At 30.5% G+C, this 63,425-nt stretch overlaps 2 protein-coding genes and 1 pseudogene across 2 annotated transcripts; 2 read left to right on the forward strand and 1 right to left on the reverse strand.

Moving 5' to 3' along the window:
- The first annotated feature begins 6,407 nt into the window (after positions 1-6,407).
- On the forward strand, positions 6,408-11,819 carry LOC107877738 (12-oxophytodienoate reductase 3). Its single transcript, XM_016724446.2, has 5 exons — positions 6,408-6,842; positions 8,015-8,155; positions 9,373-9,503; positions 10,483-10,665; positions 10,858-11,819. The coding sequence occupies exons 1-5, from the start codon at positions 6,760-6,762 to the stop codon at positions 11,514-11,516; spliced, it is 1,197 nt and encodes a 398-aa protein (XP_016579932.1). The 5' UTR covers positions 6,408-6,759; the 3' UTR covers positions 11,517-11,819.
- A 1,733-nt stretch (positions 11,820-13,552) lies between these two features.
- Positions 13,553-24,956, forward strand: LOC107876392 (annotated as a pseudogene).
- Positions 24,957-45,531: 20,575 nt separating this feature from the next.
- LOC107876391 (60S acidic ribosomal protein P2B-like) lies at positions 45,532-45,980 on the reverse strand. Its single transcript, XM_047393933.1, has 2 exons — positions 45,839-45,980; positions 45,532-45,743 (listed from the first exon to the last, which is right to left on the reverse strand). Exons 1-2 carry the CDS (start codon positions 45,978-45,980, stop codon positions 45,532-45,534), a joined length of 354 nt encoding a protein of 117 aa, XP_047249889.1.
- Positions 45,981-63,425: the final 17,445 nt, after the last annotated feature.

The following is a 63,425-nucleotide window of genomic DNA, read 5'->3' on the forward strand; positions in this document are numbered from 1 at the left end:
ATAAAACAGCAGAAACAGAAACAATTAACAACAAAAATCTCTAAGAGAGAGAAAAAAATAATGGATGAGAAGAGAGAGAAAGATGCCTTTTTTCCCTCCGTTTTCCGTTATTTTAGGTATACATTGGGATCAAAGTATAAATTTAAAAACTTGTGGGTTATTTTCAAACTTTTTCAACTTTCTTAATACATAATAAAGTAATTGTCACCTCCAACTAATAATTAAGACTTGTGTCACCTACACCTCATTTTAAAACTCTTTTGTCACGTGTGGCCCAAACCCCCGTCATTCTATAACAATCCTCATGAGAAATATATGTAGCATGCTATCTAATATAACAAATGTTTATGACACAAATATATTGGTAATAAACATCATTGCCATCAACAAGCTATCCAGATTTGGACTAGTTTTATGGACTTTGAATTCGTTTCCCCCCCGTATATCAGCATGTATACAAGCAACTGTTTATTGAAATAGAGAAAAAAATATTATAAATTGCAATAATTAAAAAATTAAATTATTTAAAAAATATAATTGACTATCAATGCATAGAAGTTTGGACAAGGAGAGTTACATATATTATTTGAAAATTACATAAAAAGTATTATAAATTACAATAATTAATAATTTAAAATATCTAAAAAAAATTAATCTATAATATATTTTAAAGAAAATACATAAAAAAATATATTAGTCACAATGATTATAACAACTTAAGAAATTTAAAAGATATAAAATATTTGGTTGACTCTCGAAATTATATCAGTGTCACTTAAATTGAAATAGAAAAAAAGGTATTATAAATCTCATGCCATAAAAATTTAGACAAAGAGAGTAACATGAATTATTTGAAAATTTACATAAAAGGTATTCTAAATTACAACAGTTAACAACTTAAACTCTAATAATATATTAAAAATATGATTGATTATCTAAATTTTATTTGTGTTATATAAATTAAAATAAAAAAATAACATATATCATGAGCCCTCAACATCTAGTATTATCTGTTCTTCAATTTTTTCCTGATGCATTATGTCGGTGGGTCGAGAGGGGGGGGGGGGGTAAAGGGAGATTTTTTTCTGATTTTTTTGATGTACCAATAGTTTTATTGGTGGGGTGGGGGTGGACTGTATAAATACCATTTGAAATTACTATTATATATAAGATAGGATATCAATTTTGGTTGTCCTCACAATGATATTTTAGGTATTTCATTTTTTTTTTGTTAAGTAAGATTATCACACATCACAATTAATGGTGTATTTTTTTAATATATTTTTATTTTTACCCTTATTATTTTTTTAAGACTATTCCCACTTGGACTTTTATTATTGGTTCCTTCTTGTCACTTATTAAATTACTTTTTAATTAAAACTTCATTTGTTTTTAATTAACAGTCACTTTAGCTCAAAAAAATCATTTCAAATAATTTCTAATACAAAATTAAAGTTTGCAATGATTTTCAACTAAACTCTTATATTTCTTATTAATATTATACAATTCTCAAAAAACATATAACAAATAAGGTAACTTAATAAATAATACCTTGTTTATATTATTTTTCTTAGTAAACATGAAAAAAAAAATATAAAGCAATGATTAAAACGAGATGGATAAGATATTCCTATAGGGGTGTGTAAAACGTAAACATGACAAGTAATGGACTGAATGGATTAATCTATTAATGCAGTTTAATTATTATTTAGTATCCTTATAGATTATTATGAAGTTGATTTGTGTAAAGCTCTAAATTAAGGTTATAATATATAATATAAACTTGAAGTCATTGAAACATTGTGTTACATTAGATGATTTTATAAGATGAAAAAGAATGAATAAGGCAAAAACTCTTGATGTACGAAATAAAGAACGAAATCAAAACTCAATAAATACAAAAAAAAATTTATAAATTTATTTCTATTTATAAGTAAAAAATTAGATACTCATAAAATCATAAAAATATAAATATTTTTTTATTTATGGTCTTCATCAAATTATAATTAATTAAATTCTTTAAATTAAGGTAATTTAAAAAATATTGAATTGCTTGTGACCCTTTTATATTCTAATTCTCCGGTAATATTTTCTTTCTTATTAAAAATCATCTAATCACATAATTTAAAACTTTAATAATTAGAAAAATTTATTAACAACACATGTTTGACATATCATTAGATTATTTTATTTATAAAATAAAAAGTATATAATAAATTATATTTTAAATTAAAATTTCTATCTTCGTATCTTGAGTTTGGGTCCGAGCTTAGCACATGGCTCATGGTACTAGTTACTACTATTAATAAGGGGTCGTTTGGTGGAGTGTACAAGAATAATACTAAATTAAGATGTATTAGTAATGCCTGTATTATTAACACAAGTATTTGTAGTGCTTGTATTAATTATACAAAACATCATTTCATATAGAATGTTTGATTTAATGTGTTAAAAAGAATATATATTTACATATTTTTTTTATAAAAAGATATTTGTTTATCAAAATACCCTTCTTTGTACCTTCTTTTTCAAGAATAGTAATAGCATCAGCTACTGTCGGAAAATCTGAGAACACACCCATGGCTTTTGGGATTATAATCAATTGGATCTCTTTTATAGTTGAATTGCGTAGCATTATCTCATTTATTTCTTTTGCACGACTTATTATGGGTTCATACGATCAATTTTATGAACATGCCCGTGGTTCATATGGGAGCCGAAGATCTACATGGAGGTACCAGCAACACAACTACAAATCAGCAGCAGCGATAGAACAGAGCAAAAAATGGAGGTAGCAGCTAATCAGAGCACAAAATGGTCGAAAATGAGGGATAAATTTGTCATTTAACAAGTTAATGTATGTGTTTAGAGTTTTTGTATTATTAATACATGGAAAATAGTGTGTAATATTAATACACACCTCGATACATAATAATTTATAACTAATGCTTGCATTAGTCATACGTAGGCTAAAAATTATACCAAACAAGGTACTTATAATACATATTAACTAAAGCATGCACTATTTTTTTCAATACACTTTACCAAACGACCCCTAAGTGTAAAGAAGAAGGTACCTCTTCGTCGATGTGCCTGCTTCCAACCGAATTACTATATTACCCTAAATAATTATTATAAGTCATTTACGTATTAAAAAATTAATAATATTTAATAAAATAAAATAAAAATAAATATTTGACATGTCTGCTTTGACTTCTTCAACCGTGATTTTACTATATCACTCCTAATTAATTATTATAAGTAATTTTATTAAAAAATTAATAATATTTATTAAAAAGGTAAAACAGACATAAAATGTTAATTAACTTTTGATATTTTAAATTAACTTGACGTCTTATATGAGACCCACTTAAATTTCTTTTACAAGTATTTCTTATAGTAATTTTGATATATCACCTCTAATTATCAATTATAAGTCATTTAAGACATGTCTGCTTTGCTGCTTCAATCGTGGTTTTACTACATTATCCCTAATTAATTATTATGGTCATCTAAGCACTGCGCCACATAAATTAGAATAGAAGAAAAAATATTATAAATTAAAATAATTAAAAGCTTAAATTATTTAAAACAATATAATTGACGATCAATGCCACATAAGTTTGGACAAGGAGAGTAACATATATTATTTGAAATTAAAATTATATAAAAGGTATTATAAATTACAATAGTTAATACTTTAAAATATCTAAAAAAATAATTAATCTGTTATATATCTATAATCTATAATCTATATCTATATCGATAATCTATATCTATAATATATTAAAAGTGTGAAGATCCTTAGAAAAGTGATTTAAACTTTTTGCCCTTCATTAGAAAATCCCTATAATAGACAAAACTGTCTTTTTATTATTTTCTTTAATTTATTATTTAATTATTCATATAATATTTAAAATTAAAGAGTTCTAAAATACATTATAAAAGGAAAATATATTTTATAAATTAAGGAGTCTTAAAATATATGGTAAAAAAGTATTAGAAGAATTAATAAATAAGGACTCTAAAAAGTGGTAAGAGGTGAAAGGTAAAGTTCTGTTACTTTTCCTAAAATAAAAAACTAACATACTTTTAACCAAAAAAAAAATTATTTTTGGTAAAATAAAAACTAACATACTTTTTACCAAAAAATAAACTCAAAAAATATTTGTTACACGTAAAATAAATTATCGTAAATACTACCATATATGCTAAACCTTGAAAATCAAAAATCAATTACATATTACCAGAAATAATTTGATTTTTTTTTTTTTACTTTTTTTCGCAACAGAATAATTAAAAATTTTCATATTTAGGTAATCTTTTTTTGGAGAATTTTTTTTGGGTTTTTATAAATTGAGTTTTCTCCTACAACAATCTAATAACATCAGGTATATTCTTTATAACTACTTTTCGATGAGCTCTGAAGGTGTCGTTTATATCATACTGTTCTAATATCTCAATTCTCATATTATTTTGTTTTAGTTTCTATTATGTTCAAGTTTATATAGTTGATAATGATTGTTTGATCAGACTTTCAGAAATTTTGTGTTAAGGTTAGATTTAATAATATCGTTCTAATACATCAATTATTGTAGTTTTTATTTTTTTACTATCTATAATTTTTTCTGCTTAATACAGGTGGTAGATGAACGTTTAGTCGGACTTTGATGAATTTTTTGTAAAGATTAGAATTTAATAATATCGTTATATATATTGATTATTATATTATTTAGTTGTATAGTTTACAGGTGGTAGACAAATAGTCGGTCAGACTTTGAAGTATTTTTATGCAAAGGTTTAAGATTAATCATATTATTTTTATTATTATCTATTTTGTGATAGTTCACGTCATAGGAGAAGATCAAGATACTAGCACTTCACGCATGTCTGGATGCATAAAGTCGCCTATCTTCGATTCTTAAAGTTAATTGCTATTTTTTTAATAAATTATTTTTCTTTTATATGTTTTATGTTGATTGATGGCTTAACACGAAGCACACGTGCAATGGATGTACACTTGACTAGTTTAAAAAAAATACGTAAAAAAAATATTAATCACAATAATTAACAACTTAAAAAATTTTAAAAATATAAAATATTTGGTTGACTCTCGAGATTATATCGATATCATTTAAATTGAAATAGAAAAAAAGATATTATAAATCTCATGCCACAAAAGTTTGAACAAAAAGAATAACATGTATTATTTGAAAATGTATTCTAAATTACAACAGTTAACAAATTAAAATATCTAAAATATATTAAAAATATAATTAATTATCTAAATTTTATTGTGTCATATAAATTTTAAAAGAACAATCTGGTGCACTAAAGCTACCGCTATGCACGGTGTTCGAGGAAGGACCCCACCACAAGGGTGTATCGTACGCTGCCTTACCTTGCATTTCTGCCATAGACTGTTTTCAAGGGTTGACCCCGTGATCTCCTGGTCACATTAAAACAATCAGTATAAAAATACTCCCTCCGTCCCATTTTATGTGTCGCTATTTGACCGGGCACGGAGTTTAAGAAATAAGGGAAGGCTTGGTAAAGTTTACCAAATTATCCTTTATAAAAAAATGTGTCAATATTTTTTTTATAATTAAGTGGGCCCAATAAAAGTAAAAGGATAATTGTGCCTTTAAAATATTGTCAAATAAAAAAAGACGATATTTATTTTGAAAAGAATTAAAAAAAAATAATGACAAATAATTTAGTACGGAAGGAGTAACATATAGCACAGAACTCCACATCTGGTATAACATGTTTCTTTTGTTTTTTTTTCTGACCCATCATGTGGATGGGTAGAGGAGGCGAGGGGGCGGGGGGTGGGGTGGGAGTTGAAGGGGAATTTATTCTGATTTTTTTTGTTTTTTATGCACCAATAGTTTTCTTGGTGGGGGTGGGGTGAAGGGTATAAATACCATTTGAAATAATTGAATAATGTGAAAACAGCCTTCCACCATTTTCCAATAAGAATAAACGATTATATGTCCAAAACAAAACAATACAGCCTTCGTTCCTGGTTCCTACCCATTGAAAATTGACCAATTGGTCACAAAAATCTAGTCAGTCAACAATTAAAACTCATTTTCAGTATTTCCCATGTGAAAATTATTATTCCTTCCATTTTATTTTAGTTGATTCTCTTTCTAAAAATATTTATTTAAATTTAATTATTTCTTTGATAAAATCAATAAAATTTTATTATGTTTTTTTAATACTATCCTTAACATTAAATGACTAAATAAAATATATTTACTTAAATTTATATTTTTAACGTATAATTAATAAGATTAATTTAATAAAATAAACTTTCTAATTAGTATTTTCTTAATGGATATGTCAAGTTCATAGAACCAACTAATATGAAACGAAGGGAGTTTCAACAATAATAGCATATCCTCAATTTTCCGACCAGGAGGTAACTGATCAATGTGTGAAAACTGTTTCTTATAGTCACGCAAGATAAATAAAAAGGCTATTGCATGATGGTTGTGATCGGATCTCGATCAGATCCAAAGCAAAAACACAAGAATTCCCATGTGTACATCGTGTCCCAATAATCTATTGAATTTTCAAATCTATCCACGAAAACGACTTCCACTTCCTCCATTAATATCTCTCACCATTATAACACCCCTCTCTCTCCCTCCATGCATTTTACCTCTTTCTATTTATTATAAAAAGAAATTTCTTGAAACTAAATAAATAAATAAAAAAGTCACTCTCTCTTTTTCAGTTCCTCCAAAAACAATGGCTAAAACATCTTCTGCTCAAGATGGAAGCAATCCCCTTTTCTCTCCTTACAGCATGGGCAAATTCAATCTCTCTCACAGGTCTGTTATTTTATTTTTGCTTTATTTGAATCAAAAATTTTAATAACTCAATTGGTTAGTTACCTGAACATTCACGAGAGTTCAGGTATTTATATTTGGATCATATGATAAATCTCAAAAACAGTAAAAAGACTATTATTAACATAATAACATGGGAAAGTTCCAAAACAATAGCTTAAAATTTTTCTGACCTTTTCTTAACAAGAATCCAAAAGGATATTTCATAAATCTGAAAATAAAAGGCAACTTCCATTATAAGATCTTAATTTTTTTAATTTTACTAGTTTTGCTAATCTTTTTGGAGTCAATATCGAAAAAGGTGCATATAGTCTATTGGATCATATAATAACAAATTTCAAACTCTAAATGCAAAATTTTAGCATCTCTTTTCTGATCAAACTCAAATTAGGTATTTTATCTTATCGATAATCCTTTTGTAAATTCTTTCCTAATTTACATGTAAAATCTGTTTTTTCTTATTGGGGAAATGAGAGGGACTGGAAAAAAAACATGGAAGTTGAGTTTTTGGTGACTATTTTACACTTGAGAGGGGCTCGTATTTACTGTTGCGGAAGGATTTGCTTGAACGATAAAACGACATTCACTTTCAAAACTTAAGATTATGGATTGGACTCTCGAACGGAGCAAAGAGGCACGAGCTACTAGCGAGGAAATAAAAAAAGAAAAAACAACAAAAATTTTGATAGTTTGGAGTTTAATTTTAAAATTTTTTTGACATTCTATATAATTACTGAAAGTATAACTAGCTTTCGACAGTGGCGGAGCCAGCATATTCACTAAGTGATTCATATGAACTAACCATGCATATATCATATAATTTTTCGCCGAATGAGGTTCAAATGAACTTTCAGCAAATGGTAGCTCCGCTTCTTATTTTCAATATATTTAATGAAGATATATATTTTTTCTTTTGTAAGATTACATAATTAGCTTTTGATATTTTTTTTTTCAATTTCAAGTTTGTCGAGAGAGATAATTAATTTTTGATATATTTTTTTAATTTTGTAATTATCGAGATATATAATTAATTGAAATTTTTGTAATTATTTTGTAAGGGTTGAGATTTATGTAAATTTGATGAGTGCAGGTACATGTTTGCGTTATTTTTCCATTTGAAAAATTAATTACGATTGTTATTTGATACGTGGCAGGATAGTATTGGCTCCGATGACAAGGTGCAGAGCACTAAACAGTATTCCACAAGCAGCCTTGGGGAAGTATTATGCACAAAGAGCAACGAATGGTGGATTTCTCATCACTGAAGGCACGATGATTTCTCCCACTTCTGCTGGGTATGTTTTTGTAATTTTGATTATATTTTAGGGTCATTTTCGGTAAAATGACGTTCAATTATTTCTCCTCGTGGGGCCCGCGTTGCACTATATTAGAAAGTTTTAAAGATTAAATACGAATAAATTCTTGACGCGTGTACAATTATTAATTAATTTATTAGTGGAATTTTGTTGTCCGGTAGTGTCGGCTTAGTGATGATTCCAAGTTTATAAATTTTTGTAATAATTGTAAATTAATTTATAATAATAATTAAATTTATAACTAAACATGTATGGAATTATAATGAAATTTGTAAATTGTAATTACTGAGTTTTCAGAAATTCATACTTAAAGCTTTGAATTCGCACCTGATTATGTGATCGTATCTAATTAGACGTAGAATTTAATAAAGATAATTATTTTAAAATTGATGATTTATAACAAGTTATAAATATTTATGTAAATATAAATTATCTCACGATTAAAATGAAAAGTTAAAAATTAATTTATCTTTGATGAGGAAGTGTAATATTCTTTTGTGGCTAGGTACCTTAATCAAATATAATATTCTTGTGGCTAGATTGAAAAGGAAAATATATGCTATATAAATTGATGTGAATAGAGTAATTTTTATTTTTTTTAAATAATTATATATAATTCAATTTCATAAGTAGCCTGTAGCCTCTAAGAAGAGTAGATATATGCACACCTTTGTCCCTGTCCTTGTGGGCGTAGAAAATTTATTTTCGATAGACTCTCAACTCAAAAGAAGAGATTGACATACATTCTAAACGGTTAAAACATACTTGTATTGGGTGTTTACATTGAGCCAAGGAATGTAAATATATTTTATTTGTACGTTTTTTAACACTTAATCATGGTTAAATATTATGTATATTCATTTTAATTTGTAATTGTTTTGTTAGATGTAAAAACCAAATACAAATATGTAAGAACAAACTCTGCGTACACTTCTCCTTCTCCATATCCTAATTGTTTACACCGAATGAGATGCCGCAAGCAAAGATCATATAGCCTAATATAAGTTATGACCCTCTTTAGATCATTCTGTAATATTCCAGTGGTTGTCGCAAGATGTCATAGCTCCTGCAAAAGTAATAACAATCAAAGCCGTAGGTCCTTTTACTTTCTATTATATTAGTCAAGCACTAGCACCTACAACTAGTATAGTGTTATTGTTGTTAACTTGTTATTACATTACATGGTGGAATTTCAGGTTTCCACATGTGCCAGGGATATTCACAAAGGAGCAAGTAGAGGCATGGAAGAAAATAGTTGATGTAGTGCATGCAAAGGGATCTGTTATATTTTGTCAATTGTGGCATGTTGGTCGTGCTTCTCATGAAGGTAATAATACTCTTTGACCCTATGAGAGAAATTGTCTTATAGGCATCACAATGGTATGTTTAGACGCTTGTGGGAAGTAGAAAGTACTTGGTCAAACAGTCGAAGTGGGTGCAAGTTAGTTCAGACACCACAATTGTTATTAAAAAGATATTGTCTAGATGCATTGGCGGGAGTTGGAAGATACTCTGTGAAATTATCCAAGTGTGTGCAAGCTAGTCCAAATGTCACTTTATAAAGAAAAATATTGTCTAGATGCATTGGTGAGAGCACTGAGAGGTTGATGGCATTAAGACTGTCTATTCAGTGAAATAGTAGAGGTGAATCTGATTCGGACATCATGGTTATAAAGAAAAATACTGTCTAAATGTATTGGTAGGAGGCACAAAATACTTGATGAAATAATCAAAGGTATGCGCAAGCTAGTTTAGACACCACCTCGATAGAAAAGATATTGTCTACATGCATTGGTGGTTGGTCGAAGGTACTCCATGAAATAGTCGAGGTATAACAAGCTAGTCCAAAAACCACCTTAATAAAGAAAAATATTGTCGTGATGCATTGATGGGAGGTATATGTACTCGGTAAAATAGTCAGGTATATGCAAGCTAGCCCAGACACCAATAATCTTTCAGAGGTGGTGCAGGCAAAGCCTGTTGCTAAAGCACATGCTTCCTCCCTCATTTCATTCTGCTTTTCCATCAAGTTCCTTTTTTTCCCTAAGACCAACTTTTGTAACTATTCCCTCATTAGGAGAATGCAATACTGCATGTTCATTTCTCTCTTTTTCTCCACTTCTCTTTCACAGTTCATACAAAGAAGTTAATAATTTCAAACTATGTTACTCGGACTCTTCAAAAATGTGGTTGCACCTAGTTGGAATCCTCCAAAAGTAAACACCCGTCGACATTTTTAAGAATTCGAGCATAACATAGGTTTTGGATGAGTGATCTAACTAAGCTCATGTTTGTCACTTCATTAGTGTATCAACCTGATGGAGCTGCACCAATATCATCCACTGAGAAGCCAATATCAAAGAGGTGGAGAATACTAATGCCTGATGGAACTCATGGGATTTATCCAAAACCAAGAGCAATAGGAACCTATGAGATCTCACAAGTGGTTGAAGATTATCGCAGGGCGGCATTAAACGCTATTGAAGCAGGTTAGCTCATTCATTCTGTATGATAATCATGTACTCTCAGACATTTCATTTTGGAATCCTGTGACATCTTCTTCTTTTTTCATATGCAAGTATACAAGCTCATACCGTCGTGTTCTTTCTTTTCCCTATTTTTTGGTTCATTTTGCTGCATTAGTATAAAGTCTAAACACCTGGAAATTCATATATTTACAGGTTTTGATGGTATTGAAATCCATGGAGCTCATGGTTACTTGATTGACCAATTCTTGAAAGATGGGATCAACGACCGGACAGATGAGTATGGTGGATCACTAGCCAACCGGTGCAAATTCATGATGCAGGTGGTTCAAGCAGTTGTTACAGCAATAGGTGCTGATCGCGTAGGTGTGAGGATGTCACCAGCAATAGATCATCTTGATGCCATGGAATCGAATCCACTCAGCCTAGGCTTAGCAGTTGTCGAAAGACTAAACAAGATCCAAATCCATTTTGGATCCAAACTGGCCTATCTTCATGTAACTCAGCCAAGATATGTGGCCTATGGGCAAACCGAAGCAGGAAGACTTGGAAGCGAAGAGGAGGAGGCGCGTTTGATGAGGACTTTGAGAAACACCTATCAAGGGACATTCATTTGCAGTGGTGGATACACTAGGGAGCTAGGAATTGAGGCTGTGGCACAAGGTGATGCTGATCTTGTGTCATATGGCCGTCTTTTCATCTCTAATCCTGATTTGGTTATGCGATTCAAGCTTAATGCACCTCTAACTAAGTATAATAGGAAGACATTCTATACTCAAGATCCAATTGTGGGATACACAGATTACCCTTTCTTTCAAGGAAATGGAAACCAAGTACCTTTATCGCGTCTATGAGAAGAGCAGTAGTATTTTGTATGAACTATGAAGCCTGATTTTGTTGGGCACTTTATTACTTGGTAAATAATGTATTCTTAAGCTGTATATGCATCAATGTGAGGTTTTGCTCTTTTAGAGCCAAGTGCCAGCCAAGCTTCCTCAAGTCGGCTATAAGAGTCGTTATGGAATAGCCTTTTAGTCGGCTTTCTTGTTCTTAAGGACTTTCTGCCGATGAAGGTGAATTTTTCAGAGAAATTTGTACTATTAAAACAATAGGTTTGACCACTGATGAGAATGCTGTAAAATTACCGTTCTTGTTAAGCATTGGAGTATTGCTCTTATCTTCTTTAGTTCTTTTATCCCTTGTTACTTTTATAGTCTGTTTATTGTTTTCCTTCGCAGTTGCCATGTTTTTTCGCTGTACTTTAATAATTATTTGAATTTGTTACACTTGAGCCGATGGTCTTTCTGAAACACCCTCTCTACCTCCATGAGATAGTGGTAAAATTTGCGAGCCCTCCGTTGGCCGCACTTTTGAAACTACACTAGGTATATTGTTTCCCTGAAAGAGATGCTCAATGTCTTTTGAGGCTTGAAAGAATAATACTCCTCCATTCTAAAATAATTGAATTGTTGGGGTATAATACACTCGAAAAATATATTTTAAGACATAAAGTGTAGGTTACTTTTCACTATTATCCTTTTAATTGTTCTTAAATTACTCTCCTAGATAAATTGAATTACTTAAAAACCTCGTTAAATGAAAGGATAAATTGGAAGAAATTTCCAACATGTATCTTGAAAAATAATAATTAATTTATTTTGGACATTGAAAAATAACTCAATAATTTATTTATTTTGGAATGAAGGAAGTACATTTTTTGTCTATTGGAAACAACCTCTCTACTTTTTCGGAAGTAGCGGTATGGATTGCGTACATTTTACCCTCCCTAAACCCCACTTGGATTACAGTGAGTTTGTTATTGTTGTTATATCATTTTACCTTTTCTTCTTCTACATAGATACATTGTTGAAAAAATTTAGTGGAAGGTAACAAAAATATCTTTAAATTAAAAATGATGACAACTTTGACCAACTAAGGTCAAAGCTTTACTTAAATTTTGATTAAGTTAATTGGGGTGTAAAGTACAGTTTTTCAACTCCAAATTTCAAATTTTAGAACTTCCCTCATTTTCTTATCTTTTCAATCTTTTTTTTCTTTCCTTCTCTCTCCAAATTTTTTTCTTCTCATCTTCTACTTCTTATTTTTCTCTCTCTCTAGATTTTTCTCTTCCTCCGTCTTCTCTCTTCTTTTTCTTTCTCTTTTCATTTTGTTCTTTTTTTTTTAATCTTCATGGATTATTTTTTTTTTTAAATGAGAACTTTGAAAAGAAAATTTTTGATTTTTTTAAAAAAATGAATGAAGAAATAATTCAGAAAATTCAGCAACTACCATAGTTGCTACAACAATTATGGCAATTGCTGCAGCAACTACTATTAATTTGTGCAACAACTACTATTAGTTGTTCTGTTACAACAATTATTATAGTTGTTGTAGCAACTATCGAACTTGCTGCAGCAATTGTCTAAGTTGTTGTAGCAACTTCGACTGTTGTTGCAGCAACTTCGACTGTTGTTGCATACAACTTCGATATTTACTTAATTTCTAGAAAAAAAATATGGTTGGAGGAGGACCTACGAAAAAATGATATTTATGATAAAAGGGGAGGTGGCGGTTCTAGTGGTGATGCCAAAGAAGAAGATGACATTTGTTGTGGTGTTGATTGTGATGGTGGTGGAGGAGAAAGAATAAAAATAGGCGATAGTTGTATAGAGTGAGAAAATGATGGTGGATCTGGACGAGGTGACAATGGTAGTGATAGTGATAGTGGAGGAAGAGGAAGTGGCGGCGGCGACAGCGAAAACAACAAAAAGGGTGTGGAGGAGGAGTGATGGTGATGGTGAAGAAGATGACATTTGTTGTGGTGTTGATTGTGATGGTGGTGGAGGAGAAAGAATAAAAATAGGCGATAGTTGTATAGAGTGAGAAAATGATGGTGGATCTGGACGAGGTGGCAATGGTAGTGATAGTGATAGTGGAGGAAGAGGAAGTGGCGGCGGCGACAGCGAAAACAACAAAAAGGGTGTGGAGGAGGAGTGATGGTGATGGTGTAGGAATCTTTAGAGACCATCTGAGCAATAACATGGATAGATTAACGAAACTCCACATTTGTCACGTTACTCTGAGGGACCTGAGGAGCGGTAGGAGGAATAAGAGGAACTCCACCACAATAGGGAATGTAAATAATAAAACTTCATGGTTTTAAAATTAATATCATTAACACTAATCTTAAAATTATCACCTCTACTCAATATTAAATACCCGTGTCACTCTTTTTTAGTTTTGAAACTTTTTTGTCACCCTTAATTAATTTGTCGTACATTGTTTCTCTTAAGAATAATACATAAATTACCCTCTAAACTTATCTCCAAAAATCACATATACACCTTAAGCTTTTGCGGGTGTCACCTTTATCCCCTATTTATGCTCTGAGTGATACTAAAACCCCTAAAAAATGTCGCAACTAAGGACTCGTTTGGTAGACTGCTAGTACAATGTTTGGTTGCTCAATTTAAATTTACTCCCACCTAATACATGGATAGCTAATGCACCATAGAGTGTATTATCTTATACCTAAGAAACCAGAGAAAATTGAAGGAAAGGTGTCTTTTACGTTTTGAATGAAGGATTGGTGACATTGACTAATTTAAAGGGTCAAACATAATAAAAAACTTGATTAGGTTAATTGTGGACTTGATTAATATTTTCTAAACTTTTTAAGCTTTTCAAAAATACAAATTAACCCACACCCACAAAACTTCCCTTCCTCTGTAAATCAATCTCTCTCTCTTCTCTCTTTCTCTCGATAGTTTCTCTCTCTAACTTCTCCCAACCAACAACTTTTCAAATTTCTCCCTTCAATCTTGTGCAACGTCAACCTCTGGCAACAAATAATTTTGAGTTCTTGCCCGTTCCTTTTTTACTTTCAACCGTCAGTCGACGTGACAACATTCTCCGGCGACAACAACTTCGAGTTCTTCATCGTTTCTTTTCAATTTTCACATGTAAAAAATTAGGGCTTTTAAGTTATGACGAAAATGAGGAACTTGATTTGTTGGTGTTTGTTACTTTTTTATGTTTTTTGTTATTTTTTTAATATTTGTTATTTTTTAGTTGAATTTCTCATCTGGATGTATCTACTGCTGCTGTTTTTTTAATAATGGATAAAACATGTAACGTAAATCCAACATATGAGTATTTGTTGCAACATATATGACTAATCTCTTGCACAGATTAGTAATCTGTTGCAACATATATTACTAATATGTTGCGCAGATTAATAATCTGCTGCAACATATATGACTAATCTGTTGCAACATATATGACTAATTTGTTGCAATAAATGAGCAATCTGTTGCAACATATATGACTAATTTGTTACAACAAATGAGTAATCTGTTGCAACATATATGACTAATCTGTTGCAACAGATTACTCATCTGTTGGATTCGTTTTATAGTGTTGTAATATGAATCCAATATATGGGTCATCTGTTGCAACAGATTAGTCATATATTGCAACAAATTACTCACTTGTTGCAATAGATGACTCATATGTTAGATTCATGTTGCAGGTTCTATTCATTATAGCAGTAGCAGATACACCAAATAAGAAATTCAACAAAAATTATAATTTTACTTACAAAATAAGCTATGAAGTAATGTCCAAGTGATATACGAATAAAATTTGACCTAAAATATTTTTAAAAATTTTCAACAGGGGCACAACGAATAAGTAAAACACATGAAAAATTTCATGAAACAAGTAAAAAAAGACCAAAATAATATACCATACATCAAATGCAAAAGGATCAAGGGGACAAACATTTGAGTTCTCCTAAAAACGTTTAAGTTCTCTAATATTTTAATTGCTTTCTAATAATTGACCTATCTGTTACAACAGATTTTCTATCTGTTTGATAATTTCCAACAGATGAATCATCTGATGCAACATGCTAGTCATCTGTTGATTCAAATTAAGCAATTATTAGTAATAACTAAATTGATTTAGCTAAAATTAAAGACGTCTGCACGACAAAGGGACAAACATTTGTGTTCTCCTAAAAATATTTGAGTTTCCTAGTATTTTAATTATTTTCCAATAGATTATCTATTTGTTGCAACAAGTTAGTCATCTATTGCAATAGATGTTTATAACATGTTAGTCATTTGTTTATTCAACTTAAGCAATTATTAATAATAACTAAATTAATTTAATTAAAATTGAAGACAAGTCTTTAATACAAGACCTTAGACAAGGGGATAAATGTTTGAGTTCTCCTAAAAACATTTGAGCTTTAGTATTTTAAATTATTTTTCAACATATATCGAACTTGGAACCAAAATGAGCCACGGAATTGAAAAAGTGACCAAAATAGGCCACCTATTTAAAAAGTTACCAAAATAGGCTAAACATAATAATTTATTACGTTTTCTACTTTTTTCTTAACGGTCAACTAACGGAGTTGACTTTTACTAAAACAGAAGAATTTCTTACGTTTTATATTTTTTTTGTAAAACGTACGAATTTCTTACATTTTACACGATAATCGAGGAAAAAATACAATGAATTGTCAAATCAATTAAAAAGGCACTAAAAAAAAGAGTTGTTCAACGTAACAAAAAGTTACGTTCCTAACCTTTTTATAGCAGTGGTCTCCTACCCACAATTCCTTTTTTCACAAATGTCCCACCACTTTTACTTTTTCCTCTTTTTACATATGATAATTATGAATTTTTTTATTAGTTAAATTTATTTATATTTTACATGTAGTTCAAAGAATTTATTTTTTCTAATAAATTTTTACGTTTTACATAAAAAAAATTTTAAAAAAGAAGTATCAATTACCTCATTAACTTAACAATTTTCTTATATTTATTCTGTATAAAAAAAAATAATGACTTCTATCCTTAATTATCCGATTTCTCTTTAAAAAAATTATACTTTTGAGTTTTCCTCTACTCCAAAATAGTGAAATGTTGAATTATCGTCGATCAAATATGCTACTATATACAAGAATTATATTTTTGTTGGAGTGTTCTTGAAAAAATATATTTTCTTATATTAATTTAGGAGTGTTCCTAAATTAAATTGTGATTTTTTACACCATTAATTATAATATGAAGCGTATTTGTGCATGTGAGTCTCCTCAATATCCTAATCGAAACACTAATCGAAAACTACGATGAATCACTATCCGAAAAAATTAATTTCATATTTCTAACACACCAAAAAAATATAATTCTTGTATATAGCAGCATATTTGATCAATGATAATTCAACATTTAACTATTTTGGAGTAGAGGAAACTCAAAAGTATAATTTTTTTTAGAGAGAAATCGAATAACTAAGGATAGAAATGATTATATTTTGATATAGAATAAATATAAGAAAATTGCTAAGTTAATGAGGTAATTGATACTTCTATTTTTTAAATTTTTTATGTAAAACGTAAAAATTTATTACATAGAGGAAAAAATAAATTATTTGAACTACATGTAAAATATAAATAAATTTAACTAATAAAAAAATTCATAATTATCATATGTAAAAAGAGGAAAAAGTAGAAGCAATGGGACATTTGTGGAAAAAGGAATTGTGAGTGGGGGACCACTGCTATAAAAAAGTTAAGAACGTAACTTTTTGTTATGTTGAACAACTCGTTTTTTAGTATCCTTTTAATTGATTTGATAATTCACTGCATTTTTTCCTCGGTCATCGTGTAAAATGTATGGAATTCTTACGTTATATATTTTTTTTATAAAACGTAAGAATTTCTTACGTTTTACAAAAAAAATGTAAAACGTAAGAAATTCTTACGTTTTTGTAAAAGTCAACTCCGTTAGTTGACCGTTAAGAAAAAATAGAAAACGTAATAAATTATTACGTTTAGCCTATTTTGGTAACTTTTTAAATAGGTGACCTATTTTGGTCACTTTTTAAATTCTTTGGCTCATTTTGGTTCTGAGTTCACATATATATTGTCTATTTAATAATTTCCAATAGATGAGTTATATGTTGCAACAATTTAGTCATTTGTTGCAACAGATATCTATATTTTTTGGATAATTTTCAATAGATGAGTTAGCTATTGCAACAGGTTAGTCATTTGTTGCAACAGATTAAATCAACAAATGTCTTTAATTGTTTGGTCTTTTCCAATAGATTACTCATCTATTGCAACGTGTTAATTGAAATCATAATTGAACTTATCAATTCATCTTTAATTTTAGTTAAATCAATGTTGTTATTACTAATAATGTCTTAATTTGAATCATTACAAATAAAATTGGTCAATTAACACTTTACTCAAGACGAATACACTTAGATGATCATGTAATTACTATTTGATTAATTGAAATCGTAATTAAATTATCAATTCATCTTTAATTTTAGTTAAATCAATTTAATAATTACTAATAATTAATTAATTTTAATTATTTCAAATCAGATTGGTCAATTGATCATTCTACTTAAGACGAAACACTAAGTTGATCATGTAATTACTTCAAAATTAATTGAAATTGTAAGTGAACTTATTAATTCATCTTTAATTTTAGTTAAATTAATATAGTTATTTCTAATTATGTCTTGGTTTGAATCATTTCAAATAAAATTGGTCAATTGATCACTTTACTCAGGACGAACACACTTAGTTGCTCGTGTAATTACCATGAGATTAATTGAAACAGTAATGAACTTATTAATACTAGTTAAATCAATTTAGTTATTACTAATATAATGACTTAATATGAATCAATAGATGACTAAGATGTTGCAAAAGATGAGTAGTATGTTGAAAATGACCAAACAGATAAAGACATCTGTTGCAACAGATTAGTCACCTATTGCAACAGATTAGTAATGTGTTGGAAATAACAAACAGATAAAGTCATATGTTGCAACAGATTGGTCATCTGTTGAAAATTACCAACAGATAAAGAAATTTGTGACAATAGATGACTAATCTATTGCAACATATGTGTATATCTGTTTGATAATTTTCAACAAATGACTCATCTGTTGCAATAGGTTATACACTTAAATGATCATGTAATTACTATGAGATTAATTAAAATTGTAATTATTAAATCAATTTGGCCATTACTAATAATGAATTAATTTGAATCATTTCAAATAAAATTAGTCAATTGATCACTCTACTCTGAACGAACACACTAAGATGATCGTGTAATTAATATAAGAATAATTGAAATCGTAATTGAACTTGTCAATTCATCTTTAATTTTAGTTATAGTAATGTAATTATTACTAATAATATCTTAATTTGAATCATTTCAAATAAAATTGGTCTATTAACACTTTACTCAAGATGAATACACTTTGATGATCATGTAATTACTATGATATTAATTGAAATCGTAATTAAAATTATCAATTCATATTTAATTTTAGTTAAATTAATTTAATTATTACTTATAATTGCTTGATTTTAATTATTTCAAATAAAATTGGTCAATTAATCATTTTACTTAAGACGAAACACTTAGTTGATCATGTAATTACTATAAAATTAATTGAAATTGTAAGTCAACTTACTAATTCATCTTTAATTTTAGTTAAATAAATATAGTTATTTCTAATTATGGTTTGATTTCAATCATTTCAAATAAAATTGGTCAATTGATTACTCTACTCAGGACGAACACACTTAGTTGATAGTGTAATTACCATGAGATTAATTGAAACTGTAATTAAACTTATTAATTCATATTTAATTTTAGTTAAATAAATTTAGTTATTACTAATACAATGGCTTAATATGAATCAATAGATGACTAACATGTTGTAAAAGATGAGCAATCTGTTGAAAATGACTAAACAGATAAAGACATCTATTGGAAATGACCAAACAGATAAAGACATCTGTTAGAAATGACCAAAAAAATATAGACATATGTTGCAACAGATGACTAATCTGTTGCAATAAATGATTCGTCTATTGAAAATTATCAAACAAATATAGACATCTGTTGCAATAGATGACTAAGTTGTTGCAACAGATGACTCATCTATTGAAAATTATCAAACATATAGGATATATGCTGGAAAATAATTTAAAATACTAAAGCTTAGATGTTTTTAAGAGAACTCAAATGTTTGTCCCCTTGTCTAAGGTATTGTCTTTAATTTTAGTTAAATCAATTTAGTTATTACTAATAATTGCTTAATTTGAATCATTTTAAATAAAATTTTTATCAATTGATCATTCTATTAAGGAAAAATACATTAATTGAAATTCTAAGTGGACTTATCAATTCATCTTTAATTTAGTCAAAATCAATTTATTTATTACTAATAATGACTTAATTTGAATCATTTGAAATAAAATAGGTCGATTGATCACTCTCCTCGAGACGAATACACATAGTTGATCATGTAATTACTATGAGATTAATTGAAATTGTAATTGAACTTATCAATTCATCTTTAATTTTAGTTATATCAATTTAATTATTATGAATAACGGCTCAATTTGATTCATTTCAAATAAAATTGGTCAATTGATCACTCTAATCATGACGAATACACTTAGTTGATAATTTAATTACTATGAGATTAATTGAAATTGTAAGTTTATCTTTAATTTTAGTTAAATCAATTTAGTTATTACTAATAATATCTTAATTTGAATTATTTCAAATAAAATTGGTCGACTGGTCACTCTACTCGGGACGAATACACTTAGTTAATCAGGTAATTACGATGAGATTAATTGAAATTGTAAGTGAACTCATTAATTCATGTTTAATTTTAGTTAAATCAACATAGGCTTAATGTGAATCATTTAAAATAATATTGGTCAATTAATTATTCTACTAAGGATGAAACACTTAATTGATCATTTAATTAATGAGATTAATTGAAATCGTAATTGAACTTACTAATTCATCTTTAATTTTAGTTAAATCAATGTATTTATTTCTAATAATGGTTTAATTTGAATTATTTCACATAAAATTTGTCAATTAATCATTCTACTCAGTACGAAACACTTAATTGATCATGTAATTACTATGAAATTAATTGAAATCGTAATTGAACTTACTAATTCATCTTTAGTTTTAGTTAAATCAATATAGCTATTTCTAATGATGACTTAGTTTGAATCATTTCAAATAAAATTGATCAATTGATCACTCTACTCAAGACGAACATACTTAGTTGATCGTGTAATTACCATGAGATTAATTGAAACTATAATTAAACTTATTAATTTATATTTTATTTTAGTAATCAATTTATTTATTACTAATCATGACTTAATGTGAATCAATAGACGACTAACATGTTACAACAGATGAGTAATCAGTTGGAAATGACCAAACAAATAAAAACATCTGTTGAAAATGACCAAACAGATATAGACATCTGTTGCAACAAATGATTCACTTGTTGCAACAACTAATTCATCTATTGAAAATTATCAAACAGATATAAACATCTGTTGCAACAGATGACTAAGTTGTTGCAACATATGACTCATCTGTTGGAAATTACTAAATAGACAAAATATGTGTTGAAAAGCAATTTAAAATACTAAAGCTCAAATGTTTTTTAGGAGAACTCAAACGTTTTTCCCCTTGTCAAAGGTCTTGTCTTCAATTTTAGTTAAATCAATTTAATTATTATTAAAATTGCTTAATTTGAATCAACAAATGACTAACCTGTTATAAGCTTTAATTGCAACAGATGACTAACTTGTTGCAACAAATAGGTGATTTGTTGGAAAATAATTAAAATACTAGGGAACTCAAATGTTTGTCCCATTGTCTTAAAGACTTGTCTTTAATTTTAACTAAATCAATTTATTTATTACTAATAATTGCTTAATTTGAATCAACAGATGACTAACATGTTGCAACAGATGATTCATCTGTTGAAAATTATCAAACAAATAAAAAATCTGTTATAATAGATGGGTTATCCATTAGAAAGCAATTAAAATACTAGGGAACTTAAATGTTTTTAGGAGAACTCAAACGTTTATCCCCTCGATCCTTTTGTATTTGATGTATGATACACTATTTTTATCTTCTTTACCTGTGTCATAAAATTTTTCATGTGTTTCATTTATTCGTTGTGCCCTTGTTGAAATTTTTGGAATTTTTTTAGTTCAAATTTTGTTCGTATATCACTTGGACATTATTTCATAGGTGATTTTGTAAGTATAATTATGATTTTTGTTGAATTTTTTATTTGGTATATTTGTTACTGCTACAATGGATAGAACCTGCAATATGAATTCAATATATGAGTCATTTATTACAATAAGTGAGTAATCTATTGCAACATATGAATAATCTGTTGCAACAAATGACCCATATATTGGATTCATGTTACAACACTATAATACAAATCCAACAGATGAGTAATCCGTTGCAACAGATTAGTCATATATGTTGTAACAGATTACTCATATATTGCAACAAATTAGTTAATATGTTGCAATAGATTAGTCAATATGTTGTAACAGATTACTCATCTATGCAACAGATTACTCATCTGTTGGATTCACGTTACATGTTTTATCTACTGTTGAAAAAACAGCAGTAGCAGATACACCCAGATGAGAAATTCAATTAAAAATTATAATTTTACTTACTAAAATCACCTATAAGTAATTTCCAAGTGGTATATGAATAAAATTTGACCTAAAAATTTTTGATCAAGTAGCAATAGTAGCGGTAACAATAATGTTCAACAACAACAAGATGATGATGATGAACAAGAAGAGATGATAATGAAGAACAAGATAATGATAATGAAGAAGAAGATGATGATGAATAAAGCAACAACAATAATGAACAACAAAAATTATGAAGAGAGAGAAAACTCCAATAAATGAGAAGAGAGAGAAACGCGCCCTTTTTTTCCCTCCATTTCTAGTTATATTTGATTTTATATTGGATAAAAGTATAAATTAAAAAACTAGTGAGTTATTTTCAAACTTTTCTTACTTTCTTAATTCTTAATAAAGTAATTGTCACCTCCACTCAATTATTAAGACTTGTGTCACCCACACTTCATTTTAAAATTCTTTTGTCACCTGTGGTCCAAACCCCCAAGAAACCATGAGATTACTTATCCATGGCTTAATAATACATGAATAAGAGAATTAAATGACTTAGCTATCCCTCAATTCTTTTTATTAAACTTTCCTTTTAGTTCCATTTTAAATCTAATCACTACAAATTTGGTTGTTATATTACATTTAATTTGCCATCCTCTTTTTACTTTGTGTATGCGAATCAAGTGCTTAAATATCATTTCGTCCCTTATGTTGGTTGATAGGTTCGAATGTGAACTACATTCATGCTATTTTGTAATTTTCAATTTACAGACGGATTAATTTAAATACAAAAGATTATTGTCAAATAAATATACAATTTTAAAATCTAAAACTATATTATCAACCGTCTGTGATGTTCTTACATAATGTGTTTTACATTTTTTAAAAATTATTTCTGTATAATATGACAATTATTTATTGTTTTAAATTTTTCTTGATCAAATAGACTCAATTTTTTTTTTAAAAAATAAATGATCAACTAATCGGAGTGAGAATTATTATTCATATTTTAGCTTTTCTATAAGATCGCGCAGAGTGAGTAGTTTGACTAGTTAAATAAAGTATAAAATTCTATAAAAATTTAAGGGTATAATTATAAAGAAAATTTTGTATAATCTTAAACTACAATACATGATATATCTAGTTTTTAATATAATGAACCAAACGCTTGATAAAAAATAATCCCTACATTACTAATTTCTGCATTGCTAATTTCAGTATTATTAATATATGGATAACTTTTCTTTGTACCAAACCACCCCTAAATGATAGAATGAACAAAAAGAAGAAGAAAAAAGAAGGTAACAATGCAAACATTGAATGATAATATGAGCAATTTACTAATATAAAATAGAACATTAAAAATTGGAGTCAATAGTTTTCTTTTAATCAAGATTGCCTTAAGGGTTGCAACTTAAATGTTGTAAAGTAACCTTAATTATAAATCCAAAACTCTTTCGTTTAGAAAGGATTAGTCAAATATCAAATAGATTCATCAAAATTCTTTATTTTTTTTTTAAAAGGAAGTAAAAACAACTATTATAATGTTTTGCACTTCCTTCATGTAAAAAGGAATAAAAAAAATTCAAATATAATAACGAAGGGAATTAGGGCAAGCCACTTTACAACCATCAAGATGGAGCCGCCGTTACAAGATTCATCTAAACTCATGGGCAAAATATAAATTTACTTATAAAAAAATTAATAAAATTGCAATAAATAGTAGACAAATTTATAACTTTAAAAATTACTAATAATTTTAATGAAAAATATAATTAAATCCTGAATTCACATCTAAACAAAACTAATGCATAAAATAAGGGGAAAAGGGTCAAATTTACCCTTCTACTTAAGTTTAATAGCTAAGTTTAATAGCTAAGTTTACCCTCCATTATACTATCAGATCATATTTGCCCTTGCCGTTAGAAAAGTATTCATTTGTGCCCTTTAATTAAACGGAATGAACCCAAATTATAATATATTATCAATTTTTAAAGATAAAACCCATAGAGGAGAGAAAGAGACGATGCCATTGCTGATCGTAATCCTTTGGTTCAAGAAAGAGACGACGCCATTGCTGCTCTTCGATTGCAGGACATCTCTACAAATGACAACAAATTATAACCAATTGAAAATACATAGAACCATAGCTGAAGCTGCTCACGGTTCAATGAAAGATCCCGCAACTGGATACTTGAAAGACACAGATACTTCTGAAGTAAAGGTTTCTAAAATGGTCAGACGACCAAAAGAGAGCAGACACAATAAGCAAGCCAAGATTCCAAGAGTGGGCAAAAATGATGCGAAAAGTTTAAATATGTAGGTTATTGCTACAACATCAGATGATTAGGAAAATCTGCTTGAGATGGATAGTGATAAGGAAATTGATACACAACTCACATCATGGAAAGATAATTTGCGGTTAAACCAAATCAATTTTGATGAGTCTTCCATGCCAGTGCCAGTTTACTCTTATACAGGGACTCCAAAACCATGCTATAAATAAGGTCATAGTGGGTGGCAGTCAGCCTGCTGCACAACTACCATATCTATATATCCATTACCTCAAATTTCAAACAAACACTATTCCCCGGTGGGTGGCCGAAAGATGAGTGGTGGTGCCTTCAGTAAATTACTTAATTGTCTTACTGCTCAAGATTATGACCTGTCTATTCCACTTGATCTGAAGGATTCAAATTAATGGGCTAAGAATGGTACAATCCGATACAGAACATTGAAATAGCTTCCATGTGCATGTTGAATTGGAACCTCACGATAGGAAATGGGTTTTATATTTAAAAATTGGTTCCACTTGATCTGAAAGATTCAGATCAATGGGCTAAGCATGGCACAATCCGATACAGAACATTGAAATAGCTTCCATATGCACGTTGAATTGGAACCTTATGATAGGAAATGAGTTTTATATTTAAAAATTGATATTTTATTGTAATTTGGATTATTATGTTAAATTAAAAGGCACAGGCGAATACTTTGCTAACGGCAAGGGCAAATATGACCTGATAGCATGAAGGAGGGTAAACTTAGTTATTAAACTTAAGTAGAGGGGTAAATTTGACCCTTTTCCCTAAAATAAAAGCAAATTAAACTAAGCTCTAAAACCGATAACTATATGATACTAGGGGGTTTGGGTTGTAGGTGACATAAGAGTTTTAAAATGAGGTATAGGTGACACAAGTCTTAATTATTAGGTGGAGGTAACAATTACTTTATTATGGATTAAAAAAGTTGGGATGAAAATAACCCACAAGTTTATAAATTTATACTTTGATCCAAATATTAGCCTATACAACAGAAAACGAAGGAAAAAAGATGCCTTTTTCTCTCTTCTCACCCATGGTTGTTTTCTCTCTCTTAGCAATTTTTGTTGTTCATTATTGCTGTTGCTTCATTTATCATATTATACTTCATTATCATCTTCATCTTGTTGACCATTTGCTGTTGTTGTTGTTACTGCTACTGTTGCTATTTGACCAATTTCTTAGGTCAAATTTTATTTCGAACATCACTTTCCACTTTGGTATTACTTCATAGGAGACCTTCGTAAGTCAAATTATAATTTTTAGTTGAATTTGTCATCTGGATAACTGCTATTGTGTTGTTGTTTTCCAACAATGGATAGAACTGAATCATGAATCCAACATAAGATCCATCTGTTTAAACAGATAAATCATTTGTTGTAACAGACGAGAAATCTATTTCAACGAAAGATTGATATGTTGGATTCATGTTTAAACAGAAGGGTCATCTGTAGCAATATTTGATATATCTTTTACAATAGATTAGTTATCGTGCGGCATGATAAATATCTGTTTTAACAGATTAGTAACCTGTTGCAACATAACCTGAACATGATTCCAACAGATGTGTTATATGTTGCAACAAGGTAAATATCTATTACAATAGATTACTAACCTATTACAATAGGTAAGTTATCTGTCGCAATAGATTAATTATCTGTTGCAACATATCACTCTTCTATTGGAATCAGCTTCAAAGGTGATTTAGTACTGTAACACGAATCCCAACAGGCGCTTTATTTGTTGCAACAGATATTCAGGAGCATAACATGAATCCCAACAGATAAGTAATCTGTTACGACTGATCACTTACCTGTTGCAACAGATAACACATCTGTTGGGATTCATTCATGGCACTATAAAATCACTATCAACCTTTTTTAACAAATGACTTTATTTAGGTACCACTAATGGAAGGATCAATAACAATAGGGGTGGATTGTGACGGTCAATGGGTCAAGAAGAGCAATTGATATGTATGGCATTATATGGCATTAGAAGGAGGGTGAAATACTAGAGATGATAGCTATCACAGTCCAAAGTGATGTTTCATATGATGATTTTGTGAACTTAATCATCAGCTTTTGTGAACTGAATTGTCAATCGGAAGAACTCACCATCAGCTACATGCGTAACTCCTTTGAAAATCATAGGGTACTTCCTTTCAAGATAACCGATCAGGTTCAGTTGCGTGCTTATCTAAGTGATTCAACCAGGCTGGTGTTAAGGGTATACATGGTTGAAAAGATGAGAGAGAATGAGAACCAAAACATAGAAGAAGAAGAAAAAAAGACTTCTTTGACGATAGGTTGGATGATCTAGACATGAATATTTTAGATGATGATCAAACACCTAAGCCCGTTGATGCGACCAATACGATGTGCAGTTCTTCTTAATCGACACAATATGGAAATCTTCAAGATGACGGGACCGACTTTTTTATTGGAATGTCATTCAAGGACAAGAATGAACTATCTAACACTTCATTTATTTCTTGCTTGAAAAAAGATTTCATAATAAAGAAAGTGATTAATTCAAGCAGTGTCTTTTGCTTCAAATGTGCTAATTCGAACTGCAAGTGGTGGTTGAGAGCGGTGAAGTATGCAAGTTCTGATAGATTCATTATTCATAAACATGAAAAGCATCACACATGTGGTTCGGAGCACATCTCAGGCCAAAATCCTCATTCCATGGCAAAGGTCCTTGGTGAATATTTCAGGTGTAGTTTCCCCGATGGCAAAGGCCCATCAACAAGGGTTATGGCCAATCAAATCCTTACGGATTTGGGTATCTTGGTCAGTTATTGGAAGGTATATATGACAATGGGGATTGCCAAGGATCTAGTTAGGGGGACACTCGAGCATGGGTATGAAGTACTGGATGCTTACCATTACATGATTGAGTCCACAAATCTCAAAAGTAAGACGTCATTACATCTGGATGAAAATAGAAGGTTCAAGTACTTTTTTGTATCGTATAGTGCTTGGATTCAAGGTTTTCAACATTTGAAAAAAAGCATAACCGTCGACGGTACCTTCTTGAGGAACAGGTATAATGGAGTTTTGCTAGCGGCGGTGGAGCAGGATGCGGAGAATCACATCTTTCTTATCGCTTTTTGTGTAGCTGACAAGGAATGTGGTGCCTTTTATGAATTTTTTTTGAACAACTGCAACGCTGTATCGAAGATACCAAAGAGTTGTGTTTTGTATCAGATAGACATCCAAGTATTCCAAAGATGGGTTAACTTTTTTTCACTTCAGCTTACTTTGGTTGTTGCATCAGGTATCTTGGAGAAAACATTCGAAACAACTATCACAACGAAAGGGTCTTCACCCTTTTTATAGAGAAGCTAAAGCATATAGTAGAGAGGAGTTTTTAGACCATTTCAATCAAATAGCGAATGTGAATCCCAAGGTAGCAGAATTTCTCACACATGTCAGTTTTGAGAGATGAAGCTGGGCATTCTATCCAGCAAATAGGTACATTCTTATGAATTTAATGTCTTGTTTGATTTACAAGTTTAGTATGATATTGTACTAAATGATTCTTTTCTATAGGTACAATATTATGACATCAAACATAGCTGAATCGGTGAATTCATTATGGACGATGAAAGAGAATTTCCCATCAAGGCTATGTTTGAAAAAATAAGCGAGAAGTATAGCAATTTTTTGAATGAAAGGCGTGTGCAGTTCAAGTGCCTAGAAAAAAGAACCCTATTTATTCTCGAAATAAAAAAAAATATCAACGAACATTAATTTAGGGAATAGGTTATTCTCTCATAAACTAGCAGATTATAATTTCCGTATCACCGATCATGGTGATGGTGCCACGGTCAATCTTCAAATAAGATCTTGTACATGTAGAGTTTTTGACTTGGACAAAATACCTTGTCCACATGCTATGGCAGCACTTCGAGCTCAATACGGTCATAAATATGGACCTAAAGTTTACGAGTACTCCTCTCAATATTATTCGGCGGAAAAATATAAAATGACATGTAGTGAGCATATTACTCCAGTGCCTCCTGAAGAATCTTGGGTTGTTCTACAAGAGCTTATGGGGAGATTAATACCTCCTCCATATATTGACCCAGCACTATCAAACCGGGGTGGAGTTGGAGAATTATTTTCATCAAGAAGAAACAAGTGCTCCATATGTAAGTGCGCTGGCCACACAAGAACTACATGCCCGAATCGTAATCCATCATGATCGTTGTAATTGCAGAAACTTGTGTTGTTGTTTGTTTGTTTGTTGTGAACTTTTATATATTTAACTCATTGTTGTGAATCTAATTTTATCATTTCTTATATATAAAATATCTTTTTTTTTAATAACTTGTGCATCAATAAAAAGAGGCAAAACATTAACTAAATAATACAACAGACCACAATTATTCTTAATAGTAGCACAAATAACTGAAATGTTTTCCTCCAATAGATAACAAATTTTTCGAAACAGATGGATAATCTGTTGATACAAACCCAATAGAAGACCAATCTGTTCCAACACATGGTCCATTTATTGAAAGAACTCAAAAGCCAAAATTGCTAGTGCTACTGGATTCAATATAGCTCCTTGCCTCCAACCGTCGACATGTTAACATGTACGTATGTTTAGATTAGAAGAAATAGACAGAATGAAAATTGAAGAAGAATTAAAATGCCAAAGTCTGACAAAAAGTAAATTTTTCATTAAACGAAAAATAAAATACATTAGGTATAGATCCGATATAGAAAAATTAAAATACATACGCTAAAAGGAAAAACATATTCTAATTATTATTGTCATCATCATCATCATTAATGACAGCCGGCCAATCAACTCGCAGCAGCTGGGCCCTCATTAGCCTCTGCATCTCTCTGAACATTGTCACTCTCACAACAACCATCTCCCTCTGTAGGTGATTAACCTGCCTCTGAAGTTCCCGCACTGTGTCGCGTAGAATAGCAATGTTCGAAAAAGGATCAGCCATATCTAGAACACGCATGAATTGACAAATGTAAAGAAAAAAATCCAAAATGTAAAACAACGTATACAACCAACTGGTAAATTTACACCAGAAAAAACTTACCTCAATAAGAAAGGAATATGCTCTTTGAAGAGAAGTGGTTAAAGATGTCACACTAAAAGAAAAAAATGAAAGAAATAAATAAAGTTGAGTTGAATGAAAATTAAGGTGAGAGCTATTTATAGAGGATTGAATCTGGATGTGTCAGGCCAAAAAGCGGGACTGTTCAGCTCCATTGTATTAATTACATTCAAACTGGTGACATTTTATTTTCTGTGAAAAGTCATGGCTTTTTCTTTTACATTAATTACTTCTCACCTTTTCAAAATGGTTTGAGACTCGATAAAATCCGTTATTATTGAGCTATTACAACAGATGGATTGAATGTGCATAGATGGTCTGTCAAAACAGATTTATAATTTGTTGCAATAGATAGTTTGTATATGCAACAGAAAAGACATTTGATGCAAACTTTTATACACCAATGAAATTGACATAATCCCATATTTTTAATGCAGGAGTAGTTGGTTTAGGTTTCAATTCAGACCGACAATCTTACCACCTTCTGTGTTCGTGAAGTTGCTTCCTTAGAGTTCTGGTCCTACACTTTGTGAAAGACTTCATTCAAACCATGCTCGTTAGTTGCATTCTCGAGAAAAGTGTCCAGCTCCAGTCCTGTTGACCATTCTTCTTTTTCTTCAACGACTGATAAATTTTTATTTTTGGATACACTTTCACATTCGCACCTCATCCAGTTTTTTCACTTTTTATGTCAATTTCATCTGCTAATTTTGATACACTTTCCTTCCCACCCCGTGTTTCCACTTAAACATGGATTGAGATGATATATGGCCTTCTCAACCTCCCCCTTCCCGATAGGTTTTCTCTCAAACACCTTCTGCTATATAATAGTCTCCTTCATAACCCATCCATATAAATTTGGACTAGAGGAATTTCTATTGGTTCCATCATTGTTTGTTGTAGTGCGAGGCTTTAGAGGCCTTTCAATAAGTCCATTAAGCCATTAAAACCAGTCCAATCACTATTTGATATTTACACTGCTGCCAAAAACTTGAACTCTTTCCCAAACTTAACACAAAAACATGTGCATAAACCATTATTAAATTGTAATAGGGTATCAACACCACCGTCTTGGTCCCTCAGCCTTACCAGTTCAAACCTAACAATCTTAACTGTAAAATGCCATATCTTGTTTGAAGAATTAAAGCCTAATAGGTAAAGAACAAACATTCACAAAATCATTGTGCTGGATGTGTGTTTCATGATAGGTTGATCAGTAATACATACCTCCCACATATGAAGTGGTTTTATCTACAAGCAATTTATTCCTCCGAACCCATCTTTACTCTAGCCTTTAATGCTGGCCGGGAAAAATTGGATCCAGTTTTACTTCCTTTTATCTGCAAATAAGAGAAATACATTTGATGTCAAATAAGAGAAGGAAAAAAAGAAAACAAAAAGAACATTACAAAAGGGTAACACAAAATTGAGTGAATTAACAGATGACCAATATGATGCAACAGATTACTCATTTGTTCAACAAATGAGGCATCATTGCAATAGAAGGATGGTATGTTGCAATAAATGAATCATCTGTTGAAATAAATCAAACTATCCTTGCTACTGGTTTAATTTCTTCAAACAGTTGCTTCGTCTATTCCAACAATTGATTCATCAGTTGCAACAGCTGAGGAAACTATTGCAACACCACCACCACCAACATCAACAATAAAGAAACAACACCATATGTTCAAACACCATCCACAACACAAACGTTACATGTTCCAACACGACCCCCCCAAAAATAGCACAACCAAAATACCAAACAAAAGATATAGGAAAAAACTATACTGACAAAAAGGCTTTTTAAGTTCTCCCAACAGATGACTTTTTTTTGCATATTTTAATAAAAACAACGGTTCATTTATTCAAGACTTAAAAGTCACCTTTCTTTTATTTTTCTCAATAAATAGAAAACTGGTAATGAGTAAATCATTAATAGCAACAAATGTAAATATCTAATTTAAATGACATACAAAAAAGAAGAAGAAATGGAAAGAGCAACAGTGAACCATACCTGCAATGTCAAAAAAAGCAAATGGATCAGAACATCCATTTCAGTTAAGAAAAGATATTAATTGGTTGAGATCCTAAAGTATCCTCATCCGAAAGAAGAGAGAAAAGAGGGGAAAAAAAGAAAACAAAGATAATTGAGAATTGAGAATAAAAAAGAGTGATGAGTTGAGTCTAGACTACTTTATGGCTGAAGGAGAGAGTTCTAGATATGAGTTTTAAATATTCATTAATATCTTTTGAGGGGCACGAGGAGATGATGAAATTAAAAAGACCAGATAAGACTACTCACTCAGGAGATTTTTGAGTTATCCAAGTAGTACTGAGTAATATTTTTTACCGCCTTAGTATTTTAACTTTTTTATCTCGGATAGGAAATACCTAAATTGCTTTAAAAAGGGGATCTTAAAACATTTAAGTACAACAGATGACAATTTCTGTTTGGAAATTCCAAAGCTCGGTCATTTGTCGCAACAAATGACGTAATCTGTTTGATAGCTTACAACAGATATGTAATATATTACAACAGATTACATAATCTATTTGATTTGATCCAACAGAAAAGACATCTATTGCAATAGGTTGAACATTTGCTTATATATAATTTTAATTGAATTCATATGTTATACTAATACCTTAATTGAATGTGAGTTCTCATAGGGTCAACTACAACTTCAATTCAGTCTTTTGGCAATTGCATGATGAGATAGCATTGTGTTTCTCCCGACCAGAGTCGTCGATCGATCACTCTGAGCCAAAGCGATTCTTACTACCTCATATGTTAGACTAATACCTTAATTGATTAATCTAGGACTAGGGTACTAATACCTTAATTGAATAATATAGGACTAAGGGTGAGTTCTCATAGGGTCAACTACAACTTCAATTGAGTCTTTTGGCAATTGCATGATGAGATGGTACTACGTTCCTCCCAACCAGAGTCGTCGATCAATAACTCTGAGCCGAACCAATTCTTACTACCTCATATATTCAACTAATACCTTAATTGATTAATATAGGACTAGGGGTGAGTTCTCATAATGTCAACTACAATAGATGACAATGCCTATTTGATAATATACAATAGATGGGTAATCTATTACGATATATGACTTAATCCATTTGATAATTTACAACAGATGGATAATCTATCACAATAGATGACTTAATCTTTTTGATAGTTTACAACAGATTCGTCATATGTTGCAACAAATGATGTAATCTGTTTGATAGTTTACAACAGATGCATAATATATTACAACAGATTACCTAATCTATTTGATTTGATCCAACAGAAAAAAAATCTATTGCAATAGGTTAAACATTTGTTTATATATAATTTTAATTGAGTTTATATGTTAGACTAATACCTTAATTGAATGTGAGTTCTCATAGGGTCAACTACAACTTCAATTCAGTCTTTTGATAATTGCATGTTGAGATGATATTGCGTTCCTTCCGACCAAAGTCGTCGATTGATTAATCTGAGCCAAACCAATTCTTACTACCTCATATGTTAGACTAATACCTTAATTGATTAATCTAGGACTAGGGTACTAATACCTTAATTGAATAATATAGGACTAAGGGTGAGTTCTCATAAGGTCAACTACAACTTCAATTGAGTCTTTTGGCAATTGTATGATGAGACGGTACTGCATTTCTCCCGACCAGAGTTATCGATCAATAACTCTAAGACGAACCAATTCTTACTACCTCATATGTTCAACTAATACCTTAATTGATTAATCTAGGACTAGGGGTGAGTTCTCATAATATCAACTATAATAGATGACAACGCCTATTTGATAATTTATAATAGATGGGTAATCTGTTGCGACATATGACTTAATCCATTTGATAATTTATAACAAATGGGTAATCTGTCACAATAAAAACTTAATCTTTTTGATAGTTTACAACAGATTCGTCATATGTTGCAACAAATATGTAATCTGTTTGATAGTTTACAACAGATGCATAATATATTGCAACAGATTACCTAATCTATTTGATTTGATCTAACAGAAAAGACATCTGTTACAATAGGTTAAACATTTGTTTATATATAATTTCAATTGAGTTCATATGTTAGACTAATACCTTAATTGAATGTGAGTTCTTATAAGGTCAACTACAACTTCAATTCAGTCTTTTGGCAATTGCATGATGAGACGGTATTGTGTTCCTCCCGACCAGAGTCGTCGATCGATCACTCTAAGCCGAACCAATTCTTACTACTTCATATGTTAGACTAATACCTTAATTGATTAATCTAGGACTAGGGTACTAATACCTTAATTGAATAATCTAGGACTAGGGGTGAGTTCTCATAGGGTCAACTATAATTTTAATTGAGTCTTTTGGTAATTGTATGATGAGATGGTACTACGTTCCTCCCAACCAGAGTCATCAATTGATAACTCTGAGCCAAACCGATTCTTACTACCTCATATGTTCAACTAATACCTTAATTGATTAATCTAGGAAAGGGTACTAATACCTTAATTGAATAATCTCGGACTAGGGGTGAGTTCTCATATGGTCAACTATTGATTAATCTAGGACTAGGGGTGAGTTCTCATAGGGTCAGCTACAACAGATGGTAGAGCCTATTTGATAATTTACAATATATGGGTAATCTACTGCGACATATGACAATCTATTTGATAATTTACAACAGATGGGTAATCTGTCGCAACAGATGACTTAATCTGTTTGATAAATTACAGCAGATTCGTAATCTGTTGTTACCTAATCTGATTGATAATTTACGACAGATGCAAAATCTGATGCAACATGTCAAACATTTGTTTTTATACTACCTAAATTGATTAATCTAGGACTAGGGGTGAGTTCATAGGGTCAACTAGAGTACTCGGACAACTACAACTTCAATTGTTTTTATACAATTTCAATTGAGTTCATATGTTAGACTAAATAGTACCCTTTTGGCAATTGCATGATGAGAGGTTAAAAATTACACATATCTTTTATAAATTTAAAAATAATTAAGATCAATTCGAACTAAATTAATATTTTCAAAACTTGTCATTCTTTTCTAAAATACAAATCAACCCATACAAAATATTTCATCATTTCAAATATTGAGTTCTCGTTCTTTCTCTCTCATTCTCACTCAACAATATAGTACAGACAACAAGTACTCAACAAATTTGCTCAACCCTCTACAACAGATCACTTTACTTCTTATTTTTTACCACATAGGTGTTATTTTTTACTTCATTCTTGCTTGTATCAGTCATTTTCTTTGTCTTTGTAGGCAACAGAGTTTGAGAAGAGTTCTATACTTGTTATTTTTTTTCTAAAAAATAAGAGTTTTTAAGTTAATGATGAAAAATAAAACTTTTAGTTATATTATCTTCGAGAATGGGTTTACAATTTTGAGTTTTGATGGTAAAATCATAGGAAGAACTCAAGAAATCCCTAGTTTCCGTCACAGTATTCCGTTGACTGTCGTGGTATTGTTGGATGTTGTTTGTGTTATTGTTGTTGTTGTTGGTGGTGGTGTTTGTGGTCGCCGTGGTGGCACTGGTTGGTGGTGTTTGTGATGGATGTCCATGGTATCGGTATTCGTGGTGTTTGTTTGTAGCATTGGTTCGTGGTGTTTGTGGTGGTGGGTGTTGGTGTGTTGGTATTCGTGGTGTTTGTAATGTATTTTTTAAAATTTATGTATACATCAATTGTAACGTAATTTTTATTTTTCTGCTGTTGGTAGGTAAAACATGTCTCCCAAAAGAAAAGAAAGTGAAAGTGGATCAACGCCTGACCATAAAAAAAAGGCTGCAGTACAGAGGGATTAGGAGGAACTTCCTGAACAAAAGGGAAAAGTGAAGCTGAGGAGAGATGTGAAAACAACGTTGAGGAAGGTAGACAATTTTCTATAGATAGTAATAAATAAAATGAAAGTGAGAAAGAGGAGGAATTGGAGAGTGAGAAAGAAAAAGAGGATGATCATCAACATGATGATAATGGATCAACAATGGGGAGTGAACTAATATCGACATCCCAGCATGATCCTGTCAAAACTTTTAGTATTGACAGGTTTCAAGTTGCGATGCCGATAAATAACCCAGAAGAAAACCAACTGACTGGTCAAATTGTACTTAAATGTCAGATGGGGAAATTTTTTGAACATTTTATGAAAATTATAAAGAACGAAAACATAGGCGGACTTTTTAAGAAGAGCTACTTTATACGATTTCTTGAGCTGTCCGAGGACCCCTCTGCCCGTATCCGTTTCCCTATGATGATGGTATATGATCTTCTTAAGCGCATGATCAAGTACATGGGAGATGATAAAGATCCAGAGGAGGGGGCAAAAAGAAGATGGATAAAATCTGGATCAACTACTGTGGCATGCTTGTTTGTTTTGGCTTGCAAGAGTTTGCCATAGTGACGGTCTTGAGATGCCATCGTCCAGAAGAAACACCACCCCGCAAATCATCCATCCAGAAGAAACACCACCCCGCAAATCATCCAAGTCAAGAAAACGCAAGAAAAAATAGATGGGTTGTTTGACATTGCTCGACGTGGCTACAAAGCATCGGATTTGTTGACAGATCTTGAAGATAAAACCATACCAGAGAAGTACAGGGAGCAATTGTACTTATTTTGGTTTACCCATTTGGTTATATTGGCAAGAGATGTCAACAAGGTCATAGAAGATGATTTGTTGGCGTGTGCTGAGGATTTTGATAAATTCAGCAATTATTCCTGGGGATATGACAATTTCTACTTGACTGTCCAATATTTACTGACAAATTTTTTCTTAGGGACGACCACATTATACAACTTTCCTTGGGCTTTCATGGTAAAATTAATCACTAATTTTACTCATCCATTAATTTATATTAAATATACTTATTACGACTTTTTTTTCTTGCTTCCTGTTTACATTTTTTAGGCTTGGGCATTTGAAGCCATTCCTCCCCTCCGAAAGCAGTTAATGGATTACCCGGATGAGTTTTCTCATCTAAGGATGTTTAGGTGGTTGGCTGCAAAGAGCAACACTAATATTAAGGAGGTTGATCTTTTTAACCCCCCGTATGATACAGTACGTCTTCTTCAAGTAAAATAATTTACTCAAAGAAAGATATTGAATAGATGTTATATCTGATGCACTAAATGGGACATCTATTGCGACAGAGTACAATTAATATCTTACATTAGATTACCCATATATTGCTTTGGTTCTCTGAACACGAATCCTAACAGATTAACCATCTACTATAAATTATGCAACAAATGTGTAATCTGATAACATATTGTTCATCTGTTGTGACGTACAGATCATTTGTTGCATAACAGATTACCCGTCTTGTGCAACTGTTGCAACAGATGATTGATATTTTGCATCAAATTATCCATATGTTGCTTTGTTTCTCTGAACCAGACTCAAATGGATTTTAACTATATACTGCAAACTATACAACAAATGGATCTTTTTTTTAAATGTAACCCAACTGTGAAAATTATTATATTATATAATTTAAATGTATTTGTCTTTTTTTTTCTTTTTTATACATTGTGCATCCATGGATCGTTCCTACTGAGGAGGAGTCGGTGATGACTTCTTATAGTACTCTAGGTCTTGTTGAACTATAGTAGACCCAACAGTGGATTTAATAAAAAAGGAATTGGCTAGAGCAACAACTATAAGATGAGCGGTTAGGCAAGGTCAACCTAATATTGAGGTTCTTGATGACCAACCTACTAAGGCAAATCCAGGTGACTCTTCTGGTGGAGTTATTGGTGTTGGTGGCAGGGATGCTGATGCTGCTACCACTCATGATGATGAGCATGTTGATGCTTAAGAAAGAATAAATATGTTTGAAAATACCCCTTTTTACCCTTACACAGGTCCCTCTCACCCCTCTTCACTCTCATATTCTCATTGCAAATACAAAGAGTGCAAGGACAGATAGGATAAACTCTTTAAAAAGTAGATACTATCTCTAAAGCTATTAAGGAATTCAAATCCAAAAGGTGTGTCATACCATCCAAGAAGGTAAGGGAGCCACACACTCCTACAGTGTTGGTTAAGAGAAAGAAAAGAGCAATTAGAGACGTACTCTCCAATCAGAAATCAAAAGAAATTGCAATTCCTCCCTCTCCAAAAGCTGTTGAAATTCAGGGGCCAGTCAAGAAAGTGGACATACATGCAAAACTTGGCTCCGAAGAGAAGAGGGATCTACGACAGGCCAAGAATGCCAAGACAGGCGCACCAGATTACCCCATGCTCCCTTTCCCCCCCAAGACTTCCAGACTATGACCGTTATGTGTATACTGTAAGAGGACAAGACAAGTTTACTTTTCCTAACCTAGCCCTTCTAATCTACCCTATGAAGAAGAAGCTACGCAATAGATTTCACATCTGTTGCAATAGCTGGGTATACTGGTGCAACTTGTAGTGGTTCCGTTGCAAGTTTTTATCTATTCGTTGCATAAGTTTTATTGGATTATTTATTCAGAGAACCCTATGCAATAGATGGACCATTCATTGCATCTTTAAAATTACTAACCTATTTAAAAATTGACTTCTTATATCACAGCATGTTGACATAATTCTCTGTCTCATGAGAAAAAGGCAATTAATGTATCAGGAAGCTTATGACGTTGCCGATAGGATAATGGACCTCGACTTCTATAAGAAGTTCAAGGATAGGTACGATCAATTCAATGGGGAGGTGTTATCCCTTGGCGTGGGACTTGATTTCCTAGTTCCTACATTGGTTTTGGATGAAGAAGAAATGATAAAATATGTTAGAAGGGAGAGGCTAAATCCACACGGCAAGAGCTGGATCGAGGCAAAGAGGATTCTTGTAGTCATTAGCGTGAACGACATGCTTATCGGGCCATTGAGATACTACTCGAGAAGGGAAAGATCAATGTTTATGACTCCAACATACCTTTAATTGACGATTTTGATCTTTTTCTCCTCATGGAGCCACTGATGATGCTGTTGCCCATCTTGTTGAGGGAGAGTAAACTGATGAATCATTTGCCAAAGGAAGTGTTGATGAAGAAATCATGAGATTTTGAAGGTCGAAACAAGGGAATGATCCTTCCAAAAGATGATACCGCTAAAGCGAGCGGCTCGCACGCTCTTGCACACATCAAATATTTGCTGATTGGCACAGAAATGGCCAAGCCAACAACTTTTCTGTGTGACAACGCTGTGGAAAACTTGCAAGAGGTCTGGGTTTATGGGGTACTAACTGGGCGCTTGAAGCCTGTGTATATAGAAGAGCCTGTGAAATAACAATTTTTAATTTCAAGTCACCCTTCACTTTATTACATGTACATATAGTGACAATAATTTTTTTTTATGAAAGTTGGAGTTTTTTATAATGCAATAGATTGTCAATCTGTTGTAAAATATATTAAATCTGTTATGGCAGATAGTTTATCTATTGCCAAATGTTGGTCATCTGTTGCATTACGCCGATGTTATTTCTATGAATAATCTAATAATCTAAGTCTAATCTGTTGCAACAGTGGGAAGACCTATTTGATAATTTCCAACAGATGACCTAAATTTTACAACATATGCCTAAATCTTTTTGATATTTTCCAACAGTTACACTTGAATATCCATGTGCTCAACAACACAAAACAGTAGCAAATACACACATCACCATAAAAATTTCAGCAATTAGACTTGAATATCCATGTGCCCAACAACCCCAAACCAGTAGCAATAACGAAAACAATGTAGTATCTTCTTGTTCGATTTTGTTTCTCTTCAGAAGCCTTGACTTTGTTCAACAAACCCCAGATTACACAATTTGCTTGTGAAGGGTGTCGTTCTTCATACCAATTAAAGTAATCGCATCCACCCAATTTCTATAAAAAAAAGAGAACACAATTACAAAATAATTACAAGTCAATAATTAATCAACTAATTAAATAAAAAAAATATTACCTTTAAAATTTTACAAGTAAAAAACCTACGACCTGGATTTTGTTGAGTCCAAGAAGTGTTTAACAGAGCTCCATGACCGCACTTACAATATCAAAAATCTTTATCATAAAAAATAGTGAAAGATGCGCTCGACATTATCAAGCTCAGTTGGAAAAAATAAAAGAAATAATTTGAAGAATTTGGATAGATAAAAGAAGATGACGATGAAGAAGAAGATTTGAGAATTTAGGAGGAAGATGAATATATAGGACAATAGAAGGGGGGGTGACCGTTGGGGGCTAAGTGACGGTAAGTCAGCAAAATATGCCAGATTGATACATTTGATGCCTATTTTATTTTACGTGTTTAAAATGAACACTGCCTATTTGATGCCTATTTTATTTTAGGTGTTTGAACTGAACACCGTAGATGGGTTCCTCTTTTTTATTTCAATTCACTTTAAATTTTTTACACGTAGTGGCAATTTTTTATGTCCAACGAAAGTTGATTTTTTATATTGCAATAGATTCTCTATCCGTTGTAACAGTTATTCTACCTGTTCTGACATATAGTTTATCTGTTGCAATAGGTTGGTCATCTGTTGCATTATCTCGATGTTTCTATCTAAGTCCATTTGTTGTAACAGAGGAAAGACCCGTTTGATAGATTACCTACCTGTTGCAACATATGTCTAAATTTGTTTGATTTTTCCAATAGATGTGTCGTTTATTGTAACAGATACATTATCTGTTGCAATATTTGAATCTAGTATTCCTTTTAAATTAATAAGTTCAAATCTAAGGAATAAATAAAATTCATAGACAAAATAAAATAAATCGAAGCCTAAAAAATTAGCTAAAATAAGTCAACGAATAAATAAAATATAAAAAATTGTTATGGGTACAGATCTCAACAAATACATCAACAACAATTTAAGTATGATACCAAGGATTACTTTGACAGGTTCAAGCTATAAAGATCTACTCAGTAAGGACAAGTTATTCTTCATCCGGTGCTATGGAATTTAGCTTTGCTCATCGTGGATCTTTATTGTCGCTTACGTACGGTTTTTGAGCTTTTTGTTCTCCATATTTCATAAAAAGAGTAGCATATTGTCAATGCTGTTCAACAATAGCTTCTTCTACATCCACCTGGAAAGCCAAAATTAGTCAATGTTAATCACGGAGATATAACAAAACGAAAAAGGATAACTCATCTGTTCTAGCAAATCAAACAGGTCTTCCTCCTGTTTTAAATTTTCCCAAATAGATTATATTTCTATTGAAATAATGAGTCAACTGTTGGGACAAATTTCTACATAAGGAAGGCCCTGTATGACAACAGATGAACTATCTGTTGCAACATATGAATCATCTATTGCACCAGATAGGTCGTCTGTTGGTACAAATAAAAGCGGTACGAAGAGCTGTTTGATTTGTTAAAATAGACGAGACATCTGTCGAAATAGATACTTTAACTGGTGTAACAAATTAGTCAACTGTTGCAACAGATATATATATCTGTTTGATAATTTTTAGTAGATGTGTCATCTGTTGAAACATATATGTGTCTGTTTGTTTTGTCAGGTGGAAGATATATATATTCACCTTCTTCATCTCGTGCTGCTCTTCTTTGGACATTGTACGTTGCTCAGTGCAATACACAGACAGGGGAGTTGCAATTTTGCTTTTTTGGATGCTTGATAATGCCCTAGAAATCACTCTCCTTCTCTTCTTAGCCCTAATCTCTAATGAAACAGATGGAAATAAAATCCTCTTTGATGAAATGAGACCCCTCTTAGATGTCAATTCCTTTACAGAAGAAATTAATTAATAGCATTAATCACTACATCATGTTTCGCCCTGCAGTCTTGACATTTGCATGCAGAACATTCGCTGGAAGAGGCAAAATCTGTATAACCAGTATGATCATACTCATAATGGTTTTCTTTAAATACTGTAAGAGGAGCATTATTAGCACCAACAGCAGCACCACTACCACCACCAACAGGTCCATCACCACTAAGACCATCAACAACAACAAGCCCACTCTCCAAAATTATTTTTCTAGTAATAGTTGTTGCTCCAAACAATTTTATTTTTATTCTGTCGATGACCTTAGGGTCCAATAAAGTTTGCACAGACTGTAAAGTAAGAAAAAATGGCATCTTCAACTCTCGATTGGTCAAAACTAGCGACGGATACACAATCTAACATAAATCATTACATATATTAGAATGATGATTAGATCATTCAAAAAAATTATTAATTAAAAAAATTTAATTATAACTATACTTTCTGCATCCTTCGAGGGGTTGAAGAGATCAAGAAATTTTTCATTTTTATCAGTTTTGGTCAACAACCATCTCAAGATTCTTGGACAGAAAACTCCTTCCTAGTAGTTTACTTGTTGTCTCAAATAAGGAATGACTTCAAATTCCCAAGCCTATAAAATAGTGCCAATAAATCAAAATCATTATTGAGTAAAAAAATGAATGATATCATAACAGAAGAAAGAAACATTTACCATGAAAGCTCATGGGAAGCCATATAAGTTGACTATCTTTGGTGCTAACGGAGTCAACAAATATTTGACAGTCATTTTGAAGCTTTCATACCCCAAAGGATAGCTGTTAAATGCCTCAAGATCCTCGGAGAGATTTATTAAACTGAGGCTTATTTTTTTGTTCACGTCTCTAGCCCAAAGAATATTATGTATAAACCAAACCAAGCACAATTACTGCTTGTGCTTCTTTGAAAGTCCTTTACCTTTCAACGCTTCTATCAAATTTTTATTTTTGAAGCTTGGACCAGCAATGGACACCAGGTCATCACGATCACACGACTTGCCTTTGCTTTTTTTGGGTGTGCGGGGTTTTTTTTTGGGTTAGAATAGGTATAACTTGAGAAGGAGGATAACATTTTAGTCCAGTAACTATGGGAAACTCCTTCTAACCAAAACAAACAGGCATGCCACAGTAATTTATCCATACCTCATCCATCTTATCTTTGTTTTCATACATAAACCTACGCTTGAGAAGTTCATATACCATTTTCATCTGGAAACAAGCATTGTTGTCCTCCGGCAAATCAAGATATTTCCTAAAGCACTTGTCACTAAAATAGGCATCCAATTTTTATTCTCGAAGTATTCTTCTGAAGGCGTCAAAAGATTTTTCCATGGCTGACTTAACCACGAAATCACCTGTTAAATCTACGGCATCATCGCACTGTATTCTCACAGGATAATGATCAATGCTGAAGGGTTTAACCAACTCTTTGGTGGAAGGTCTATTAGCATTTGCATCATCTCTTTTGAAATATTCCTCCTCCCCGTGTTCATCATATTCTGCTCCCGATTGAGATAACGCTTGTCAAGCAAGCTCATAGAGTGGTGGATGTAGCCTAGCTGCTTCACTTGTTCATTTACTTGGACTTGATTCGGTTTCTGTTCTTTTGGGAATCATATTATCTAAAATTAACAGGAACATAAAAAAAATATATTATAGTTGATTAATGCATCGTTAAAAAAGGATAATAGTAAATCAAACAAGCAAAATAGTAAAATAACAGTTGCAATAGATCACCGATCTGTTGCACCAGGTAGTATATCTGTTACAGTATATAACCAACCTGTTGCAGCGAATGAGTAATCTGTTGCAATAATATAAAATATATCACTCATATTTTAAGATAGATGAATGGTCTGTGCAATAGATCACACATTATTGTGACATATGAGTAATCTGTTGAGACAGTTAAATAAGATGTTGCAATAGATGAGTAATTTGTTACAACAATACAAAACAAATCACTCATCTGTTAAGAAAAATAAATAGTCTATGTAGCAGATCACACATCTATTGCAACATCATCTATTGCAATATGTGAGTGATCTGTTAGAACAGTTAAATAACCTGTAGCAACAGTTGAGTAATCTATTGCGACAATACAAAATATATCACTCATCTGTTGAGAAAGATGAATGGTCTGTGCAACAGATCACACATCTGTTGTGATATCATCTGTTGCACCATATGAGTGATCTGTTGGAATAGTTAAATAACCCATAGCAACGACTGAGTAATCTGTTGCGATAATACAAAACATATCACTCATTTGTTGAGAAAGATGAATGGTTTGTGCAACAGATCACACATCTGTTGCAACATATGAGTAATCTGTCAGAGAAGTTAACTAACCTGCAGTAACAATTGAGTAATCTGTTACGACAATACAAAATATATTACTCATCTATTGAGAAAGATGAATGGTTTGTGCAATAGGTCACACATCTGTTGCAACACATGAGTGATTTGTTGGAACAGTTATCAACAGTCAATATTATTTAGATTTCTTCCAACATAGGGTCATCTATCGTGGCAGATGAATGATCAGTTGGAAAAATCAATTCTTGGACATTTTCTGTTGGAAGAGTTGATAGGATTTTATCCAACAGGAGGTTCATCTATTGCATCAGATCATTAATTTGATAATTTTTCCATTGCATCAGATGGTTAATTAGTTGCATTAGATTTTTTATCCGATACTTAATCTGTTGCAATATATGGTTAATCTTTTGCATCAGATAGTTAATTTGTTGTATTCCTCTGGTGTATCAGATGGTTGATATGTTGCATTAGATGGTTAATATATTGCACCAGATGGATAATCTATTGGTAGAAACAAAAAACAGTAGCACAATCTCATTCAACAAAAACGGCTATTTTATCATTTTTACCAAGAAAAAGAACAGAACAAATCAACCCAAATTATTTTTTTATTTTTATAAACACAAACAACAAAAATTAAACTTCAAAAAAATACAACAAACAACAAAAAATCATAATTCACTTTGAAAAGAGAAGAGAAGAAATACCAGAAATTAGAGTTTTATTCAGACCGCATTTCAAATTAATGCAACAAATATTGAAATTGTTAACCAATACTACAAGAGAATTTGGCTCAAGTTCCTCATTTTTTTCAAAATTAAAAAGATCATAAATTTTTACCTGTGAAAGAAGAAAAAGAACGATGAAGAATTCGAAGTTGTTGTGTCCGGAGAGCAAGGTTGTCACGTCAATTGAAGGTTGAAGTTTAAAAGAAACTCGAAGCCCAACTATTTGTAGTCGGATGTTGAAGTCGCCGAGGATTGAAATAAAAAATTTGCAGAACAGTTGGTTGGGAGAGAGTTGAGAGAAGTTGTCGAGAGAGGAATGAGAGACGGGTTGATTTGAATTGAAGAGGAGAACTCGAAACCCAACTATTTGTTGTCGGAGGTAAAATTCGCCGAAGGTTGAAGGGAGAAAATTTGCAGAACTGCCGGTTGGGAGAGAGTTGAGGGAAGCTGTCGAGAGAGAGGAGAGAGTGGTTGATTTGGATTGAACAGGGGTGTGGGTTGGGTTGATTTGTATTTTTGAAAAGATTAGAAAGTTTTGAAAATATTAATCAAGTCCACAATTAACTTAATCAAGTTTCCTGATGTTTGACCCTTTAAGTTGGTCAATGTCACCAATCTTTTATTCAAGACTTAAAAGACACCTTTCCTTCAGTTTTCTCATGTTACTAATCTAATCAAATTCAAGACTTAAAAGACACATTTCCTTAAATTTTCTCATGTTACTAATCTAATCAAAGACACTAAAATTGAAATTTTCCTCATGATTCTTCCTCCTTCTCAACTTTTTTTTCCTCTTTTTTCTCCTTAATAAAATTTTACACAACTCATAAATTTATATGTAATAACTCAATAAAATTATAATAAATAATAAATATGAACTCATAGCCTTAAAAATTAATGATTTCAACATGAAAAAAAAAAAAAACTTAAAAATTAAATCAGTAGAATTTAAAATTATGAACCAACCTCATAACAAACAAAAAATTAAACTCATAAAATTTAAATGTTGAATCCAACTCTAAACAATATTGCATAAAATAAAAAGTAAATTAAACTAAAGTCCAATCTAATCAAAAAGAGAGAAATTGAAATCTTCTTCATCAGATTCTTCTTCCTTCTCAACTTTCTTTTCCGCTTTTTTCTCTTCAACAACAATAACTTGTCCCCCATCAACGACAACACTAGCATTATTTGCAACACATCCAAAAGACAGACAAGAAGTAGAAGCCAATTTTTCTTTACCAGCAGCAATTAATTCATTAATATCTTTGCCTTTAACTTGTGACAATAATAGTTCAATTTTGACATCATCAATTTCAGCTCCAACAGAATTCAAGATTTTCTTGCAGCAATTAATTCATTAATATCTTTGCCTTTAACTTGTGACAATAATAGTTCAATTTTGACATCATCAATTTCAGCTCCAACAGAATTCAAGATTTTCTTCAAATCATCAGATGATGGACTAGAATTGCCACCCAATTGGGCTAACAAATAGGCTGCTATCACCTTCATGGCTAGTTAAACGTTTCAATATATTCTAGAAGAAAAATAACTATGAGAAATATGTGTTGTTATTAGGGCCGGGTATATATATATAGGAGGGGAATGTTGCAAGTCCAATTTGAGTTAGAATAGGTAGACGTAATTATGGCTATATTTTAGTTGGATTATGGAATATGATTCCTATTATTAATAGGATTGGGAAAAGGATTTAAAAGAAATTGAAATCCAATGTTAACAAGGAATACCTATGACAAACCATGCACGGGAAATTTGACTGATGTAGGACTAAGAGAGACATAATTAATAATTGGAACAATAATATACCGTGATACATATTATATTATGTTATGTTATGTTATGTTATGTTATATTATATTATGTTATATTATATTATAGTATATTATATTATATTATATTATATTATATTATATTATATTATATTATATTATATTATATTATATTATATTATATTATATTATATTATATTATATCCCACCAGCCACAAAGTTGGCCAGTAAAATCAACAATTATCATTTTACAGATAATTCATTTGTGTTCTTATCACTAGTCGCTCTGCACACGGTTGCATACATCATCATGTGGTGTACAAGGATAGTTAATTGCCTATCTATTAGGCCATCTAGATTCCATTCATATATATCGGAACCACTATAAGACGTATTAGTCTGATTGCAGTCCCTTTCTCGATCAAAACATCTTGAGGAGTAGGTCTTGAATAATAATAAGTTTTCATACGGGGTAAATCAGTATACCTGTGATTTTTTTTCTCAATTGTTTTTTAATTATTCGTCTGAGCTTATTAAGCTCTGATTTTTCAAATCAGGAGTAGATTTTATTTGATCAGCAAAATCATTTGATAAACCAATAAGATTAGCACTTAATTTCGAAAAGCTTTTTATCAAGAAACTCTTCCAAATCTTTTAAAGGCGAACTAATTTGAAATCCCTGAATATCATGGGGTCTTTGAATACTAGTATTAGTCGTTAAATCTTTCGACTTACTTCCTAAAGAGGAGGCAATATCAGCAGATTTTGAAGTAGTACTTAGATTTTTAACCAAATCAGTTAATTCATCAAGTTTTTTATCAAGAGAACTGATATGTTCTTCAAAAACTTTAACATATAAACTTACATAATTATTTTGAGAAATCCGATTATTAATTTTGGTGATGTTTACTGCCGCAACTTCATTATCAATGAATTTCTGAAAAGCAGAAAATGTAATACCTGTATTATTAGGTAATATGAAAAGTGCTTGGGGAGGATAAATTCCTTTTATAAATGCTATTTATCCTTGAACCCATTTTAATGCAAAAGAATTTACTGCTACTTACAAGAATAAAGAGATATCTTATTCTTACATTATATATTTAATAACTAAAGATATTAACACTTTAATTGAAATAAAACAAAAGCATGTTGATCCTTTACAACTTGAATTACTTAGCATGAATATTTGTGATACTATGAAATCTCCTAAGATACAGAAAAAATTAAATTAATTTTCGAATAAAAGTTTGTTGATGTTTGTGCCAATCATCCTAGAGCCTTTTGAAATCGAAAAAGCACATTGTCACTCTTTCATATGAGGATAATTTTTCTGAGGATAGTATCCCAACCAAATTTCGATCATGTCAAATGAATGTTGAATTAGTCAAATTCTGCAAAAAGAAAATTGATAATTTGTTACAAAAAGGTTTGATAAAATCTTTAAAATCTCCTTGATCTTGTACTGCATTTTATGTTAATAACGCTGTAGAAAAGGATTGTAGTGTTTCCAGATTAGTTATAAGCTATAAATCATTGAATAAACATTTGAAATGAATTCAGTATCCCATTCCGAATAAAAAAGATTTGCTGTCGAGTTTATATGATGTCAATATATTTTCAAAATTTGATTTAAAATCAGGATATTGACAACTTCAAATATTTAGAGAACATATTTATAGAACTGTTTTTAATATTTTTTTTGGACAATATGAATGGAATGTCATGCCATTTGGCTTGAAAAATGTCCTTTCTGATTTTCAGAAAATCATGAATGATATTTGTATTCCTTATATGAATTTCATCATTGTTTATATTGATGTTTTTCAAGACATTCGAGTTGCATATCAAGCATCTTGATATCTTTAAGAAAATTGTGATACAAAATGATTTGGTGATATCTAAACCAAAAATGAATTTGTTTCAAACTGATATTAGATTCTTAGGAAACAATATCTGTCAAGGGACGATTACTCCCATCCAAAGATCAATTGATTTTGCATCAAAATTTCCTGATGTTATTACTGACAGAACTCAATTGCAGAGATTCTTGGAAAGTTTGAATTGCATATTCCTTATCTCGTGAGTTAGCCCCATTATATTATAGGCTAAAAAAGAATTATAAAGGTCCCTGGACTGACAGTCACACAAATCTTGTTATACAAATTAAATAGAGTGTTAACTCCTTACCCTGTTTAACTTTGGCTAATTCAGCATGACAATAAATTATTGAGACAGATGCGTCTAATATAGATTATGATGAAATACTAAAACAAGTTAATCTCCATGATCAATTTGAATACCTAATAAGATTTCATTCAGAAAAATAGACTGAAGCCTAGAAAAAATATGCTACTGTGGCTCATGAAATGCTTGCTATCATTAAGTGTGTTTTAAAATTTCAAGATGATTTATATAATAAAAAATTTTTGATAAAAATTGATGCTCAATCTGTGAAGTACATGTTCGATAAAAAATTTAAATATGATGCTTCTAAATTAATATTTGCAAGGTGACAACTCAATTATCCTCTTTTGATTTTGAAATTCAGTATAAAAAAAAGAATTGATAATTTTCTCCCTGATTTTCTATCTAAGAAATATCTCAATTAAGAATGATATTTTATACTTCTTTCCTTACTGAAAAAATCTTGACTACCATCTTGAAGGTAGTACCGTTATACAAAGACTTGCAACATCTTATAATTGATAAAATCATCCATAATTTAAATTTCGTGCACAGTGTATCTACTGTGTAGGAATCTATGTACAATAAAAATGGATTTCACATTCAGATCTCATGCACAGTATATTTACGATGTGCAAATAGTAATTTTTATTTATATATTTTTTTCCTTTTAAATTTTTAATGAATTCCTCAGTCTGTTCAATGACATTTTCAGATATTATCTTATCTGAGGGTATGAGCTGAGAGTCTTGAAAATCTTCCTCATCTATATCATCGCTGGTTACACTCTTCATTAAAGTGTCTGATTTATCATCTTGATTAACAGATTGAAGTAAATTTCTTTTTACTTCTTCTAGGTATTCTTTGATCATTTCATTTTTATCTCTATCTTGCACGAAAATTCTTCTAGCAATGTGCTTAATTGTACTATCATCAATAACATCTTATCGAGGAGCTGTTGAATATTTTCGAACCTTACTTTTGATAGAGTTCAGGAGTTCTTGTCCATGTTGGGATCTTTGCATATCAATTTGTCTCAAAAATTATTATAAAATATTCTATATAAACATGAAATCTGTTCTCCCGTGAATCTCAATTTTGGAGTCCATTTATGTATCTATGGAATTAAAAATTCAATAAAAAATAGATCTGATTAATTTTTTTAAGATTGCAGATATAATTTGCATGATATAACTCGCTTATCATTGGAGAGACTTGGGTCCATTCTTTATATAACTTGAGAAATGAATCCGACAATATCTTGACGGTTGAATCGTGGTATGACCACCAGTTTAAAAGTCAGTTAGGAATTGATTCTGCAAATATCTTTGCACATATCTTCATAAACCAAGTGTGTTTATGTCGGTCATTCATACCTATAATACAAGAAAATTGAAATATACCAGAATTTCAAATAGCTTATTAACTGTATAGAAGAAATAATCTTTTACCTAAGCAAAGAGCCTATCTAAATTCAATACATATTTATGTTGAGCCCATGTGTCTAGCAGTTCTAATCATGAAAGAAGATGTCCTTTTGAACAAATTTTTTAGCGTACTTAAGAGTCACAGCTTGCTAGACGGAGCCACTAAGGCAAAGTCAAAATAAGCAGTACTAAATTCGACTGTACCACCATCTCAAAACCAAGCCAAGAAATAATAAAGAAATTCTTTTATATTTTGATAGAGTATGAATCTTTCATGGTTGTTATACAAGAAAAGTTAGATCTTCAACATAGATATGAAAATGCTTAGCCGAACATAGTCACGATTGGAGAGGGAAAAAGACTTAAAAAAACTCAAAATAATTAAACAAATAAATACCTTATATGATCGGAAGCAAGCCCAAAATGGTAGTGAACGTCGAAGACTTTATTCACAACTTAGAGAGTATTTTTACAAAAAAAAGAGTGTATATAAGAGAGCAATTTTTAGAGATGTACAAAAACTTCTGCCTTCCCTAACAAATAAAGGCCTCTATATAAAGAAAAAAAAAATCTATGCACAATAAAATGGGTTCTACATTCGGGTCTCGTGCACAGTGTATCTACTGTGTAGGAATCTATGTACAGTAAAAATAATCCTACATCCAAGTCTCGTGCACTGTGCATTTACTATATGCAAATAGTATCTTCTGTTTATATTTTATTTTTTTCTTTTAATCTCTTAATGAATTTCCTAGTCTGTTCAATGACATCTTCAGATAGTATCTTATCTGAAGGTATGAGCTGAGAGTCTTGAAAATCTTCTTCAGCTATATCATCACTGGCTACACTCTTTGTTGAAGTGCCTGATTTATCATGTAGATTAATAGATTGAAGTAAATTTCTTTTTACTTCTTCTAGGAAGTTTTTGATCATTTCATTTTTATTTTCATCTTGCACGGAGATTCTTCCAGCAATGTGCTTAATTGTACTATCCTCAATAACATTTTGTTGAGGAATTGCTGAATATTTTCGAACCTTACTTTTGATAGAGTCCAGAAGTTCTTGTCCATGTAAATTTTTTGTTATGAGATCTTTCCGCATCAATTTATCTAAAAATTATTATAAAATATCCTGTATAAACAAGGAATGTTCTCCCGTGAATCTCAATTTTAAAGTTCATTTGTGTATCCATGAAATTGAAAATTCAATAAAAAAGTAGATTTGATCAATTTTTTCAAGATTGCAGATATGATCTGCATGGTATAACTCGTTTATATTTGGAAAGACTTGGGTCCATTCTTTATATAACTTGAGAAATGAATCCGTCAATATCTTGACGGTTGGACCGTGGTATGACCACCAGTTCAAAAATTAGTTAAAAATTGATTCTGCAAATGTCTTTGCAAATACCTTCATAACAAAGTGTGGTTGTATCGGTCATTATTATAATACTGCACTTTATCAAAGGCTTGGATATAATCCCAAGAAGTAAAATTTATGCAATTTTTTAAGACTAATCTGCCTTCCTGTCATTGTGGTCATCCCTAAATCTTAAACGGATATAATTCGTTTGATAATGAATTTTGAAAAGTTATAAACATTCTCTTCTGTATTATATCTAGCAAAGTGCTCAAATTCTGCACTGTTTGTGGAAGTGAGAATAGTCTCATAATAAAAATGAATTTTGTATGACTCACCCGAAAAATATAATTCATTCATCAAATATTTTTGAGTATCTTTTATGGTTCATTTCTCCTTTGAATCTCAGTTTTTTTAACAAGAAATACCATTTCTTTATTTTATATTTGTTCATAGGACTTGATATCACCATTGTCCTTATCCTTATCAATTGAAACAAACGCATCACTTTCTTTTTGGATGGTTAAATATGTATGTAAATATCCGTATAACGGACTGTCTTTTAAAATATTTTTCAGATGAATTGAAGGGGATGGAGAAAATTCACCTTTCTATGACACTTTAGAGTTTATCAAACTCTTATTTTTCATTTATATAACTGAGAAATTCGATGAGGATCCGTATGACGATCCTTGAGAATATGGTCTTCCTTGAGAATATGATCTATTTGGGGATGATCTTTCCCCAGTTCTGCCTCTTACTCTTTCTCTGGACCATTGCTAATGAGGATCTATATTGCAGATAAAATAATTAGTTTTAAGTAGATATATCAAATTCATGTAGGTCAAACATTTCTCTGACTTCTTCATAATCATAGACATAAAATTCTTCTTCAATCATATCATAGATGATTTTATCAATCATAAGATGTTGCAAGTTTTTGTATAACGGTACTACCTTCAAGATGATAATCAAAATTTTTTTAGTAAGGAAAGAAGTATAAAAATTTATTCTTAATTGGGATATTTCCTAGAAAGAAAATCAGGGAGGGAATTATCAATTCTTTTTGTATGCTGAATTTCAAAAATCAAAAGGGGCTAATTGAGTTTGTCACCTTGTAAATATTAATTTAGAAGCATCATGTTTAAAATTTTTATCGAACATGTACTTCACAAATTGGACATTAATTTTTATCAAAAAATTTTAATTATATAAATCATTATGAAATTTTAAAACACACTTAACGACAGTAAGCATTTCATGAGGCACAATAACATATTTATTCTGGGCTTCAGTCTATTTTTCTGAATGAAATCTTATCAGGTATTTTGAGTGGTCATGGGGATTAACTTGTTTTAGTATTCCACCATAATCTATTTTAGACGCATCTGTCTTAATAATTTTTTGTCATGTTGGATTAGCCAAAGTTAAACATAGTAAAGACTTAACACTCTGTTTAATCTGTATAACAAGATTCGTGTGACTATCAGTCCAGGGACCTTCATAATTTTTTTTAGCCTATCATACAATGGGACTAAATCACGAGATAAATTTTTATAGATGCGAAATATGTAATTCAAACTTCCCAAGAACCTTTGCAAATGAGTTCTGTTAGTAATAACATTAGAAATATCAATTTATCTTTGGATGGGAGTAATTGTTCCTTGACAGATATTGTGTCCTAAGAATATAATATCAATTTGAAACAAATTCATTTTTGGTTTAGATATCACCAAATCATTTTGTATCACAATTTTCTTAAAGATATCAAGATGCTTGATATGCAACTCGGATTTCTTAGAAAACATCAATATGTCATAATATAAACGATGATGAAATTCATATAAGGATTAAAAATATCATTGATGATTTTCTAAATTTAGAAGGGGTATTGTTCAAGCCAAATGACATGACGTTTCATTCATATTTGTCCAAAGAAAACATTAAAAGTAGTTCTATAAGTATGCTTTTAAATATTTAAATTTGTCAATATCCTGATTTTAAATCAAATTTTAAAAATATATTGACATCATAAAACCTCGACAGCAAATCTTTTTTATTCGGAGTGGTATATCGAATTCATTTCAAATGTTTATTCAATAGTTTGTATTTTATAAGTAACTTGGGAACACCACATTCCTTTTCTGCAGCATTATTAACATAAAATGCAGTACAAGATCAAGGAGATTTTAAAGGATTTATCAAACCATTTTATAATAAATTATCAATTTCTTTTTTTGTAGAATTCGACTAATTTGACATTCATTTGACATGATCGAAATTTGATTGGCATATTATCCTTAAAAAAAATTATCCTCATATGAAATAGTGACAATGTGATTTTTTCATTCCAAAAAGCACTGGGATGATCGACACAAACATCAACAACCATTTGTTTGGAAATCAATTTAATTTTTTCCTGTATCATAAAAAATTTCATAGTATAACAAATATTCATGCTAAGTAATTCAAACTGTAAAGAATCAACATATTTTTGTTTCATTTCAATTAAAGTATTAATATCTCTAGTTACTGGATCTGTAACGAAATAATAAGATATCTCTTTATTCTTGTAAGTAGCATTAAATCCTTTTGCATCGATACGAGTATAAGGATAAATAGCATTAATAAAAGGAGTTTCAAGTATAACTGATTTTTTATCCAAAAAAATGCGAAATGTGGATTTTATTTTGACAAATATGGGTATTCGACAATTTATACTCTATATCAAAAGTATGTTCGGATGCAGATTTAACTATATGAATTGCTTTTGAAAATATTTTGTGGGAATTGATTTTTCTTGAATGCAGCTAACATCTGCTCCACTATCAATCATAACAACATCAGTTTTAGGAAAATGATTATTAATCAGAATAGTACATTTAATATATCATTTATGAGCAGTGATAATTTGCATCATTCCTAAGAAATTATCATTTTTTGAATCAAAAGATTTCTGAATAATGTCGTCTATATCATTTTCTTCAGAAATCTTATCTTTCCCTTTTGAAATTTCAATGGGAGAAATATCTTTTTCTAATTGAGAAATTCTGTGAGCACAAATTATTTGATGTTGCTTAAGAGATTTAATTTCCTTTTTCAAGTTTTCAACTTCAATTTTTAAATCATCAAAAGAAGTATTTCTACCAGGGGCAGAATTTATAGCACGTTTATTAACCTCTGACAAAGAATAAGGTGTAAAATAATCAAACGTCTTCTCAAGTTCAAATGTCTTCTCAAGTTTAAAAGAACTGCTATCGACATTTTTTGACGTACTTGATTTATAACTCGTAGATAAATTTATAATTTTTTCATGAAGTTTTTTATCAGAAATTTCTTTTAGCAATTCTAACACATTATCAAATGTGATAGCTTTAAAATTTAAATCTTCAAACTGCGAATGCAATTTATAAAATTCATCATCATAGGTGTAAGTATTATCAAACCATAAACTTGATCATACAATTTATTATCAAGTCCTAAAGACTTTAACTTTTGAAGCTTACAATTTGGAGAAATATGTCCAAACATACCACACTTGTAGCATTTAATATTAGCAAGGTCTCGCTTAGACCTATTTTTCACAAATCTAGTAGATTTACGATGATTTTTTTTAATTTCACGCTCTTCTTTGGATCTATATCTAGATCTCTTTTTTCTATAAGGTCTGTCATTGATGGAATACTTACAACTCTTTTTTCTAGAAGAAGCCGATTTTGAAACTCCAAACTGCGCATAGAAATCTCCCAGCTGATCTCTTTCTTTAAGCTTATCAATCTTAAGCTGTCTAGATAATTTTAGCTCATTACACAAGTTTAATCCTTATTGTGTACAAACTCCTATCAACTTACCATAGGTGAAATTTTTTCATGAAACTTCACCGTGAGGTCCTATAAGGGCCTTTCTAATTTTTTCCGCAACTAAAGGTGGAAGGTCATTTATGAATCTAGTCTCCAATAGGCTAACCTGATTTCAGGTAATTCGTAATCTGACTTAAAAAAGTGTCTTTATACCACCTAAATTCTCCTAAAGTCCTACATCAAAGCCCATTTAAGAGATTACGGACGATTTCGTATTGATTGGTATATCTACCATTAAAATATTCTAAAATTATAAGAACAAAGGTATAAACCGCATCACCCTATTTGCAATTAGGGTCCTTCCTAGGTTATCAATCCCTGGTTCAGTAGCTATAGCATTAGCAATAGAAGCTTTCTGATTAGGAACTTGAAAATTATCCCATCAGCCACGAAGTTGGCCAGTAAAATCAGCAATTATTATTTTACAGATAATTTTATCTTTGTTCTTATCACTAGTCGCTCTGCACACGGTTGCATACATCATCATGGGGTGTACAAGGATAGTTAATTGCCTATTTGTTAGGCCATCCAGATTCTATTCATATATATCAGAACCATTATAACACGTATTAGTCTGATTTCAGTCCCTTTTCTCTATCAAAACATCTTAAGGAGTAGGTCTTGGATAATAATAAGTTTTCATACGGGGTAAATCAGTATATCTGTGATTTTTACTAGGTTGTTTTCTAATCATTCATCTGATCTTATTAAGATCTAATTTAGTATATTTTTTAAATCAGGAGTAGATTCTATTTTATCAGTAAAATCATTTGATAAATCAATAGGGTTAGCACTTAATCCAAAAAATATTTTATCAAGAAGCTCTTTCAAATTTTTTAAAGGTAAATTAGTTTGAAATTCCTGAATATCAGGGGGTCTTTGAATACTAGTATTAGTCATTAAATCTTTCGATTTACTTTCTGAAGAAGAGGCAATATCAACAGATTTTGAACTAGTACTTAGATTTTTAACCAAATCAGTTAATTCATTAAATTTTTTATCAAGAGAACTGATATGTTCTCCTAAAACTTTAACATATAAACTCAAGTAATTATTTTGAGAAATCAGATTATTAATTTTGGTGATGCTTACTGCCGCAACTTCATTATCAATGAATTTCTGGAAAGCAGAAAAAGTAATGCATGTATTATTAGGTAATATGAAAGGTGCTTGGGGAGGATAAACAACTTTAACAATGTTACCACTACCGTCTTTATAAGATCGTTCTAAAATCTTTATGTATACCAGCAAATAAGTGGTTATAAATTAAGGAACAAAATGCATAATTTGATTATAAAGGGCACATAGTTCATAGAATTCTTGAGAAATATTATTCAATTCATCGAAACTATAAGTCTCAAAAAATTAAGTTCTAAACTGATTTTATTTTTTATTAAAAAATTTTGTTTTAATATAACTCCTTGTTCGAAATTCAGGACTAAAATTAATTTAATGTTGAATCATCAAATACCGTTTGGATCAAAGTTCATTTCAGAAGGGATATCTCTATCAGAGATATTATCACTATCTTGAACAACATTTGTTCAGGAATTGATCTTAAACTTTTCTACAAATCTTGTAGGAGCAAAATCAATCGTATGCAAATAAGCAGCACAACTTCTAGATGGACCATATAAAGGTTCTACATGAGAAATATGATGCATAGCAGGCAATAATTTAGACATAGAACATGAATGTCTGTTATAAACAGTAGACTTATCATCAAACTGAATACAAATTCGCCCATCTGGATTCCGGGTAACATACGAAAGGTCGCTATTTTTCAAGTCATTTGTAACTTAACTCGGAGATATAATCGTATTTAAGGTCCAAGTAGTGAAAAATTAATTTCATCCCATTTGATAGGTCTCCTAGTGGTGATCTTAGATCTCGACTAATATAATTTGACTAGATGTATCATATAATTTACTTCTAGAATTTAATGTAGACAACAACTTATAGTAAATTCTGTATGAAAGACATATAATTTCAGATTCGGGCGCACAATTATAGCCACGCGTTTTTACATATAATGTCAAAACATCAAGAATATTCACATCAGTTAAAGATAACTGTAAATTTGGCTGAGTATTGAAATAAACTGAATCACAGGCCACAGTGGATTCAATCGAACCCATCAGAAACTGTCAAAAATTTAAATTTCTAGCATCTTTAAGGGCTGCTAAAAACATTTCTTGTAACCCTTTAAGGGCTAATGGTTTAAAAGCTATTTGAACCATGTCAATATGCAGATAATTAGAATGGTTCTTATATAAATCAATATCTCATTTATTTAATAAACGAATAGTCTGTTCCATCGAGTTTAACGCTAAAGACTGTTCAGTCGTTTTTATCATTTGTTTAAAAGAAAATTTCTCAAATCAACCATAATCATATATGGTCATTATAAGTTGTCCTTCAACCATAATCAACCTTTGAAATTGTCCATTTGTTTAACAAATTCAGATTTTGAAGTATATCTACCTCTTCTGTCTAGTTCTTTTAGTATTCGCATCTCCCGTGTACATTAGTAAAGAAATCATATCTATGTTGAATAGTTCATATCTATTACCTAATTACCATGAAAGCTCCTAGGTTCTGATACCAGATTGACAGGATCTAAGGCTGACGGTAATCCGTGCGACCATCCAGACCTATAATACAAGAAAATCGAAATATACAAGAATTTCAAATAACTTATTAATTGTATGGAAGAAATAATCTTTTACCCAAACAAGGGGCATGTCTGAGTTCACTATACTATACTATACTATACTATACTATACTATACTATACTATACATCATTTGTTTAAATTATATCATTATCTATTTGTATTTCATAATGTCACACATCTATAGTTTGAAACATAAATTTACAATAACAAAAAAAGAAGGATAGGATACAGTGTAGAACTAAGTGTCATAAAAAGAGTAGGATAAATAAAAAATAAAAAAAGGTTAAAAAATTTATGAACTATTTAAAATGGAACAAAAATATTCTTCGTTAATTTTTTATTTAAAAATAATCCTTCATTAAATTTTTGACTAAAAAATATTCCTTTCTCTAACGAAATGACACCAAATAATTTACGTGGATTAAAAACATCACTTGAACAGTTCACGTCAATATCCATGTGAAAAATCCTCATTTAATACTTTCTTAGTAATTAGTGGACAAGAGGCTCCTCTGGGGTAGTATCCTCAATATGCTTTTCCTCTGTTTTGTCAGATTATTCTGTCCTTCATATTTTTACTTTCTGTCATTAAGGATTGTTTGATAGAGTGAATTGGCCAAAATAACACATGTATTAGTTTTGTGAACTATTAATATTTTGTTTGGTATCATTTTTCAACCTATATTAATACATTATATTTTGTATTAAGGCATGTATTAGTAATATATCATTTTTTATGTATTAGTAAAAGCAAGGATTGCTATACATGCATTAGCTTAGTTAATGATGAAAATGCTCCTCAAATTTTTTTAGATATTTTTAGTCTTCCTTTTCCACTCAATACTTTTCTTCACTTTTCTGTGTACTTTGGCTCCCTCTTTCTCTCTAGTCTCTACTTTGACATGAAAAAGTAAGGGTCATTTTCTTCAATTTTCTTCTCCTTCTAACAATGTTTGATTTTCTCCACTGAAGTTATCGTCATGTCAACGACAAGTGTGCAATTAGACAAATCAGGTGAAAAGTTACCACTTCAGTGGTTCAGTTGTTGGAGAGGATTGCAATGTTCTTTATTCTTTGAATGTTCTTTATTCTTTGAAGACGGCAACATATATCTACAGAAAGAATCCCTCTGTTAATTGTAAAAGAATTTTGTTGCAAAACAAAGTGGATAACTAAAAAGTGTACGGGATATTTTTGTAAACAAACATCTTTTTATAATAATTATATTAAGACATATTATTTACAATCTATTTCACCAAACAGTGTATAAGAAATAATGTCATAACTATTACAAACATAATTAATACATACATTATTAATACACACTATTCAACATTATTCTTATACACTCTACCAAACGATCCCTAAATGTGGTAAGAGGAAAAACTATCCATGTTCTTTTTACTACCTTTGATTTTAACACAAACTTTTTACAGTCATCTAAGTTCTATCTAAATTATTTCAATATGTTTTCATCTCTTTTTTTTTATTTCTGTACTTTTATTTTTAATCTGGATCAATATCTTTATCCACTATTATTTTCCGTGTTACTTTTGTTTTGATTGCTAAATCTGTACACACGCATGTTCTTGTCTATTGATATTGTTAGGTGTCATGAATCCTCATTATACCAAATCTTTTTTTCCTATAACAGGAAAGAGATCAAAGATACAAGAAATTAAGTTTGAGAGATAAATGACTCTCAGTAGTGGCCATTTTTACCTGGTAACAATTAAGCTTCATTATCATGTTTTTTTTTCTCAGCTTGACATTATACTGATGCAGTGTTTTATCAATGCTCATCGTCAAATTGATAACTTTGTCTTTTGTCCTGGAGGAGCTTCTTATCCACTAAGTAACTAAGGAAGTTAAATGAGGGGGTTTCCATATGGACATTGACGTGGACGGTTCAAGTGGGGGCTTTTTGTCCATGTGGCTTGTTTGATGTCATTTTGTCAGATAAAGTGTTATTTTTGAGCCAAAATTTTACAGAGGAATATTTTTGAGCCAAAAATATAACGGAGGATATGTTTACTCCATTTCACATAGTTCAAAAATATTTTTGATCCTTTTTCAAATAAAAAAATAAAAATAAGTATTGACGCAATCACATCAATTGTTTTTTTTTTTAGTTTCCCATCCGCTGTCTGTTGCCCGCATTGGTGTCCCGACTAATTCGGATCGCGCGTTGTAGAGTCCATTAAGGTGGCAGCGCTCCTAACAGAGTTTTCTCTATACCCAGATAAAACAGCCTCATCTACTGCACCACAATCCATATTGGTCTCATCAATTGTTACTGTCAATGTAGAACTAAGTGTCATAAAAAATAAAAACAAGTGCCGAACGCGATCACATCAAATTGATGGTGATAGCAACCTATTTGTTCGCCTAATTGGATGGATATCAACGTTGGATTTAACAACACAACACAACTCAATATAATTCAAGTAAAATTAAAGGGCAAACAACATAAATTCCGATAATTTGAAGCTTAATTTCAAAAAATTTAGATATTTTGCATAATTACTGAAAATTTCATTGTTGGATCTATCGAGATATATAATTAACTCTCAATACATCAAACGAAAATACATCTCTTCCTTTGTATAACAACAGCCAACAACATACCCAATATATTCCCACCAACATCTTTTCCTTTGTAAAGATACATAATTAGTTCCCGATACATTTTTTTCGATTTTAAATCTTTCAAGATACATAATACGTCCAATGAGAATACATTTTTTGGACTGCCGAGATACATAATTAGCTTCGAATACATAATTAATTGAGATTTTTCTAATTATTTTGTAAGAGTAAAAATTGTGTAAAAATAGTACGTTAAGATGTATATTTATATTATTTGAACAAAATTAAAAAATCATTAAAATTAAAACAAACGTTGTATTTAAACTCACAACACAATACAATAGCTAACAACCATCTAAATGAGCTCTAAGCAGTATTAGAAAAGGTGGTGTGAACAGTCTTTACCCCTTACCTTTACGAGTATAAGATGTTTTTGATATACTCTTAGCTCATATAAAAAATATAATTAATCGACGATACTAGAAAAGATTAAAAAGGACGAAAAACTACTCGAAGATAAACAAGTAAGTACCTTCTCCAACCCTAGGATTATGAGGTCAAGTCACCAAGATGGTGGGAGCAAACGCTAAAAGAACATTAAAAAAATAAAAAAAAATCTATCGTAAGCATGATGTGATATTCAGTGTACAAATACAACAATTTCTCCTAGGGTTGGGCCTAAATATCGAAAAACTGTAATACCGAATCGAACTAAATTATTTTGGTTTTTCGGTTTTGGTTTTTTGTTTTTTCGGTTTGATTTTGGTTTATTTTCTTATAAATACGATATTTTGGTTCGGTTTTTGGTTTTTAGATTTACGAAATTCGATTTTTGGTTTAAACCGAAATAAACCAAAAATTTTGATATATATATATATATATATATATATATATTTGAAACTAATTACACTGTCTCCCACTTTTTTAATTACTTTACTCTCTCTCCCTATTAAATACATAACATAACCGACATATAGCATTATGTGTATATGTTGGAATTTTTGTAATATGCTTAGGGCGTTGAGATTTTTTATAATATTGGAAACATAAGTTGTGTATTTGTGTAATTTATATATGTATATATATATACTAGTTTAGCCGCACGTGCCTCACATGCGTAACTTTGGATTATTTAAAATTAGATGATTTTATCTATAATGAAAGTTTTTAAAAAAGTGCAAAAAGTTCAACACATACATTTTATTATGTGTAAATATATATTTTACCATCAGAAATTTTGAGTGGTTCATAAATTTAATATATTGTGAATGTAGATGTAGATTTATAGATTTTTTAAATCTTCTTAAAATCAAATTTAATTGATTTAGAATTCTTAAACTAATGAAAAAATATTAGTTGTCATTAATTCTGATAATTTTTTCTAATAAGGAATGATTTTACCATAAATATATTTAAGTAATTTTCACCTTTTAAATATTAGGAAAAAATAGTGAAAATACGATTTTGTTTAAAACAAAGATTTTTAATGAAGGGCAAAAAGTTCAAACGACATTTCTAAGGCCCTTTACAATTTTAATATATTATTATTATTATTATTATTATTATTATTATTATTATTATTATTATTATTATAGGTATAGATATAGATTTTTTAAATTTTCTTAAAATCAACTTTAGTTAATTTAGAATTCATAAACTAATGAAAAAGATATTAGTTATCATTAATTCTGATGACTTCTAATAAAGAAAGATTTTATTATAAATATTTAATTAATTTTAATTTTTAAATATTAGAAAAAATAGTAAAAAGACGATTTTGTCGAAAAAAAGACTTTTAATGAAGGGCAAAAAGTTCAAACACTATTTCTAATGCCTTTTACACTTTTAATATAGCATATAATATATACATATATAGAGAGAGAGAATTTTTGATATAACTATATTACCATGTTAATCCAATTAATTGATATTTAGAATAATATATCTTAAAATAGTTTAGAAAATAAGCAATCTATATTTTCTCTATAATTTTCCTTTAAGAAAAATTCCAATCCTAATTTCAAAGGGTAGGCTTGTGACATATGCAGCAATTCCAAGTGCTGCACGTATTTTTCCTCCTTTATAATTCTACTTTGTGATTAATCAAATATTACTACAAATAAAATTTTGTTAAGAATCCTAAACCTAGGAGACTTTAAAACTTACATAAATTAAAGTCTTTCCAACAAAGGAGGCACCAAAAAGCATATGGTAATTTTTAGTTTCAGATCTTAATATAGTTAATTAATAGGCAAAATTTTAGTAAATATAAAATTTAAAATAGAAGTAAAAAGATGATTTTGTCTACTGTAAAGTATTTTAATAGAGGATAAAAAGTTTAAATCACTTTTCTAATAGTCTTCACACTTTTAATATATATATATATATATATATATATATATATATATATATATATATATATGTAATGTTTATAATATCTAAGCCCATTAGCTATTTAGGTTGGGGCAAAATTCAGAAATAACATACTTATCCCCTTAATTATGAGTTTCATAACAACAGCTTCATAATTACATAATATAGCAAGTTGTATTTTATATTTTTGCAAACTGTTGCTATAAAAATACAAATACATATGATTTTTACTGCACTTATGATCGATATGTATTTTGTATTTTTGCAAACTGTTGCTACAAAAATACAAATACATATGCTACAAAATGTAATTTGATAAAAATATTGTTATTTTTTGTAATTTAATACTTAAGTATTCTATCTTATGTATTTTTTCCTTTAGGTTTTAACTACAACCCGCTATTGCCTACAGCCCAAAGCCCCATAATTCAAATACATTCAACAATCGAAATCGAAAGTTACTTACTTTTTGCATTGATTTTTGCAACCGAAAATTAATATATAATCCTCCATCTGATTTTTGCATTAGAGGTGACTATTCTCATTTGTCACCTAGAAAACATTACAAGTTTAGATTGATTTTTCTTTAACGTAAAAAAGTTAAACTAGTCCGATTTACAAATATAATTTAACCCATTAAACAGGCCCAAAATTGAAAAACCAAAATTATTAAACCAAATAGAACCGAACCGAAAC

The sequence above is a fragment of the Capsicum annuum genome, chromosome 7 (assembly GCF_002878395.1).
Source record: "Capsicum annuum cultivar UCD-10X-F1 chromosome 7, UCD10Xv1.1, whole genome shotgun sequence".
Taxonomy (NCBI): domain Eukaryota; kingdom Viridiplantae; phylum Streptophyta; class Magnoliopsida; order Solanales; family Solanaceae; genus Capsicum; species Capsicum annuum.

Excerpts from the sequence above, each read along its gene's own strand:
- LOC107876391 (XM_047393933.1), bottom strand. The coding sequence starts at position 45,980 with ATGAAGGTGATAGCAGCCTATTTGTTAGCCCAATTGGGTGGCAATTCT. Across the intron at positions 45,744-45,838 it reads ATTATTGTCACAAGTTAAAG|TTAAAGGCAAAGATATTAAT; the intron begins GCAAAGATATTA and ends TATTGTCACAAG.
- LOC107877738 (XM_016724446.2), top strand. The coding sequence starts at position 6,760 with ATGGCTAAAACATCTTCTGCTCAAGATGGAAGCAATCCCCTTTTCTCT. Across the intron at positions 6,843-8,014 it reads AAATTCAATCTCTCTCACAG|GATAGTATTGGCTCCGATGA; the intron begins GTCTGTTATTTT and ends GATACGTGGCAG. Across the intron at positions 9,504-10,482 it reads TGGTCGTGCTTCTCATGAAG|TGTATCAACCTGATGGAGCT; the intron begins GTAATAATACTC and ends TCACTTCATTAG.